Raw genomic sequence first — 67,500 nt, 5'->3', positions numbered from 1 at the left:
GAGAGAGAGTGAGAGAGAGTGAGAGAGTGGGAGAGCGAGTGAGAGAGAGTGAGAGAGAGTGAGAGAGAGTGAGAGTGAGAGTGAGAGTGAGTGAGAGAGAGTGAGAGTGAGTGAGAGAGAGAGTGAGTGAGAGAGAGAGAGAGAGAGTGAGAGAGAGAGTGAGAGAGAGTGAGAGAGTGGGAGAGAGAGTGAGAGAGAGTGAGAGAGAGTGAGAGTGAGTGAGAGAGAGAGTGAGTGAGAGAGTGAGAGAGAGGGTGAGAGAGAGTAAGGGAGTGAGAGAGTGAGAGAGTGAGTGAGAGAGTGAGAGAGTGAGTGAGAGTGAGGGAGTGTGAGAGTGAGAGGGAGTGAGAGTGAGAGAGAGTGAGAAAGAGTGAGGGAGTGAGTGTGAGAGAGAGAGTGAGAGAGAGAGAGAGTGAGTGGGAGAGAGAGTGGGAGAGAGAGTGAGAGTGAGAGTGGGAGAGAGTGAGAGAGAGTGAGAGAGTGGGAGAGAGAGTGAGAGAGAGTGAGAGAGTGGGAGAGAGTGGGAGAGAGAGTGAGAGTGGGAGAGAGTGAGAGAGAGTGAGAGAGTGGGAGAGAGAGTGAGAGAGAGTGAGAGAGAGTGAGAGAGAGTGAGAGAGAGAGAGAGAGAGAGAGAGAGGCTTCAGCCGTTGCAAATGATCTAGTTTATATTAATATCATGATGAATATTTAGTTCAAACCTGGTGAAAGAGTTATGGTGTGTGTTACCCTGGAGCGCCCTCTTGTGGCTTTATTGAATTGTCAGGCTGTAAATGGAGGGGTTAAAGTGGCAGCACATATGTGACTCGCCACCCGTAAACCACAAGTCGGCGTCAGTGAAACCGAGATCAAGCCAAAATAAGATTTTTTTTTTCAAATGTGTGATTTTCGTTTTTTGCTGAATGTGCTAGTTGCAATATGGAGCAGCCATTCCATGTATCAGATAACAGTATTTGCAGCATTAAAAGCATAAATAAAGCCGTTAAAGTCTGGTATTTTCTGCTCCTCTCTGGATACGCGGAGGGGTGTGACCTAATTTCCCTATGAACAGCTGCGTTATTGTAGTCGGCCAATGGGTGGCCAGCCACATGGCTACTTAACAAGCAGCAACACGTGTAGCATTGTTTGTATCATGGATCAAGCTGCTATTGCGAACGAGCTTAACCGCGGTTGTTACAGCGCCACTCTTTTGGATTATTTCTGCGACAAGTCGCTTTTCCAGACGACTAACTTCTGAATCTGAAGATGAGCTCACAGATGACGAACACTATTTCGTCCAACTGGAAAACATCCCTAGTCTACAGCTGACCTTAGACGAGGACGAAGATGAGGAAGAAGCTATTGCCACGGTTACATTTGCATAAGAAAAATAAGAGATGGAAAAAATCCGTAACTTTGACTGCTAATGTTACTCAAGAAGAAAAGAAAATTCTCTGCTCTCAAAAGAATCGTGTAGCAGCAAACTAACTCCAGAACTGATGTACAAGCTACGGAGCGACTCATTAGCAGCAGAAAGAGAGTGGCAGGATATGAGGATAATTGGACATATTGAGGCAAACAGACGCACTGTCGTCACTTCTGAACCCCAGACGAAGCGAAAGTTTGCCCGGACCACCTATTTCATAGGAGGCAAAGAAGTCTGCAGGAATACTTTCCTGTTCCTCATGTGATGACTGTGTGTTTGTGTTTTACAGTTATTTGTGAACCGTGTTATCCAAGCTAGCTAGCGCCGCTAGCCTAGGGCCGTGTCCCATCATTCCTCCGCGTTTTAATATTAAATACGACGTAAACGTCACAATGTGAATAATGCAGAATAATTGGCATCACAAACACGCTTGAAAGTGCCTGTTTTGGTGTGATGTTCTGTGTGTTTGTTTGTGCGCCGCCAATATGAACTGTTATCTGTGAAGCGTGTTATTCCCATATTACTGTTAACCATAATCCTTATTTCTTTCCCCTTTTCAGAATTGGCAAAGACACCCTGACTGAAGGGATGCAGAAGCAGGTCAATTTCCTGATTGATGAAGGCATGTTGTCAAGTAAGGGAAGCAATGAAGTCATAAGCTACATTCATCATTTCTTCAACAACTTCGGTGTTGGGGAAAAATATGTGGATCTTCATTGTGACAACTGCAGTGGCCAAAACAAAAACACTTTCATGTTGTGGTATGCTGCCTGGCGTGTTGGACACAAGCTTCACTACACAGTGGACATCCACTTCCTCATTGATGGCCACACCAAATTCTCCCCTGATTGCGGCTTTGGACTTATCAAGCGAGCATACATGAAGACCAGAGGTGACACTTTGGAAGACATCGCTGAGGTTAGTTTATATTATTTGACTACTATAATGTGTAAACATTAGCCTGGCAAAACATCAGTGCTGCTCTCTGCTTAAGATATGTTTCTTCTGTTCTCATTTTTTGTACATTCACTAGCAAGGACCACGCCACAACAATTCAATACGAATGAATGTTTATTGATAGTAGTGATGATGGGTTGATGGATTAAAGATGGATTGATGAGAGTTGGCTGGGTGGAGACTCAGGATGGGGGCTCTGTCTCGGGTAATCAGCTGATTCAGAACCCCCTTAGATGGTTATGTGTTAAGGTGAAGATGATAGAGACATGGGGTGGGAGGGTGGGGTCGAGAGAGCAGAGACAACAAGAGATGCTGGGATTGGCCTGTGCATATATAGGCCTTCTGGGTAATTAGAGGCGTGGTTAAAGAGTGGAGGTGTGGTTGCTGGAGAAGTAAGAGGTTGAAGCGTGGTCCTGCTCCCAAACCCAAGTTAATGAATAACCTTGTAAAACTACACTTCACTAGCAAGGACCACGCCACAACAATGAAATACGAAACAATGTTTATTGATAATAGTGATGATGGGTCGATGATGGATCGATGAGAGATCGATGAGAGATCGATGAGAGTTGGCTGGGTAAAGACTCAGGATGGGGGCTCTGTCTCGGATAATCAGCCCAGCCGATTCAGAACTCCCAAAAAATGATTTAAAATGAAGGAAGTTGATCTGGATCTTGACGTAAGTCTGGCTGAAAATAATGTTACGCAGTGACACGAGGGAAGAGGAGCTGGTTAGTCAAGCACTCTTGAAGAGAAGCTTGATGGAATCTAAAGCAGTCTGTCCGTTACTGAGACGAGGATTAATACTGGTGCATTTGAATAGTGTTTTAGCGTTTGTGGGTCGTCAACGGAAATAGATGGTGTGACTAAGGTGCGAGAGTGATGGGATTGAACGAGCAGTCGATAGAATTGGATTTTAAGGTGGAGTCTCCTTGCTCTGGAGTGGAGAGCGAAATGCTTGCATGGATGTAGGAGTTGACGAGCTGCGGATGGAAATGAAGTCAATATGAGCGATGAATGAGGGAACTTTAATTGAGAGCTGAATGAGATTGAGAATGAGAGGAATGAAAGATATGAGGGTAGTCTGATTTATGTGGTTCCTGAAGATCGAAGAGGAGGAATTGAAGCGTTTGGTGTAGAGCGTCGGATTTAGGACGGCAAATCGAGAGTAGGAGTTGGTCGATTACGGTGATTTGAGTATAAGCAATGCAGGTCATGGATTTATAGAGGGGAATAGAGTATTATGAGGTGCGGCATAGTAGGATATCCCTTATTGATCTACTTGAGAGGTGTTGAATAAGTGCCTTCTGACTGATCGAACCCCCAAAATGTCCGGAACGATAGTGGGGTATAATTCTGTGGGATTATGTGAATGCCTGGTAGAGGAGACTAAGCGCTTGAGGACTGTCTAGTGCGTATGGCAGCTGGAATGGGTTGGAAGGGGCTGGAGTGCTCTGAGCGGTCTTCGATGCATCAATTAAAACGATGGATGAGGTGTACACTGAGAGATGTTTCTTCTGAGATGAATGAGCATCCCGGTGCCTGATGACTGTTCTGGGAAGAGACGGCATCCTGGTCCCAGCTGAGACCTTGGTGAGGACGCAGAAAAGCTCGAGTGGGATGTGGGATGAATGGGGAAGGGGGAGGGGGGGATAGAGCGGGATGGATGAGTAAGGGAGGGATGAATTAAGAGTTGAAAGATCGAGTGGAGAACGGGCTCGGTGCAAGAAGAGGGTCGAAGGAGAGACTGTAGAGAACCAGAGGGGCGGTGGCTCTGTGGTAGACATCCCTGTGCCCGGTGGCTCACAGAGGGGCTCTGGGAAATGAATGCGTGGATTGGGCTGAGCGTGAGGCGGCTGCCGTGAATCGGGGCAAGCGAGAGGCCGCTGAGCGAGGGTGGCTGCCGGCGGGGCTCTAAGCGAGCGTGGCTGCCGGGGGGGCTCTAAGCGAGCGTGGCTGCCGGGGGGGCTCCAAGCGAGCGTGGCTGCGGGCGGGGCAAGAGCTGGGAAAATTAGACTTAAGGTAATATAAGTCTAATATAAGCGAATGAGAAGATGAGAACCTGCCGGAATGCAAGAAATAGAATCTTCGAAGATGCCGGTGGCTAGCATGTGGCGGCGAATGTGACGTGATAGTAATTAGTGGAAGCATAAATTGTGAGCCTACGAGGTGTGAAGGTTGCATGAGAAAAGAAAAGGAAGCTGAGAGTTCACGTGAGAAGAGTAGGAACGACTGGTTGGCAACTGTCGAAATAGTGTAGTGTAAGAAAGCATGAACAGAGGGCAAAAAGAAAAAATAGCTTAAGCCAGAATGATAATGAATGGTAAAGAGCCAGCACGTAGAAAATGGTACGTTGATAGGTACATGCAATAGAATGTAGCAGCAGGTACAGAGGAGGGAAAGAGGAATGTATTTCGAGGGAGCCGCGTGTGCAGCGGAGGGGATGAGAATTGATGAGAAAGATTGAGAAAAGAGGGGTCAGTTCTTCATTGGTTTTCCTCATAATATTTATCCGGTCGGAGCTTTAGTGTTGCTGCAAACCAAATAATGTCCGACTCAGCTGATTTGTTGTGTAGAGTTCCTCAGGGCTCCGTTTTGGGTCCCGTCCTATTTCTGCTTTATATAATCCCCCTTGGAATGATCATTAAAGAGTTTAGTGATGTGTCCTATCACCTGTTCGCTGACGATATTCAGCTCTATTGCTCTTTTAAACCTTCTGAGATCCAGAAGCTGAACTCCTTGGTCAGTTGTTTAGTGCAAATAAAACAATGGCTGAGCAAAAACTCCTTGCAGCTAAATGCTGACAAAACAGAAACTCTGATTATTGCCCCTGATGATGCCATTCCAGGGATAAACCAGTACTTGGGTGATTTAGGCCAGACTGCTAAACCAAGTCTTAGAAACTTGGGTGTTGTCTTTGACAAAGACATGTCTTTAGAGCACCACTCCAGCTGTTGACGAGGAACTGTTTCTTTCAGTTGAGGAAAATCTCTAAACTCAGGAAAATAGTGTCTCAAAATGACCTGGAAGTTATAATTCATGCATTTGTGTCTTCACGTTTAGACTATTGTAATAGTTTGTTTTCCTGTCTTAACTAGAAGGAACTCTCTCATCTGCAGCTGGTCCAGAACTCTGCAGCGAGGATCTTGACTCGCACAAATAGAAGGGCCCACATTTCACCCATTCTAAAAGCACTTCACTGGAGCCGGTCTCGTACCGGATACAGTTTAAAATTCTAGTTCTGACATTTAGAGCTTTAAATGGTCAGGTCCCATCGTACCAGCAGCGGCTGGTCCATTAAGGGCGCTGGGGCTAATATTCTTATTAGTGTAATTGTGTAAAATAATAATATATATCCATATATAGCAGCAGACTACGCGGCGTGCAAACAAAGTATACATCTATATCTATTTATAGATGTATACTTTGTTTGCACGCCGCGTGGTCTGCTGCGCAGCCTGCGTCACTTTTCTACGTAGCCGTGGGTTTGAAAAGCGCCCAGAGCCTCATAGAAAATCAATGGGGATTTTTAGCCAATCAAATCACAATCAAAAGTGACTACGTCACTATGGTTTTCTCCAGAGGAAAATAGCGACTTTGGGGCGCTCCAGAAAGCTCCTTTTGAACGTAGTGTTTACGCCTGGAGCTACACTTTTTACACTAGAGACACAGACATGTGCGCGCGCATACGCGGAAGTGCCACACGCCGTGTTTTCCATGTTTACGTCTTAAAACTGCATCTACAGAGTCTGTGACAAAAGGTACGTCCAAAACGACTCAGAATGAGCTGCTCAACTGTTTGCTGCTTTATTTGTGTTGAAAGCGGCTGATTTCGTATAAATCCGAGCCGAGACATGTGTCTGTCAAACTCCGTGCTACGTTACCATGACAACAAACACGCAGTTTTTTTTAGTTTATTACTTGCATAAGGCTAACGCTAAGCATTAAGTATCGCTTGACTTCTAACTTATCATTAACAAAAGTGGAAATAAAGTGTGTTTACTTAATTAATTCAGTTGTGAATGTGTATTTAGAATATGTATCCAAACAGTCAATGTTAAAAATTTCTTTTTCGGACATTTAAAAAAAAAAAAAAAACACGGTCATGTCCAATAGCCGCCCCTATAATTTGTACCACCAGCCGCCACTGCATCGTACATTATCGATCTGATTAAACCATACAGTCCCTCTCGCTCACTAAGGTCCTTGGATCAGAAACTGTTGTTGGTTCCTCGCACCCGTTTTGGGACCAGAGGAGACAGATCCTTCCAGACTGTTCCAGACTCTGGAACGATCTTCCGCTCTCCCTACGGTCACTGGACTCAGTTACTGCTTTTAAGGGTCAGCTTAAAACCTTTTTATTTAGTCAATCCTTTTAAATGCATTTGTTTTAGCGGCTGATTTTACTGTATATTGTTGTATATGTATTGCTCATTGTAAATTTGTTGTGTTTTTATCGTTTTATTCTGTGTTTTGTGAAGCACTTTGTGACTTCTGTCTGTGAAAGGTGCTGTACAAATAAAATTGACTTACTTACTTACTTACTTGTTAAGGACAAGCAGGGACATTGCCGAGTCCCTATGAACATTGTTTAACCCTTCGGGGTCGACGCCCGCGCCGGCGTGTGTGCAAACAAGGTCGGCTTTAGGACCGCGCAGCATAAAAACCAGGTCACATAGATGGCTGCCGTTGACGTCATGCGGAAGTGGAGACCCGAAGCTACGTCTGAGTGATTGTTTCATGTAAATCCACCAAATAAAACTGAAGTTATGATAATTTCAATTCCATTAAAAATGTGTGGAAAAATATGCGCTTTTTTGTGCGTGCGTTGCATTTGTTATAATAACTTTGTCGTCTTTTGTGATCAAAAGGAACTGAAAAAAACGACATGCGGTTGGGGAGAGACCGTCATGCCGATTCTGGAGGGATTCACAGTCTTCAAAACGTGTTGGCCCAGCGGTCAGAGACGCGGACTTGCATGTGTGAAGACCTGAGTTCGACTCCTACTGAATTTTTTTTCGGGTTTAAACATTACAGGTTGAATGGACGATTTTTTTGGCACAAATCTAAGTCTTATTTCCTCGTGGCGTGGACGGCCGATTAGTCCTGCCACGTATCAATCATAAAACGCACCTATCGCTCACCTGCAGCCGCGTGTGGCTCGTCCCCAAGGTTAAGGTTAGGGTTAGGGTTAAGATTAGGGTTACGGTTAGGATAAGGGTTACGGTTAGGATTAGGGTCAGGGTTAAGGTTAGGGTTAAGGTTAGGGTTAAGGTTAGGATAAGGGTTACGGTTAGGATTAGGGTTAAGGTTAAGGTTAGGGTTAAGGTTAGGATTAGGGTTAGGATTAGGGTTAGGGTTAAGGTCTTCCACACCGCTGCGGCCGAAGCGTCCAGTTTACATTCAAAGTCTATGGTAAACGCGCGTCGAGCACGTAGTGCGTTATCCGCGGCGCGATTTCTTCGTTTTTGCGGCACGATTGGTGCGTTTTCTTACACTCTCGACGCTTAGAGCGCGCGTATGAGCCGGCCGAGGCGGCTAACGCGGCTTGCGCAACGTGCATATATTCAGGTCTCTGCAGCAGATGCGCCGCAGCAGCCAATCAGAGCTGACGCTCCAGTGACGTACGTACGTACGTACGTATCTCCCCTCGCATTTCCGGTATTCCCCGTGGAATTCCCCAAGAAGCGCCACTTTTTCCTTGCTCGTCAACAATGGCAGACGAAAGACTGATTGTGGCTGTTTGTGCACGTGTTCACGGTGGAACAGAGACAGAAACAAACCAAAAACGCGAAAACAACACTCTCGATATCTGCAATTTTACACAATGAAAGGCCACACAGGCAGCGGCGGTCTGTACAGAGCTTAAGGGTAGGGTTAGTTCTGGACTCCAGAATCGGGATGAGGGTCTCTCCCCAACCGCATGTAAAAAACGTGTGCTTGTGCTAACCCGGATGTTCAGGATGCACACGAGTAATGTAAACATTAGTCACATGACAAATAATCAAAGCGAAAGAATGAACGAGAGGAATCAGTGCTGTTTTTGAGTAGTTTTGAAGAGTTTTAGTATTTCCAGTATTTCATTGTCAGTAGTATAGTTGTTGTGAAGCAAAATGAGGCACACACTTCATGTTGATCAAGTTTAGACCTGGTTTAGACCTGGTTTAGACCTGGTTTAGACCTGCTTTAGTCCTGGGTTGGACCTGGTTTAGACCTGCTTTAGTCCTGGTTTAGACCTGGTTTAGACTTGGTTTGGACCTGCTTTAGTCCTGGTTTAGACCTGGTTTGGACCTGGTTTAGTCCTGGTTTAGACCTGGTTTGGACCTGTTTAGATCTGGTTTGGACCTTGTTTAGTCCTGCTTTAGTCCTGGTTTAGACCTGGTTAAGACCTGGGTTAGACCTGGTTTAGACCTGGTTTGGACCTGGTTTAGTCCTGGGTTGGACCTGGTTTAGACCTGGTTTAGACCTGGTGTTTAGTCCTGGTTTAGACCTGGTTTAGACCTGGTTTAGACCTGGTTTAGTCCTGGTTTAGACCTGGGTTGGACCTGGTTTAGACCTGGTTTAATCCTGGTTTAGACCTGGGTTAGACCTGGGTTAGACCTGGTTTAGACCTGGGTTAGACCTGGTTTAGACCTGGTTTAGACCTGGTTTAGACCTGGTTTGGACCTGGTTTAGACCTGGTTTAGACCTGGTTTAGACCTGGGTTAGACCTGGTTTAGACCTGGTTTGGACCTGGTTTAGACCTGGTTTAGACCTGGTTTAGACCTGGTTTAGACCTGGTTTGGACCTGGTTTAGACCTGGTTTAGACCTGGTTTGGACCTGGTTTAGACCTGGTTTAGACCTGGTTTAGACCTGGTTTGGACCTGGTTTAGACCTGGTTTAGACCTGGTTTGGACCTGGTTTAGACCTGGTTTAGACCTGGTTTGGACTTGGTTTAGACCTGGTTTAGACCTGGTTTAGACCTGGTTTAGTCCTGGTTTAGACCTGGTTTAGACCTGGTTTAGACCTGGTTTAGTCCTGGTTTAGACCTGGTTTAGACCTGGGTTGGACCTGGTTTAGACCTGGTTTAATCCTGGGTTAGACCTGGGTTAGACCTGGGTTAGACCTGGTTTAGACCTGGTTTAGACCTGGTTTAGACCTGGTTTGGACCTGGTTTAGACCTGGTTTAGACCTGGTTTAGACCTGGTTTAGACCTGGTGCTAAACAACTAAATGATGGACAAATCAAACACTATATTTACATGCAAACACTAGACCCTTGTTAACAGTCCTGTCTAATAAAGTTTACGGGCAAAACAATCATGACAAAGAAGAGTTTGATTTTTTATACATTTTCTTCTGTCTAAACCTGCCCAGGGACTACAGCTTATATATATGTGCTGAGCATTGTTTCTCTTTTAAAATTAATGTTATCTGTGCACTGGTCTTGTTTTAAATAAATACAATTATAATAACAACTATACTAATAATAACAACAACAAAAATCTTCAAATAGTTAGTCAATAAGATTTTATTTTTTATTTTATTTTTTTAATTACAGAAGAACGTTTATTTGATCAAAAATAAAATTATAGAACATTTTTTGACAAGATTTGTAGAACCCCATTTGCAAAACAACATTTTACATAATTAAGTATCTTTTTTCTCCGCTTCATGTTGTAGAACTTTCCAGATTGTCAGAGAAAGTGGAAGTTTAAACACCCTGAATACAGGACTCAGCTCAGTGAGTCATCATCATGATCTTTGAGTGTTTCCAGAAGAGCAGGTTTAAATAAGGATAACGAGACTGTGGAGATCAGGAAGAATCTGGTTGGACAGGATTATGACAGATTTAAACAAGAGTGAACGTGCTCATGTGAGCCAACGTCAAACGAGAAATGCAAATTATCAAATGTTCTCAACGTACAATTATGTGTAATATATTTATGTGTTTGGTGAGATGTCGTTATATTGTCATATATTTTTGTGGATTATAACATTTAAAATTGAACTTTTCCCAAGTGGAGACTTTATTGGAGCTTTTTATATTTTTGGTTCTCCTGTTGCCACTTCACTGTCTCTTCAGCTTGAATCCTTATTGTTTCTGGCTCCAGTGGAAGAACGTTTTCCTCTTCTTCTTTGGGTTCCTCTGGTTCTGCTTCATCCTGTTCCAGAAGAGGTTGCTCTGCCACGTCTTGTTTTGCATCTGCACGTTTACGTATCTTTTTTACAGCTTTCTGTATTCCTGCCCCTGCTGCAGCTCCCACAATTACACTGCCTGCACCAATCACTGCACCAGAGACTGCAAATGGAAGAGCAAGCACAACCAGTGGTATCATCGCTCCTACACCAAGGAAAGCTCCAAGAATGATTCCTGCTGGATTTTCTTTCATATGGGACAAAAGTCTTTTGAAGATATTCTCTTTAGCTTCTTTGTGAATAACCTCATCAGACATGTCTCCTGATGAAGTCGCTTTAATGTGTTCCATCTCTTCCTCTATTTCTTCACCAATTTTCTCCAGTAACTCGTTTGTGTAGTACTTTCCTCCATTATCTGCCACAGTCTTGTTGATGGTCGTGAGCAGCTCTCTGATCTGGTACTGGTTGTTTCTGTATTCATCTTCCTTCTTCTCCCAGTATTTATTATCAAAGACATGGCAGCGACCTCCACATTTCTGCACCAAGTCATTCAGAGACGGGTTCAGGCTCACCCACTCTTCAATCCTCATCTCCTCTGGCAGGTCATCTCCTCGAGTGAACACCACAGTGGTGTATTTCAGGACCTCTTCACTGAAATACTTCTGTATCATTTTTACAACTGCCTTTTCCTGCTCTGTGTACTTCTCTATCTTCAGCACAATAAGAACGGCGTGTGGTCCAGGAGCACATTCTGTGACACATTTCAACACCTCAGGGCTCATGTTGGTTTTGGATGGGTCAGTGTCAAAAAGACCTGGAGTGTCGACCAACTGGATCTTCTGTCCATTAACATCCCTGACTTTAGACATACATTTATCTGTCCCAGAGTTTGGAGAATTGTCTTCTTTGAAAATATTTTCCCCAAACATTGTGTTGGCCAGGCTGCTTTTCCCTGATCCAGTTTTTCCCATCACTGCAATCCTCAGCATGTCTGCTTCTAGAAACACAGTTGTAGATGTTTTACAAACTTAATCAATTTAAACACTTGAGTCTTTAGTTTAGTTTTTAAAAGTAAAGCATAAGTGCATAAATAAATCATTCGTACCTGTCAGGGTGTCACTTCGTTTGAGCGTCTTCAGTTCTTTCTCTTTCACCTGTGGAGCAGGCCTGTTTTATAGAGTCGACTTAGGGGCGGAGTCTACAACATGCAGTGCAACAAAAGTGAAACAGCAATTCAAAGATTCAAAGGACAATATAGAAAAACATAAAATCTAGTTTTAAAGCTGTCGCTCTCTCCTTCATGGCTGAGAAGATTCTAGGTAAAGGTAAATTACACAATACATAATAATTAATATGTAATAAAATGTATTTTATTTATGAATCTCAAACTTCACAAAAACAATCCGTATAATGTCTCAACTGACACGAAACATGATTTTGAACTTGCAAAATGTATCAAATTACAGTTAAAAATGTCATAACACGAAATAACCTGTAGTATAAATACTCTGTCTGCTTCCCAAATAAGCCCTGTCGCCGTGGTGATGGTCAGAGTTAGTTTCCTGGGTTTGTTGTTTTGTGGAGGGGCCGCTGTCAGGGTCTCCTCGTTCTCCTGTACGTTGATATTCTTCACAATCTATTGATTTGATAACTTTAGACTACAGCATCTCACTTGAGCTTTGGCTGTTTTTATTTCATGTTGTCCATGGACGTTTAGCTCTTGAGATTTACCATTTAGTTGGTGAAACACTGGTCTATCCAGTGTTAACTTTGACCCAAACTCATTAATGCAGCTTCAACATATATATTTATTTTGTTACTGTCTGTCACTAACCCAGTCCTTTATTTTGGTAGCGAAGGCGAGCGAACATGCGGGGGACACGGGCGCCGCCATGTTTGTTGTGATGACGCTACTGGGCGTGTGTCAATCCCAGAATGCATTGCGTAAAACACCCTGACAGAGCCTGGCATGTCCTATGGACAAGTTAGCGGCGCCGACGGAGGCGCAGCAACTTCTAAATATGTCGTTACTAACTCGCGGTCTGTTTCGTCACAGACGCATGCGGGGGACTGACTATGACCTGTGGTTTTTTTCTCTGCTAAGCTGGACCCCGTTGCAGCCGGCATGCCACGATGTCTACGCGCGGTGGCGGCTGCTGAAAAAGCAGTCTTGGCCTCGCGTGATCTGGTGGGCTATGCTGAACTAACACTGCTTGTGCCACATGCTGTCTCTCTGATCCTGCTGGAACAGAAAACTTCGCATCTTTCTGCTTCCCGATGGCTCAGGTACAACACAGTTTTGCTTGAATTACCTAACGTCACAGTAAAACGATGCACACAGCTTAACCCTGCCACCCTCTTGCCCACCCCTGAAGAGGGCGAAGCTCACTGTTGCATTTCTACAATCGAACAGGTGTGCACCCCGAGACCGGATCTGAAAGAGGAGCCACTTGTTAACTCTGACTTGTTTTTTTATGTAGATGGATCAGCATCTCGAGACACCAACACGGGACAGAACCGTGTTGGCTTTGCAGTATGCTCTGAGTGGGATGTGGCGGCCTCAGGCCCACTGCCCTCTCATTTCTCTGCACAGACTGCAGAATTGATGGCTCTGACAGTCGCATGCACATTGGCGAAGGGTCAGTCCGTCACAATTTTCACAGACTCTCGCTATGCGTTTGGTGTATGCCACGACTGGGCGGGGTTGTGGCGACACAGGAACTTTTTGAAATCGGATGGTAAGCCTATTCTGAACTGTACGCAAGTTGGGGAACTCCTGACGGCGATCTTGCTCCCATCTGATATTGCTATATGCAAATGTCAAGCTCATCAAATCAAATCAAATCAATTTATTTTTGTAAGGCCCAAAATCACAACAACAGTTGCCTCTGAGGGCCACAGGGAGAAATGAATCAACAATGTCTGTGGTGGCGATGAAGTCAGACAATGTCTGTGGTGGCGATGGAGTCAGACAATGTCTGTGGTGGCGATGAAGTCAGACAATGTCTGTGGTGGCGAGGGACGATGTCCCAGGGTCCTCTGTCCTTAGACTCTCCTTCTCGGCCAGGAAAAACTACAAAAAAAAACCTCTTTGGGAAAAAAGCGTAGAAACCTGGAGGAGTTCCAGTGAAGGAGAGATCCGACTCTCACAGACGGACAGACGGACACGAGGAGACTGGAGCTGGACCCACTCTTCAGGCAGATGAGGGACCGACTGAGGCGAACTGGACCCACTCTTCAGGCAGATGAGGGACCGTCGGAGTCGAGCAGGACCCACTCTTCAGGCAGATGAGGGACCGTCGGAGGCGAACTGGACCCACTCTTCAGGTGGATGAGGCACCGTCGGAGGCGAGCTGGACCCACTCTTCAGGCAGATGAGGGACCGTCCACATGGGGCAGGGACCACTTCACCAGGAGAGGGACATCTGGGTCCACAGGTCCTCAGGAGTGAGAGAAAGAAAAAGAAGGCGGTGAACAGTTTGCAAGTGGAATTAAAAAATAAATATTGTTTGATAGCATAAGTAGTCAGAAGAAGAGGATAGTGCTCAAGCTGTCATACTTCCCCCAGCACAGTTACTCCTAGGGCAGCGTAGCTGAAGCTGTGGGTTTATCTTTCTGTTCCTAACTACTCTGACCATAAGCGATTTCGAAGAGGAACGTTTTAAGCCTGGACTTAAATGAAGAGACCGTGTCAGCATATTTAACATGGGTCGGGAGCTGATTCCATAACACAGGAGCTTGGTAGCTAAACGCTCTACCTCCTACAGTACTTTTAGAGACTCTTGGCACCACCAGAAGGCCGGCATTCTGAGAGCGAAGAGCTCTGTTTGGATGATATGGTTCTATAGCATCTTTGAGGTAGGATGGGGCCATGTCATTTATGGCTTTGTAGGTCAAGAGTAGAATTTTGAATTTGATTCTGGACTCGACGGGGAGCCAGTGAAGAGACTTCAGCACTGGCGTAATGTGCTCTCTTCTTTTTGTTCCTGTTAGTAATCTTGCTGCTGCATTTTGAACCAGTTGAAAGCTTTTTATGGAGCTTTTAGGACACGCTGCAAGCAGGGAGTTACAGTAGTCTAATCTAGTCGTTACAAATGCATGGATAAGTTTTTCGGCATCACTTTTAGGCAGGATTCTTCTGATTTTGGCTCTTGTTGCGCAAATGGAAATAGGCTGTTTTACAAGCTTGATTTATATGAGCTTTAAATGAGAGCTCCTGGTCAAATAAGACTCCAAGGTTTCTTACAGTAGAACTGGAGGCTACACTGACATTGTCCAGTGTGACTATCTGCTCAGATAGAGCGTCTCGTAGATGCTTAGGGCCAAGCACAATGACCTCGGTTTTTTCAGGGTTAAGAAGCAGGTAGTTTAGTGTCATCCAGGTTTTTATCTCCTTCACACAAGTACTAAGTCTGTCTACTTGATCGCTCTGATCAGGTTTCATTGATAAATACAGCTGAGTGTCGTCTGCATAGCAGTGGAAGTTAATGTCATGCTTTCTGATAATGTTGCCTAATGGTAGCATATAAAGAGTAAACAGAATTGGACCGAGTACCGAACCCTGTGGCACACCGTAAATTACTTTAGAGCTTGGTGAGGAGCTCTGGTTTACATTAACAAATTGGAACCTATCAGATAGATAGGATTTAAACCAGCTGAGGGCTGTTCCTCCAACACCTACATCACATTCTAACCTCTGCAGTAGAATGTTGTGGTCACTGGTGTCAAACGCTGCGCTGAGGTCCAACAGAACCAGGATTGAGACCAGTCCATCGTCAGCGGCTAATAACAAATCATTTGTGACTTTAACTAGTGCAGTTTCAGTGCTGTGGTGGGCTCTGAACCCTGACTGGAAAACTTCAAATAAGTTATTGTCCTGCAGGTGGCGACAAAGCTGTTTTACTACAACTTTTTCAAGGATTTTAGAGACGAAGGGAAGATTTGAAATAGGTCTGTAGTTTACCAATAGGTCGGGATCTAGATTAGGCTTTTTCAGAAGAGGTTTAATGACTGCATGTTTGAAGGACTGTGGAACATAGCCACTTTCGAGTGAAGTATTTATTATATTAAGAATAGGGTCTATAATTAGGGGAAGAATGTCTTTGAGGAGTCTGCTTGGAATGGGGTCTAGGACACAAGTTGAGCTTTTAGAGGACATAATGGCTGAAGTTATCTCTGCTTGATCAACAGCTGTGAACCTTTCTAGGTTTACAGGTGGATTTATATGGGACGTTAGATTTACAGCTTGGGCTAGTTCAGGGCTAATAGCGGGGGTAATTTCATCTAATTTATCTCTGATTGTTTTTATTTTATTATTAAAAAATAGGAGGAAATCATCAGAGCTAAGTGTAGCTGGGATTGAGGGCTCTACTGCACTGTGACAGTTTGTTAGCCTAGCTACAGTGCTGAAAAGGAATTTAGTGTTACTTTTGTTGACTTCTATTAGATTTGAATAATATCTGGTTTGGGCCTTACGCAGAGCCTGCTTATAGGACAGCAGGCAACTTTTCCATGCTTTTAGGAATTCTTCGGTGTGAGAGCGACGAAATAATCCCTCTAACTTTCTAACTCTTTGTTTATGTGAACGCAGTTCTTGGTTGTACCATGGGGAGGCGCGCTTTGGCCTAATGACCTTCTGTTTTAACGGCGCGACAACGTCAAGAGCAGACTTCAGAGAATTCATGGTCAAGTCGACACATTGATCACTTAAACTGGGACTAAAACTGTTCTCAGCAGGATCACGTGACATGTCACTGAATATTGGCTCTATTATTTCTTTGAATTTTGAGATAGATTTTTCAGATATTGTCCTTTTCATTATAACTTTATTTTGTGGGACTGGATGATCTTTAAGAATAAACTGAAAGGTAATTAGGAAATGATCTGACAATATAGGGTTTTGAGGGAGGACACTGAGGTCACTAATCTCTGTTCCATACGTTAGGACAAGATCCAGAGTGTTCTTGTGAGTGTGAGTCGGTTTATTTACATTCTGAGTGAAACCAATGCTGTCTAACAAGGCGCTGAAGGCTCATACTAACAGAACTGACCCAATTTCACAGGGAAACAGCAGAGCGGACAAGGCAGCCAAGGCCGCATCTTATCTCTGCAGACAAGAGCAAAATGAATGTTTTGTGTTTAATAACACTTCTCTTCCAGAGTCCTTATCAGCCATGCATGAATTTTCCACGTCAGAGGAAATCTCTGTGTGGAAGAAGGCGGGGGCTGAGAAGTGTGATGGCATTTGGGTTGGGCCTAACAAAAAAACCTGTTTACCTAAACATTTTTTCAGGCAGATGGCGCTGATCTCACATGGACGGGACCATGCGTCAAAAGGGGGGATGGTGACGGCTGTGGGACAGAATTGGTTCACGAAAGGTTTTACCTTTTATGCCCAAAAATTTTGTCAATCTTGTGCTATCTGTTTAAACAATAATCCAGGTAGAGCAAGACAAATTCCACAGGCGGCACACCCACCGCCAGAAAGACCTTTTGGGCATATGCAAATGGATTTCATTGAGCTTAATAGCAATAGCAATAGCAAGAAATTCTGTTTAGTGTTTGTTGACATCTGGTCACGTTATGTCGAGGCGTTTCCTTGTAAACATGCCTCCAGCAACGCAGTGGTTAAAGCTCTGATTACAGAGATTGTGCCACGCTGGGGCGTTCCTGAAAAAATTTCAAGTGACAATGGCAGCCACTTTGTTGCAAAAAAGTGATAGAGGAGGTGGGTCAATTTCTGGGCATCGATCTCCGAAAACATACTTCTTATCACCCAGAATCTTGTGGTCTCGCCGAGAGATGTAACGGGACACTCAAAACAAAACTGACCAAAATATGTGAGCAAACTGGACTCTCCTGGGTTAAGGCACTGCCACTGGCGTTGATGTACATGAGAATGCGGGTACAGGCAAGATGTAACATGAGTCCATTTGAAATCCTGTTTGCTCGCCCGCCTAACATAGGCCTCGACCCACCTCCGCCACGAGATCTGCCCGATTCCTCCCTGTGTGACGACTCAGTGCTAGCTTACTGTAAAGAATTGGATGACCTGTTGTCCTCAATTTCTGCACAGGTGAAAGCCGCTCTCCCAAAGGCAGCAGAAGCTGTCCTCCACAACTTCAAACCAGGTGACTGGATCTTGATCCGAGAGCCGAGGAGGAAAAGGTGGTGTTCCAAAAGGTGGATTGGCCCGGTCCAGGTCCTCCTCATCACTCACACCGCAGTGAAAGTCGCAGAACGGGGCACCTGGGTTCACGCATCTCACTGCCGAGCCATCTTCAGCACACCTGCGGAGATCAACGACAACGCGGGTGTCGGTCCACTCGTGGGTCAGACACAAGGGGCAACCACTGAGGACGTCGTGGGACCTTTTTGTAACGATCTCAAGTTCGAGAAAGTCGGGTTCCGAGCAGGTCGTAAACCTCGAAAGGCACCAGAGCCCACTGATCGAGTGCTCCGAGCATGGGGCACGTTGCCAAAACCCGGCGCGGTTTAAAGCTCCACGTTCTTTTGCATCGTCTGGTAATATCTACACAAATACTGTCTTCATCATCTTCATGATTCCTGAGGCTCACCCGGCTCCTCCTGGGGGGAGGAGTCCCCCGGAGCGTCAGAGCTCTAAATGGTATCTGACCGACAGAAAGGTCGAGCTCAACATCAGGTTGCTGAACTATAGAATAATGATTTATGCACTGGGTCTGTCAATAGTTCTGGCGTTGGGAATAATATGGTTTATCACTCTGCCGAGCTGGATGTGGCCCCACAGAGAAAACAGAGTAGACCGTAACACTCGTACACTGCACTATGACGACACATCCAAGATCGAGTCTCTCACAGACACTTATAACCATTTCACCGTCTATACACTAAACTATTGGTATCGATATGCTAAATATGTAGCCGACTGTCACAAGCGGAGAGATTGTTATGTATGTACACACATGCCCATGGCAACCAACTCTCCACACGTGCTCCCTCTCCCTGGGCCTAATTTATCCAACATGTTACCTGGCACTCTAATTTCTAGAGATAATGTTAAACTTCTGAGTAGGATAGTTTGGTCTGCGTGGAGAGCGGTGATTCCTCTTCTCCCACGCAAGATTAAGTTCCGACCTCAGATTCACATCAGAGCTCCTAAAAATGTAAAACTAGGGCCGCTTTTTGGACCAGTCCAAATTCGACCTGGCTCTAAATTTACATGCTTTGCACAGACGATTGCATCCACCTTATCTATCGGTCCAGGATCTGAACTCAAACCACTCCATGTAGGGCAAATCCCTGATTTATATTGTTCCACAGTGTATGTCCCGTGCACTTATCTGGTGAACAACACCCACTTGAGCACCCGCTTGAATAATTCTTAGGCGGGCCCCAAAACCACATGTGCACCTTACTACACTGTTCCAGACATTTTAGGGACCGTTCCAAAAGAGGAGTACATGTTTCTTTGTGGATATTACATGTATGAATGTCTCCCGGCGGGACGGGTGGGCCGATGCGCAGCTGTGATTCCTTCAGATCATTCATACATAATATCCAGCATACCACATCACACACCCAGGACACAAAGAGATCTGGCATCTCATGACGCTGTTTGGGGGTCTGACGTGCCAGATGACCATAAAATTTGGACAACGGGGGAAAAAGGTCCTATTTGTATTGTTCCCAAGTGTGGGAGTGGATAACATTAGCTACTTTCGAGGCAGAGAGAGAGGAGATGCAGGCACTTCGCGCAGTAGCACTTCAAAATCGTATTGTGCTGGATCAGATAACGGCCTCCAGTGGGGGGTGTGCGCTTTACTAAAAGGGAGCTGCTGTACCTACATTCCTGCTAATGATGAGGATGGGGGTGCGATCCAACAGGGACTCGCAAACTTGACCAAACTCCGTAATCTCATGGAATCTGAAACTGTCACTGCCACTCACCCTTTTCTGTGTTAGGATGGGCTCTTACTTCCTGGCGTGACGTGCTCATAAATTTTGGCATTATTGTAGGGGTAATCTTGATTCTGTTTTCTTGTGTTCTCCCATGTTTGTTCAAAGTGATTGGTAAAATGGTTTCTGCTCACGATGTGTCTGTTCAGGTTCCAGGGCCAGATAGAGACGCGTCTAAGCAAGACACAGGCTACATTAGTGATTCAGATGATGATTTAATCATCAAGGGAATGAGACCTTAAGCCAGTAACGGTATAAACAAGAGCGGAGGCAAATAAAACTTTAACAGTTTTATTAATTTCTTTTAAACTGTTTTTGAAATCACTGATTCAAAGGGAAATTGTAATGACTTAAATTAAGACAAGAGATAGACTGAAATCTTTATTTTGATGAAATTAATCGAGCATTTTTTTTTCTCCAGAAGTCAGCATCAGCCTGTCCGTCCTGAGCCTCATTCACAGTGGAATTCCTCCAGGTTTCTACTTTTATCCCAAAGTGGTTTTGTAGTTTTCTCCTACTCAGGTTTTCTACTTTTATCCCAAAGAGGTTTGGTAGTTTTTTCCTGGCCGGTGGAGGGGGTCTCGGGACGGGGGAGCTGGGGTTAACTTTATTAATATTTTTTATTAATAATTTTATCTATTTAGTATTATTATTATTATTATTATTATTTTTATTATTATTTTATTAATAATTTCAAGGGTTCAATTTTATTAATTAGTGTTTTTAATCATTAAATTGGTCATTTTTATTATTATTTTTTTTGTGATAATTTATCTAATTATTGTTATTATTCATTTTTTGTTGTGTTATTAATTATTAATTAATATTTTCTCTGATTGGTAATTGATTGATGATATGATATTAAACAGGGGTTTAAGATAATCAAAAGAGTGGTATTGTAATGGCAGAAAATGGGTCATGTCATGTCATTCTAATGTTGTTTTAGGCCATGACTTGTCACGGAATTAATATCTTTGTTGTTCTCCTGTGCAGATGGGATAAGAATATGAGGTCCTGATTATACTGAATATCTACTGTCCGGCGCCTCTTAATCATCAATTAATGCGTCAGGACCGGATTCGGTGGAAATGGTCTTTGATTAAACCTCTGAAGAGATGGAACCGTCACAGACGTGATAGTCTGGTCTATCTCTTTTTGAGCTGATTTGGGTTGTGATTATGTTATGTTTGTTACCACCTATAAAAGGTGTACTTTGTAAATTGTAAAGTTAGGTAGGGACAGAACGAACTTGTCTTAGGGAGAGAGAGGGTGTTTATCCACTGTGCACGTGAATAAACTTCCACCTTTTGAGAGAGACCGAGAGACTCTGTTTCTGCTTCAAGTTATTGCCTGGTTACTCTTTACTTGATCATTGTTTACAGGAAACTGCCGTAACAACGCACATGCTTTGCACAGTGCGTTATCTTTGCTATAAGGATAACAAGCGTGATAAAAATATTCGACATGGCTGTTTAGGGAAGTCCGGTCGGTGAGTCGGCGAAATAATTGAAAAATAAAAGAATTCGACGTTTTTTCAACAAAATGCTGATAAAAATGTTTTAGTCGGCTAGTCGGTTGGGTTACGGCAAACAGACATATTATTTTGCTCAGCCTAATCAGAGTATTATATTCTGAACACTGAAGACATGACGACAAGATCCAAACTGACTGTTTTTGTTGAACCTTTTGTTATGTAAGATATTGATCCTTGATCATAAATCAGCACTCACTGTAAGAGCTGTGTTTGCTTTTTCCTCACTAATTCAATTCAAAGCCTGAATTTAATGATCTGATACCACAGTGCACTCATCTCATTTTAGAAATGTAACTGTATTCTGTGCAGTACACAGTCAGATGTATTTACGTAAAAGGGACATATTAATGAACATACAATGTAAATATGCCAGAATTATCCTATTGGCTACTTTCCATCTGTCGTCCCCGAGCAGGTCAGGACAGAAACCACATATAACACACACACACACACACACACACACACACACACACACACACACACACACGGACTGTGCTCAATATATCGATATCGTGATATATCGTGACGAACTTCTCGGCAATACGTGTACCTTTTCTAAACTTTTTATGCCCTATTTATTGTATTGTTGTAAAAAAATTATATACATCCACTTGCCGGATGTGCACAGACCGACACGCGCTGGACACGCGTTGATTCGAACTTTATTCGGCTGGATTATTGCTTTTTTTTCCCGTCGCCGCGATGTGTGCCGGACTCGTGCCCTTCCCCCGGCGGGTATACACAAAGGAACGGCTGATCTACCTATGCGGCGGCGCCGGAGCCGCTGCAGCCTTTTCCCGAGAAAAACACACCATCCCGGTGGAGATCCTAAGAAAGACACGGAGGGGCCGGCGAGCTGGTGCCAAGCTCTGGGAAAAGAAGCGCCGTTTCAGACCGCCGCTCCCAAAGATCGTCATGGGAAACGTGAGGTCGCTCCAGAATAATACAGCGGAGATGGCTAGTCTTATAAGGTACGAACGGGAATATAGAGACTCCAGCATCATTTTGCTCACAGAGACTTGGCTAACCCCAGAAGTGCCGGACCATATTATCGCTTTGGACTATTTTCACCTCCTTCGCGCAGACAGGACGAGGGAGAGCGGAAAGAAAAGAGGTGGAGGCTTGGCTTTGTTTGTTCATGAGAAGTGGTGCAGACCTAGTCACTGTAGAGTAAAGGAACAGCTGTGTAACAAAGACATTGAACTGTTAGCGGTTAGCATGAGGCCATATTATCTGCGCCGGGAGTTCTCACACGTTATTGTGGTAGCAGTGTACGAAGCCCCGTCTGCTAATGCTGAATATGCTTGTGAAACACTGCTCTGCTGCACCTGCAGGTCACAGACACAGCACCCACAGGCTCTCTTCCTCGTCTCTGGTGACTTTAACCACGCTTCTCCCTCTTCTGTTCTGCCACATACACCCAGTATGTCACCTGCCCCACCAGAAACAATAAAACACTGGACTTGTTTTTGCCAACACCAAGGAGGCTTATTCTTCTTCCCCTCTCCCTCCCCTGGGCAGCTCGGACCACAATCTTGTACATCTGAGGCCTGTGTATAAAACCATCGTGCACAGGCAGCCTGTGGTGCCCCGTGTGGTGAGGATGTGGTCTGCTGAGAGCGAGGAGGCTCTGAGGGACTGCTTCAGCACCACTGTCTGGACTGAGCTTTACGGCCATGGGGAGGACATCAACACCATCACAGAGTGCATCACGGACTACATCAATTTCTGTTTTGAGAACACTGTTCCAAACGGAGGGGGACCTACAGTGGGTGAATGAGCTAAATTCTCACTTCCTGAGATTTGATCAATCGCCCACCCCTCCCCCTGCACAGCTGCATGCTCCCTCTTCCACAGCTGGACAATGGCCTGCACCCGTTCCTCTTCACACCTCCGCCTCAGCCCATCTGCTCCCCACTTCACCTGGACTCACCCATCCCCCCAGCAGATAGTCCCCCTGCCATCCACTGACTGTCACAGCAGAACAGGTGAGGAGAGAGCTGAAGAGGATTAAAGTGAGGAAGGCAGCAGGACCTGACGGTATCAGCCCCAGGCTCCTTAAGTCCTGCGCAGATGAACTGTGTGGAGTTATGGAGCATGTCTTCAACATGAGCCTGAAGTTGAGGTGGTACCACAGGTCTGAAGACCTCCTGTCTGGTACCTGTGCCCAAGACACCGCTCACCAAAGACCTCAACAGCTTCAGGCCGGTGGCTCTCAGTCACATCTGATGAAGACACTGGAGCTGGTCCTGGACCACCTCCGCTCCACCGTGAGCTCAGCCATGGACCCGCTGCAGTTTGCATATCGGCCTGGCATTGGAGTGGAGGACGCCGTCATCTCCCTGCTGCACCGCTCTCTCTCTCACCTGGAGAAGCCTAGCAGCTCTGTGAGGATCCTGTTCTTTCATCTCTCCAGCGCCTTCAACACCATCAGCTCCTGAGGGACAAGCTGGAGACGGCTGGAGTGGAGTACAACCTGCAGAGTGGATCCTGGACTACCTCACAGACCGACCCCAGTTTGTGAGAGCCCGGGACTGTGTGTCTGACACTCGGACCTGCAGTGTGGGGACCTGCAGTGTGGGGGACCTGCAGTGTGGGGGCGCCCCAGGGCACCCTTTCTCTTCACCCTTTACACTGCAGACTTCAGACATGACACGGACAGCTGTGTCCTGCAGAAGTTCTCTGACGACTCTGCCATCATCGGACTCATCACGGACGACGATGATGTGGAGGACAGAGGACTGGCGCAGGACTTTGTGGACTGGTGTCAGCCGAACCACCTCCTCATCAACGCGGGAAAGACAAAGGAGATGGTGGTGGATTTCCACAGATGCCACCCCACGCCCCCCTCACCAGTGAACATCCAGGGACGGGACATTGAGAGAGTGACTCATACAAGTACCTGGTGTTCATCTGAACCACAAACTGGACTGGACTCATAACACAGACGCACTGTACAGGAAGAGCCAGAGTCGGCTCCTGAGGAGACTCAGGTCTTTTGGAGTGACAGGACCACTCCTGACAGGGCCACTCCTGACAGGGCCACTCCTGAAGACCTTCTCTGACTCTGTGGTGGCATCAGCTCCTGTAGGTGTGGCCTGCTGGAGCAGCAGCATCAGAGAGAGAGAGGAAGAGGCTGGACAAAGCTCCGTCCTGGGCTGTGCTCTGGACTCGGTGCAGGAGGTGGGGGACAGAAGGGTCCTGGCTAAACTCACATCTATGCTGGACCATGAGTGTCGCCCCCTGCAGGACACTCTGTCCCCTGCAGGACACTCTGTCCACTCTGGAGAGCAGCTTCAGTGAGAGACTGATCCACCCTCGCTGTGTGAAGGAGACGTTTCACAGGTCTTTCTTTCTGCTGCTGTCAGACTCTACAACAAACACTTTTAGCCCTGAACACGTGTCACTATACTGTCATACCCATGTGCAATACTGTCATATTCATACGCAATAATGTCATATTCATGTGCAATACTCATACGCAATAATGTCACATTCATGTGCATGTAACTGCTGTAAATAAGAGTGATTACTTGTTCTTTTACTTCTGTATCTATTTGCGTTGCAACCCCGAAATTTCTCCATTGTGTGGACAAATAAAGGCTATCTTATCTTATCTTCAATAGCTTAAGGTGGGAGGGGCTCTGCGGACATTGTGAGCATTTGGTTTTTACCCGTTGGTCACAGCGGCTGCAGGATGGAAAACCCTGTGTTTACTGTGTGTTTAAGCGAACAATAAACCAACTTAAGCTTTTCTTTGTCACATTTGATTATTTAACTGCGTAGACCAGAGCTTAACCCTGGACACTGCCTCGTGGCCTTTTGATTTGTTTGGTTTAAGTCAGTTTAATATGGTTTTCTGGACAAATCGCCACTACAATGGGTTTGTCGCCGAGTTCCTCATCAGAGATTAGGACCATTTTATTTGTCTGAGTTTAGCATTTGGTCACAGCTTTCGTTATCACTCATTTAAGACGAATCTCTTGATTTCATTTTGCATTATGTATTAATGATATTTATAATGTATAGCGTATAGTTGGTAAAAGAAAAGCACTGAAAACATGTTTTTAGCTCGCCTGCTGATGCTGTCAAAGGGAAATGGCAAAACTCTGATTAAATTGAACCAATGTTAAAAAAAATCAAAAACACAGCTGTGATGAACTCCAATACCACAAACGAGAACATTTTAGCCTTATTTTAACTCAGTTTTTACAATCTTGACATTATCTGGTTATTTATCAATAGATTTTAATGTTTTATAAATCTGTGAGAAATAATACAATAATACATATAATATTCATTTTGCACTGTGTTTTAGGTTTCAGTGTACTTTGTTAAAATACAGTTATTGTTTTCTAATTCAATGCAAAAGAAATCTGTACAAATGTTCCAGACTGAAGGAGTGGAGCTCCTGGTCCTCATGAGCAGAGTCCTTCATAACCTTCTGCTTTTATATTTTTGTTTATATTAATATCATTATGAATATTTAGTTCAAACCTGGTGAAAGAGTTATGGCGTGTGTTACCCTGGAGCGCCCTCTTGTGGCTTTATTGAATTGTCAGGCTGTAAATGGAGGGGTTAAAGTGGCAGCACATATGCCAGGCTCCATGTGCAGCCGCAGGGTTGTGAGTTTGAATCCCGGCTCAGACAGTTTACTGCATGTCCTCCCTTCTCTCTCTCTTCATTTCAAGCTAAACTGTTCTGTCTAATAACGTTTACGGGCAAAAGCAATCATGACAAAGAAGAGTTTGATTTTTTATACATTTTCTTCTGTCTAAACCTGCCCAGGGACTACAGCTTATATATATGTGCTGAGCATTGTTTCTCTTTTAAAATTAATATCTGTGCACTGCTCTTGTTTTAAATAAATACAATTATAATAAATACAATCATACTCGTAATAACAACAAAAAATCTTCAAATAATTAGTCAGTTTTATTTATTTATTTTTTCAAAAATTTAAAGAAGAGAGTTTAGATGAACAAAATAAAATTACAGTACATTTTCAACAAGATATGTATGTATGTATGTAGAAGCCCATTTGCAAAACACAATAAACTACATTATACGTAATTAGGTATAATTCTCAGTTTCATGTTGTAGAACTTTCCAGATTGTCAGAGAAAGAGTTTAAACACCCTGAATACAGGACTCAGCATTATCGAGTCAACATCATGATCTTTGAGTGTTCAAGTCTCATGACTATATTTCCAGAAGAGGAAGTTTAAATAAGGTCAATGAGACTGTGGAGGTCAGGAAGAATCTGGTTGGACAGGATTATGACAGATTTAAACAATAGAATAAGAGTGAACACGCTCATGTGAGCCAACGTCAAACGAGAAATGCAAATGATCAAATGTTCTCAACGTGCAATTATGTGTAATATATTTATATTGTCATATCTGTGGATTAAAACATTTAATTTTTAGAATTTTGGTACATATGTTTCCACTTCTTTAATTTCTCCAGCTTGAATCTTTGCTGTTTCTAGGTCTGGTGGAAGAACCTTCCTCTGCCACGTCTTGTGTTGCATCTGCACGTTTTTTTACAGCATTCTTTATTCCTCCTGCTGCAGCTCCCACAGCCACAATGCCTGCACTCAACCCTGCACCAGAGACTGCAAATGGAAGACCAAGCACTACCAGTGGTACCATCACTCCTACACCAAGGAAAGCTCCAAGAATGATTCCTGCTGGATTTTCTTTCATATGGGACCAAAGTCTTTTGTAGATATTCTCTTTAGCTTCTTTGTGAATAACCTCATCAGACATGTCTCCTGATGAAGTCGCTTTAAGGCGTTTTATCTCTTCCTCTATTTCTTCACCAGTTTTCTCCAGTAACTCGTTTGTGTAGTACTTTCCTCCATTATCTGCCACAGTCTTGTTGATGGTCTTGAGCAGCTCTCTGATCTGGTACTGGTTGTTTCTGTATTCATCTTCACTGTTCTTCCAGTATTTATTATCAAAGACATGGCAGCGACCTCCACATTTCTGCACCAAGTCATTCAGAGACGGGTTCAGGCTCACCCACTCTTCAATCCTCATCTCCTCTGGCAGGTCATCTCCTCGAGTGAACACCACAGTGGTGTATTTCAGGACCTCTTCACTGAAATACTTCTGTATCATTTTTACAACTGCCTTTTCCTGCTCTGTGTACTTCTCTATCTTCAGCACAATAAGGACGGCGTGTGGTCCAGGAGCACATTCTGTGACACATTTCAACATCTCAGGGCTCATGTTGGTGCTGGATAGGTCTGTGTCAAAAAGACCTGGAGTGTCGACCAACTGGATATACTGTCCATCAATCGTCTTTCTTTTAGACATACATCTATCTGTCCCAGAGTTTGGAGTATTGTCTTCTTTGAAAATATTTTCCCCAAATATTGTGTTGGCCAGGCTGCTTTTTCCTAATCCAGTTTTTCCCATCAATACAATCCTCAGCATGTCTGCTTCTAGAAACACAGTTGTAAAAAGATACTTTCAAAAGGGTTGCACTTTTGTAAAACAAACAAAACAACTTAATCCCATCTTAAACACTTGAGTCTTTAGTTTAGTCTTTAAAAGTAAAGCATAAGTGCATAAATAAATCATTCGTACCTGTCAGGGTGTCACTTCGTTTGAGCGTCTTCAGTTCTCTCTCTTTCACCTGTGGAGCAGGCCTGTTTTATAGAGTCGACTTAGGGGCGGAGTCTACAACATGTAGTGCAACAAAAGTGAAACAGCAATTCAAAGATTGAAAGGACAATATAGAAAAACATAATCTAATCTTGACATGTGAAAAGATTCTATCACTAAAGAAGATGAGAAGCAAAGACACAGATTGAAAAACATATTGTTATTGGATTCTCAAACGATCTAGTTTTAAAGCTGTCGCTCTCTACCGCATGGCTGAGAAGATGCTTTAAGGTAAAGGCAAGGCAAGTTTATTTGTAGAGCACATTTCATACACAAGGCAATTCAAAGTGCTTCACACAGCCGGAAAAATGCATTCAAATCACAAAGAAATTACAGATTTTACATTAAATTTTACAGATACATTATAATGACACAATACATAATCATTCATATGTAATAAAATGTCTTTTATTCATGAATCTCAAACTTAGAGATTGTTTTTGTGGAGCGTCTGCAGTCTATGATCCGGGGGCCCGCAGGGCCGGTGTTTGGGTCTCCTCGTTCTCCTGGTTGTCCGTTCTAAACGGCATCTTTTTCAAACACATTAAATATCATTTTGGTATCAAGAAGGAGCCGTGTGTTTGTCTCCTGCTGATACTGGATTTACATCTGTCATTAAACTGCTTGTACATGGGCTTTCTTTTGTTGCCTTCTGTGGTTTTATAGACATACTTCACAATCTATTGATTTGGCAACTTTAGACTACAGCATCTCATTTGAGCTTTGGCTTATTTTATTTCAAGTCGGCTCCATGGACGTTTAGCTCTTGAGATTTACCATTTAGTTGGTTAAAGATGGGCAGCAATGTTTGTTGATAAGTGGAATATAGCTTTCATTTTTTCACAATGAAGTCTGGACGGTTAGTTTGAACAAATGACAAAAGAAAATCTCGAGTTCATTAGGCCAAACCAGAAAAAAGGCCATAGCAACCGATTGCTTTAAGAGCGGTTGCAAAATCAGTGTCGTCACACCGGTGACATGCTGTAGCCGATCCTCATTGTTCTCGTCTGAAATGTGCTAAACAGAGCGGAATTTTACGTTTTACACGACAAATCTTGCAATAACACGGAGATGTGAAGCACTGCACTGCTCTCAAGAGGGAAACGGGCTCTTTGAGGGGCCCAAACGGAAGAGTAGAAGACGTTTTTGGACACGATTTGTCCCGAACTAAGAGAATGTAAGCGCGATGTGTGGCAAGTCTGGTCCAGCGCTATGCTACGACATTTCACGACAGTTTCCAAAACCTTGCGAAGTATCGACTTGGATATGCGACAAAAGTAAGTTGCAACATATTTTCAGTTGTCTGTGCTTTTTGTAGTGACATATGCACTGTCTGATTGATGCCGTGTGCATTATGTTGCTGTTCACAGGGAGAGTGGCTCACTTTATGCATATCACTGGTTGTAATAAATATACCAGGAAGTTGAATGGACCGGTGTGCATGTGTGGCGGCCATATTAGATTTGGACAAACAGTCTGACAGCAGCGCTGCATGTCATGACTGTGTACGAGTGAAATAGTGAGTCAATTCTATAGTAAAGGACGCCTAAACAGACATCTGCTTCTTTGGTGTCTGCCAAAATGACTCGAGATAGTGTAGTTGGAGATGTTAATCGCTAACTGGGGTTCGGAAGCAGGACAACGCCTCCACTCTTTAACCACGCCTCTAATTACCCAGAAGGCCTATATATATACAGACCAATCCCTGCATCTCTTGTTGTCTCTGCTCTCTCGACAGAGAGACAGTCAGCCAGAGCATACGCTAGAACAAATCATCAGCTGTTTTCGATCAGATTCTGACCTGTTCCCAGTCTGAACTTTCAGTCGGTTGTATCTTCAGTGGCACGTTCTCCAGAGGACCCGTCGCTTACACTCACGGTAGGCGTGATCCTATGCCTCCGAACACCATCTCCTCCGCACGCGCCTCTCCCATGGACCCCTACCTCCATGCGCTCCGCCTCTCATCAGAGACCGGATCGCGCCCGGCCTGTATCGGGCCGAAGTCAAAGGGGAACTTCTTTCAGACCTTCAATGATAAATATTCATTTTTCGCCAGCCTCAGCACTTCCTGGTTCCACGTCTGGAAGCGCGCAGCTGATGACGTCACCATCGCTCCACGGGCAGGAACCAGGTTTTACAACTCAATTTTAAAAAGATTAAACAATGTTCATAGGGACTTGGCAACGTCCCAGCTTTGTCCTTAACAATATTGAGTTAAAAAAAAAAAAAAGTCACATTTATATAGCGCTTTTCTACCGTCAAGGTACTCAAAGCGCTTTACATCAAGGAACCAGTCACCCATTCACTCACAAATCGGTATTCGCAGATACCAGGGGCAAGTCAGGTTAAGTGCACGGGCACAACGGCAGTATTCACATGAGGCCGCTGCAATCACATCACCAACCTGCGGGCCAGTGGATCTGACCACTCTTCCTGAGCGGGTGTCGAACCGCCGACCTTCGGATCAAAAGATGAGCACCCTACCACTGAGCTACTGCCATATCAGAGTCTCATTTCTTCGTGGCGTGGACAGCCAACTAGTTCATTCACATGTCAATCATAGAACGTACTTACTGCTCACCTGCAGCCTCGTTGACTCGTCCCCAGCATAGCAGCACGTTTCCCTGGCATGCATGGTTGACATGCCGGTGTGTGTCTAAGCGCATGGATCTATTATAATTATAGTTCCCTCAGTTTACAAACCAAAATGAAGACAGAGAAAGATGAGAGATGCGATGCGATCCGTCGCGCTAATAAACAAACGCAAGTGTAGTAACGAGGCTGTTGTGTGCGTCCACACAGGGGTGAGTGCGCATGTGCACTTCTGCTGGAGTTCTCATATTGGCAAAAAATCCTCTCAAGTCAATTTTTTTCCCCCCAGCTCTTGCTTTTCACACTACCTCATCTTACCATGTCCGCCTTGCCTTCTCACACATGCTCACATCGCCTTCGGGCTCCTGCTACATTCCACGCTACCACCGCTCATGATCTCTCTCACCCCTCATCCCATTCATCATTACCATTACGCCGACTCATGCTAGCATACTACTCCGACCCATGCCTCACCTCGCTGCTCCAGCCACGCTCGCTCAGAGCCCCGCCCGCAGCCACGCTCACCCAGAGCCCCGCCCGCAGCCACGCTCGCTCAGAGCCCCGCCCGCAGCCACGCTCACCCAGAGCCCCGCCCGCAGCCACGCTCGCTCAGAGCCCCGCCCGCAGCCACGCTCACCCAGAGCCCCGCCCACAGCCACGCTCGCTCAGAGCCCCGCCCGCAGCCACGCTCACCCAGAGCCCCGCCCGCAGCCACGCTCGCTCAGAGCCCCGCCCGCAGCCACGCTCACCCAGAGCCCCGCCCGCAGCCACGCTCGCTCAGAGCCCCGCCCGCAGCCACGCTCACCCAGAGCCCCGCCCACAGCCACGCTCGCTCAGAGCCCCGCCCGCAGCCACGCTCACCCAGAGCCCCGCCCGCAGCCACGCTCGCTCAGAGCCCCGCCCGCAGCCACGCTCACCCAGAGCCCCGCCCGCAGCCACGCTCGCTCAGAGCCCCGCCCGCAGCCACGCTCACCCAGAGCCCCGCCCGCAGCCACGCTCGCTCAGAGCCCCGCCCGCAGCCACACTCGCTCAGAGCCCCGCCCGCAGCCACGCTCACTCAGAGCCCCGCCCGCAGCCACGCTCGCCCAGAGCCCCGCCCGCAGCCACGCTCGCCCAGAGCCCCGCCCGCAGCCACGCTCGCCCAGAGCCCCGCCCGCAGCCACGCTCGCTCAGAGCCCCGCCCGCAGCCACGCTCGCTCAGAGCCCCGCCCGCAGCCACGCTCGCTCAGAGCCCCGCCCGCAGCCACCCTCGCTCAGAGCCCCGCCCGCAGCCACGCTCACTCACAGCCCCGCCAGCAGCCACGCTCGCTCAGAGCCCCGCCCGCAGCCACGCTCGTCCCGACCCACGCCAGCGTCCTCACTCTCTCAATTAAGTTTCCTCATTCATCGCTCATATTGACTTCTATCTGCAGCTCGTCAACTCCAACATCCATACAATTATTTCGCTCTCCCCAACCTTTCTCTCCACTCCGGAGCAAGGCGACTCAACCACGAAAATCCAGTTTTAACGGCTCGTTCAAATCCTATCACTCTTGCACCTTATTAACTTGTTAACTTTTACCTTAAGATAAAGGTGAACACGCTCATGTGAGCCAACGTCAAAGGAGAAATGCAAATGATCAAACTTTTCAACGTGCAATCAAATGTAATATATTTGTGTTTGGTGAGATGTCGTTATATAGTCATATATTTGTCAATTATATCATTTAAAATTGTACCTATTCCAAGTGAAGACTTTATTAGAGCTTTTTAAATCCTTGGTACATATGTTGCCACTTCACATCTTTATTCTTTCTAGCTCCAGTGGAAGAACCTCTTCCTCTTCTTCATTGGGTTTCTCTGCTTCATCCTGTTTCTCTGCCACGTCTTGTGTTGGATCTGTACGTTGACTTATCTTTTTTACAGCATTCTGTATTTCTACCCCTGCTGCAGCTCCCACAATGATACTGCCTACGCCAATCACTGCACCAGAGACTGCACATGGTAGACCAAGCACTACCAGTGGTACCATCACTCCTACACCAAGGAAAGCTCCGAGAATGATTCCTGCTGGATTTTCTGCCATATGAGACCACAGTTTTTTGAAGATATTCTCTTTGGCTTTTTTGTGAATATCCTCATCAGACATGTTTCCTGATGAAGTCGCTTTAAGGCGTTTTATCTCTTGCTCTATTTCTTCACCAGTTTCCTTCAGAAACTCGTATCTGCCACAGTCTTGTTGATGGTCTTGAGCAGCTCTCTGATCTGGTACTGGTTGTTTCTGTATTCATCTTCACTGTTCTTCCAGTATTTATTATCAAAGACATGGCAGCGACCTCCACATTTCTGCACCAAGACATTCAGAGACGGGTTCAGGCTCACCCACTCTTCAATCCTCATCTCCTCTGGCAGGTCATCTCCTCGAGTGAACACCACAGTGGTGTATTTCAGGACCTCTTCACTGAAATACTTCTGTATCATTTTTACAACTGCCTTTTCCTGCTCTGTGTACTTCTCTATCTTCAGCACAATAAGGACGGCGTGTGGTCCAGGAGCACATTCTGTGACACATTTCAAAATCTCAGGGCTCATGTTGGTGCTGGATAGGTCTGTGTCAAAAAGACCTGGAGTGTCGACCAACTGGATATACTGTCCATTAATCATCTTTATTGCATATACCCGTCCCAGAGTTTGGAGAATTGTCTTCTTTGAAAATCTTTTCCCCAAAAATTGTGTCGGCCAGGCTGCTTTTTCCTGAACCAGTTTTTCCCATCAATGCTGGTTCTAGAAACACAGTTGTAGGCATTTTACAAAAGATACTTTTAAAACAACTTAATCCCAGTTTAAACACTTGAGTCTTTAGTTTAGTTTTGAAAGCAAAGCATAAGTGCATAAATAAAGAATTTGTACCTGACAAGGAGATAATTTCGTTTAAACGTCTTCAATTCTCTGTTTTTATTGACAACTTAGGGGTGGAGTTGTGCAACCTGCAGTGCAAAAAAAGTGAAACAGTTATTCAAAGGACAATTTAGAAAAACAAAGATTTTATTACGAAGTATTGTGTTTTTACAATCTAGTTTTAAAGCTGTCGCTCTCTACCGCATGGCTGAGAAGATTCTAGGTAAAGGTAAATTACACAATACATGTAAATTCAGAAGCCCTTTATGATGACAACAAGAACAAGGCCGTTTACGTCGCCCGGATCGGCGTCACCGGGGCCCCATCCTGGAGCCAGGCCTGGGATGGGTGCTCTATGGCGAGCGCCTGGTGGCCGGGTCTTTCCCCACGGGGCCCGGCCGGGCACAGCCCGAAAGAGCGACGTGGGACCGCCCTCCCGTGGCCCCACCACCCGCAGGAGGATCCATAAGGGGCCGGTGCAGAGAGATCTGGAATGCAGTCGACGACAAGGGCCTCGGCGACCAGATCTCCAGACACAGAGACTAACTCTGGGGACATGGAATGTCACCTCGCTGGGGGGAAAGAGCCTGAGGTTGTGCAAGAGGTTGAGCGATATTGACTAGATATAGTCGGCCTCACCTCCACGCACTCGAGAGGGGCTGGACGCTCCACTTCTCTGGTGTTGCCCGCGGGGAGAGGCGGGGCTGGTGTGGGCTTATAGCCCCTCAGCTCAGCCGCCACATGTTGGAGTTCACCCCGGTGGATGAGAGGGTATCTCACTGTTGTGGCGGCCTACGGGCCAAACAGCAGTCCAGAGTACCCGGCCTTCTTGGAGTCCTTGGGAGGGGTACTGGACAGTGCACCGACCGGGGACTCCGTTGGTCTACTGGGGGACTTCAACGCCTATGTGGGCAATGACAGTGACACCTGGAGAGGGGTGATCGGATTCGCCGATCTGAACCCGAGCGGTGTTCAGTTATTGGACTTCTGTGCCTGACACCATGTTCAAGCACAAGGGTGTCCATCAGTGCACATGGCACCAGGACACGCTAGGCCGGAGGTCAATGATCGACTTTGTTGTCGTGTCATCTGACCTCCGGCCGCGTGTCTTGGACACTCGGGTGAAGAGAGGAGCAGAGCTGTCAACCGATCACCACCTGGTGGTGAGTTGGATCCGCTGGCGGAGGAGGAAGCCAGACAGACTTGGCAGACCCAAGCGCATTGTGAGGGTCTGTTGGGAACGTCTTGTGGAGCCCTCTGTCAGTAGGGTATTCAACTCGCACCTCCGGGAGAGCTTCTCCCATGTCCCGGGGGAGGTTGGGGACATTGAGTCCGAGTAGACCATGTTCTCCGCTTCGATTGTTGATGCGGCTGCTCGGAGCTGTGGTCGCAAGGTCTCCGGTGCCTGTCGTGGCGGCAACCCCCGAACCCGGTGGTGGACACCGGAAGTAAGGGATGCCGTCAGAATGAAGAAGGAGGCCTATCAGGCCACTCTGGCTTGTCTCCGGAGGTCATTGACAGGTATCGGCAGGCCAAGCTCTGAACTGGCAGCCCGGGGTGGTGGTCCCTCTGTTCACAACACTGGATATATGTACACAAAATAAAATATGTGGTGCAAAAAAAGTGGACAGTGCAGTGAGTGCAAAGTGCTTAGGAAGTGTTCATGAGTACAACGGCAGAGGGAAAGAAATTGTTCTTATGACGGGAGGTTCTTGTCTGGATGGATCGTAGCCTCCTGCCTGAGAGGAGTGGCCTCCTGCCTGAGGGGAATGGCCTCCTGCCTGAGGGGAGTGGCTCAAATAGCCTGTGTGCCGGGTGAGAAGGGTCGGCTGTGATTCGACCTGCAGGTCCCAGAGTCCTGCAGACGTACAGGTCCTGCAGAGATGGAAGGTTGCGGCCGATCACCTTCTCAGCGGAGCGCACAATGCGCTGTAGTCTCTGGCTGTGGCTTCAGCGTACCACATGGTGATGGAGGAGGTGATGGAGGAGGTGATGGAGGAGGTGAGGATGGACTCAATGATGGCCGTGTAGAACTGCACCATCATCTCCACTGGCAGCTTTGCTTTCTTCAGCTGCAGCAGGAAGTACTTCCTCTGCTGGGCCTTCCCGGTGAGGGAGCTGATGGTGGGCCCCCACTTGAGGTCCCGGGTGATGGTGATACCGAGAAAGCGGAGGCAGTCCACAGTGGAGATGGGGGAGCCCGAGATGGTGAGAGGGAGCTTGGGGGCTTTACCTTTCCTGAAGTCCACGATCATCTCCACTGTTTTCTGGGCGTTGAGCTCCAGGTTGTTACCGCTGCACCAGGACACCAGCCGCTTCACCTCCTGTAGACAGACTGATCCCTGTCCGAGATGAGCCCGATGAGGGTGGTGTCGTCCGCAAGCATGTTACCGTGGCAACATGACAAACACTTTCATAGACTTACATGCGTTTTGGATTACAGGCATTTTGAATGGGTTATGTCCCCACTAGCTTTTATGTTCAGTGTGATATGAAGAGTAAATGCCTAATTTTAACTGTTAATGACAAAGTACATGTTTTAATCCCATTCAAAATGCCTGTTAAAATGGCAAGAAATTACCAGACCAAATGACCAAGAAATAACCCCTTCCCCACATACCCTAACAGCACCCATATGAATGTATGGTCAGCAGCTAATATTGAGCTAATGCTAAGCTATTAAATGAATGGAGCTTAGCTAGCGCCGGATTTGCATTTAGTAAATAAACACTCAAAGCTATAAAAACTCAAGCTAGAGTCACGTAATTTTGTCAAATTGTGACTGCTCTCAGATTACATCCTTATACATATTTTCAGTTGCCTACGACAAATAAATTGTCTTTAATTACTTCAAAATAAATACTTTCAAAATAAAATTTGAAGAGGGCGCTAGAGAGCCATTTAGTTAGCCTAACATTTGCATATCATTGCGTTCAGCTTGGAAGTCTTCATGAAAAAAAAAGACCCCTCCCTCCACAACACGTTGAACAGAACAGCAGAGGTGGGAGCATTTAGTTACACTTACTTTTTCAAGAAATTGTATATCTTGGTGTTTTGATTTAAAACAATCAGTGACAAAACAAATATGAAAAAACATACCCTCCGACAGGGCTCAAACTCATAACCCTAATGTCCACAGACTCATGCTCTATAGACTGAGCTAGTCAGACCTAGAGTTTATTTTTTGTAGAAAGTAAAACTCAGTCTTACCTTTAGCAGACACCTGCCTCAGTGAGCTGTTTGTCCTGTAGTTTCTCTGCTTTAGCTTTGTAGATGAATAAAACCTCTGAGCCACTGCTACAACCCACTTTCTACATGCAGCCAATCATACACCAGTTCAACCAAAATAACCAATGAAACGGGTAAAGAGAACAAGCATCCAGGAGGAGAGTGACCCTCCGCTCTGCACAAATGACACGTTTCACGTTTAAAACATTTATATATGAAAAGAACGACATGATTAAAGTGAAGCCACTGCTGAATTCGGACCCTGGTCCCCTGCGTCCTAACCCAATGCTCTACCTCAGAGGTGTCAAACATACGGCCCGCCAAACGTTTTAATCCGGCCCGCCGAACATTTTGAATTAATTAAAATTAAAAAAAATATATATATGTATATATATATATTTTTTTTACCATTCATAGAACCGTAGTTACATCCGTAACCGTTGTTAGCGCTAAAACTACACGTCCCACAATGCAGCTGGTGGCCACCCCTCCCCCTAGTGGCTCTTTTCTGCCGTGTGTGCTGCCGAGGGAGAAGTTCTGAGGGAAGTAAGACACGCGTTTGCGCACTTTACAGCACTTACGCACCTCAGAGCAGAGGTCTGAGGAGGACAGAGACGTGTGGCTTTAGGAAACACGTGGAAGAAAGAAAGAAGACTGTTTTGTGGATGTTAGAGTTGTACTAAAAGTGGAGCTAACAACAAGAAAACTAACTTCAGTGATGATGCTCTGAGGAAAACATCCTCTACAAACCTGGACAGATCAGGAGCCACAGGTAAAAACACAGGACAGATTGTAATAAAGTCTGAATATGACTGTGTCCACACTAATGTGACTGAACACAAACACAATGACCTCATTTGAGTCACTACATGAATCATTTCCCACTAAGATCAGCTTAAACTATGAAAATAGCGAGCTCATAATGAGTTTGAGCAGAAACATGTTTGTGATATGAACATTTCACATCATAAATCACATCAAAAGTCCATGTTCCTGTTCCTGCTGCTGCTGAATATGGACTCAGTCTTTCACCTGCTGCACATTTGTGCAACAGTCTCACAACTATTACTAGGCTGTGAAAAAGCTATTTATTTCTTATAATTTTTATTGTTTTATTTTGTACATAATATTTGGCCCACGATTTGACAAAAGAGTTTGGTTTGATGGAAACTGTGGCTCATAACTTGACCTCCTTAAACGCTCCACGTGTGTTTGTATTTAGTGATGAGTCAGTTCAGGTGTAAAGAGAACTACAGAGAACTACAGAGAACTACAGATGACTACAGAGAACTACAGAGAACTACACAGATGTGGACATGTTACTTAGTACATTTAAAAGGTTTTTTAGATCTTGAAGTTTATTTTGTTATAAAGTCAAATACAATATTTTTCAGTTCCAAATACCTATTTAACAATATTTAACAATAGATAAAATGTTTATCTCTGTAGATCAACTTTGAAGTTGTGATGCTCATAAACTGAAGCTCAGTGTTGGTGAAATTCCACTTGTTTTTCTTAATACATTTCAGTTTATGAGAACAAACGTGTTTGTAATTTCTTTTAATTGATCCAGTAATTGCTTCAAAAACAGCGTAGGCTATATAAAGCTATTTATTTCTTATATTTTGTTTTATTGTTTTACGTTGTGTTCGGCCCGCAACCCAGCCTGAGCATCGAAATTCGGCCCGTGGCCCAAAATGAGTATGACACCCCTGCTCTACCTGTTGCTCTATCCACTTAGTGATGACAAAATGTGTTTTAAAAAGACAAAAAGATCTGGGGCTTTTGGACACAGCTTTGAAATCTCCCAAAACGCTACAGCAAAACTTTCCCCCCCAAAAGAGTTTAAGAAATGTAGAATTTTTTTAATATTTCCAGAAACCGCGATTTTGTTTGAAATTCATGATGACCTTGCCATAAAACGTATCAGCTTCAGCATTCAAACACTCCTTTGCTCATGGGTTTTGTGTCTTGTGGCCAAGTTTGAAGTGATTTTGATGAAAACTGTAAGAGAAAATGCCAAATGTACGACGAGGTGCACATTTGTCAGCGCCGAGTTTATCCAATATGGCCGACTTCCTCTGACTTAGGGCGGGGTCATATATTATTTTTTACATGTCCTCCCATGAACTATTTTTTGGAGCGAGCGTCATATTTTTACGGCCACTTTTTTGGCGTCGGGCTCCCATTGGCCCCATGTTATTTGATTTTTGAGGTGGCGCTACTGAGCCATCCATCCATCCATTTTCTTCCGCTTATCCGGGGCCGGGTCGCGGGGGCAGCAGTCTAACCAGGGACTCCCAGACTTCCCTCTCCCCAGACACTTCTCAGGCCCAGGCCAGCCGAGAGACATAGTCTCTCCAGCGTGTCCTGGGTCTTCCCCGGGGCCTCTTCAGACGCTTTACACTCGGCTCAAAACGTCCCAGTGCTGCAGGTCCAGGTTTGATGGAGCCATCAGGACAACATCGTCTGCAAACAGCAGAGATGATATCCTGTGGTCCCCAAACCGAACACCCTCAGACCCCTGACCACACCCTCTGACCCCTGACTGCGCCTAGACATTATGTCCGTAAAAACTATGAACAGAACTGGTGACAAAGCGCAGCCCTGAGGAGTCCCTCATGCACTGGGAACAGGTCTGACTTACTGCAGTGAACACAGCTCCTGCTCCGGTCATACAGGGACCGGACAGCCCTGAGCAAAGGGCCCCAGACCCCGTACTCCCGGAGCACCCTCCAAAGGACACCCCGAGGGACACAGTCGAAAGCCTTCTCCAGATCCACAAAGCACATGTGACTGTGCAAACTCCCATGAACCCTGGAGCACCCGATGGAGAGTATAGAGCTGGTCCAGTGGGACCGGGACCAAAACCACTCTGCTCCTCCTGAATCCGAGGTTCGACTATCGGTCGGATTCTCCTCTCCAGTACTAAGAGAGTGCTTTGTCTTTCAATATTTTTTCATGAAACTCACAGAGTTCTAATTTTCGATACCACTCACAAGCATATCCATCTTTGTTTAGTACTTGATTTTTGCGTTTTTCAGGCCCCCGGTATCAATTATAATAAGTACGTCACCGGGACGATTCTCGTCCTTCTGCTCAGGCCTAAAAATAATAAGAAACCAGGGAAACACAATAGCTCTTGCCATTTCATGGCTCGCGCTAATAATATTCCGATGCGAAAACAATGTTTCCCATTTTTCAAATATCATAAACTATACATGTTTGGTGTGGGTCCCTGGTCACTGGCGGGTACTTTTGTTAATTTTGAGTGGGCCCCGCCCACTTTGTTTTTTTGGCCCTCTACACAGTAATAATGTTCAATTTTTGCATTACATGTTTATATGCACGGAACATGCAAGAGATGGGGAACGTATTCGTGAGCTACTTAGTGCGCACTTTGGCACGGGCTTCGCCCGTTTACAACGGTAATGTTCCATTTTTCTACTACTAATGTAGATGTAGATAAATAGATAGTTTGGGATCTTTGCCAAAAACAAGTCAAATGATCTTATGTTTCGTATACATTGATGCACACATGTAGTACTTTCACGCAAGAATGCAGACACTCGCAATGGCTTCAGCCATTGCACGATTATCTAGTTTTGCTTTGTTATTTGTCTTTATTTTTCATATTGTTTACATTATTTCTGCTTATTTGTAAAGTAATTCAGTCATTTGTTTTTAACAGGGTTGAAAAAAGGGGTGCTCCCGAACATAAGATCTTCATCTTATCTTCATTAAGGTGGGAGGGGCTTAACAGGCATTGTGAGCATTTGGTTTTTACCCGTTGGTCACAGCGGCTGCAGGATGGAAAAACCTGTGTTTACAGTGTCTAAGCGAACAATAAACCAACTTATGCATTTCTTTGTCACTTTTATTATTTAACTGCGTAGACCAGAGCGTAATCCTGGACACTGCCTCGTGGCCTTTTGATTTGTTTGGTTTAAGTCAGTTTAATATTGTTTTCTGGACAAATCATCACTACAATGGGTTTGTCGCCGAGTTCCTCATCAGAGATTAGGACAGTGGCGGGCCGTGGGTCTGGGGCTTGGGCCTTCAATGAGGTCATACACAGTCCCACCCGAATAAATTCACCTCTCATTACCATCATTATGCCATGGCTCTAGACGTTTAAACAGGCGTTGCTTTATCTTGTCCGCGCCCGTTCTTCGCGCGTTCTATGTGCCGTTCTTCAACGGCACATAGACAGGCTTTGCTGTAACAGGCTTTGCAGCGTCGGCGTAGGACGACCTCTTCTTACAATTTTCTTGAAAAGTTCGTCTTGAGAAAGGCATTATAATTATATCCTCGACCAAATCGATATATTGTCCTCCTTCCACATTGTGGGTTGAAATAACAGTTTAGTAATACACAAATTCATGTGTCTGTCACATCCAGTTTCCTCGTTCAGAGTTTCTGAGGTCTTGCATAGCCCCGCCCATAAGACCTGCTTCTTAATATTTGTGATCCAATCAAAAGACGTGCACGTGATGCACCTGCTGCTCCTGAGCAACAGCAGCAGACGTACAAGAGCCAACTCTGAAGCTGATTGGTTGACACATCATTTTCATTTCCATTCACTTGAAGCTACAAACACCAGCTCTGTTGAGTCTGAAGGCCTCGGCAGATTTTAGATCCCTGGCAACACATGATGGCTGAATATGATTGGATAAAAGATCTAACATAAAGACCAGCCTCCAAATCTCAACCTGGAGTAGAAGCAGTGCAACAAGAGGAAAGCCACGAAATGAAGAGTAAAACTCTTACTCTGGGGAATAATTTAATAAATATTTGAGGGAAAAGAGAAGGCCTTGCTGGTCCTGACGGCCCACCACTGGATTAGGACCATTTTATTTGTCTTGAGTTTAGCATTTGGTCACAGCTTTCATTATCACTCATTTTAGACAAATCTCTTGTTTTCATTTTGCATTTTACATTGTGTATTTATGATTATATTTTTGAATGTAAATCACTATGTTGGTAAAAAAAAGCACTGAAAACATGTTTTTAGCTCGCCTGCTGATGCTGTCAAAGGGAAATAGAAAAACTGTGATTAAATTAAAGCAATTGTTAAAAAGACAAAAGACAGCTGTGATAAAATCCAATTCCACAAATGAATAAAAGATTAGTCATATATTCAGTTTTGACTCTCTTGACATTATCTGGTTATCAATAGATTTCAATGGTTGACCACACATTCTGTGCCCAGAGAGTGCCTGTGGGAGGGACTCATGGTTCTCCTCTGGTCTGATATGATCATGTGCAGGACTGAATCTGGAGCTTTGGTGAACTTACTCTCCCCCAGACTCACTGGCACAGTGTACAATCTGTGGAAAAACATACAATGTTTTAAAAAATCTAATGGAAATAATACAATGCTTTAATATTCAGTTTGTTGTGTTTTAAAACGTCACTGTATGAAAATACAATGTTTTTAAATTAACTTTGTTAAAATACACTACAATTACAATGCTGTTTTTTTTTTTAAAGTTAGGCCTTAGTTATTTTATTACTTGGTTTACGGATCCGCCGCACTTAGATGATTGATTTCTGCAATATATCCATCCATCCATCCATCCATCCATTTTCTGCCGCTTTATCCGGGGCCGGGTCGCGGGGGCAGCAGTCTGAGCAGGAACTCCCAGACTTCCTTCTCCCCAGACACTTCCTCCAACTCCTCCGGGGGGATCCCGAGGCGTTCCCAGGCCAGCCGAGAGACATAGTCTCTCCAGCGTGTCCTGGGTCTTCCCCGGGGCCTCTTCCTGGTGGGACATGCCTGAAACACCTCCCGAGGGAGGCGCCCAGGAGGCATCCGAAACAGATGCCCGAGCCACCTCAGCTGGCTCCTCTCGACGTGGAGGAGCAGCGGCTCTACTCCGAGCTCCCCCCGTGTGGCCGAGCTCCTCACCTTTTCTCTAAGGGAGCGCCCAGCCACCCGGCGGAGGAAACTCATTTCGACCGCTCGTATCCGCGATCTTGTCCTTTCGGTCACTACCCAAAGCTCATGACCATAGGTGAGGTCAGGAACATAGACCGACCGGTAAATCGAGAGCTTTGTCTTTCGACTCAGCTCCTTCTTCACCACAACAGTCGATGCAGCGACTGCATCACTGCAGCCGCTGCACCAATCCAACTGTCGATCCGCTCCATCCTTACTCCATACTTGAACTCCTCCACTTGGGGCAAGGACTCCCCACCCACCTGAAGAGGGCAAGACACCTTTTTCCGGTCGAGAACCTTGGCCTCGGATTTGGAGCTGATTCTCATCCCAGCCGCTTCACACTCGGCTGCAAACCGTCCCAGTGCAGCTGCAGGTCCGTGTTTGATGGAGCCATCAGGACAACATCTGCAAACAGCAGAGATGGAATCCTGTGGTCCCCAAACCGGACACCCTCCGACCCCTGACCACACCCTCCGACCCCTGACTGCGCCTAGAAATTCTGTCCATAAAAATTATGAATAGGACCGGTGACAAAGGGCAGCCCTGGCGGAGTCCAACATGCACTGGGAACAGGTCTGACTCGCTGCCGGCAATGCGAACACAGCTCCTGCTCCGGTCATACAGGGACCGGACAGCCCTGAGCAAAGGGCCCAGGACCCCGTACTGCCGGAGCACCCCCCAAAGGACACCCCGAGGGACACGGTCGAAATTCTTCTCTAGATCCACAAAGCACATGTGGACTGTTTGGGCAAACTCCCATGAACCCTCGAGCACCCGATGGAGAGTCTAGAGCTGGTCCAGTGTTCCACGACCAGGACCAAAACCACTCTGCTCCTCCTGAATCCGAGGTTCGACTATCGGTCAGATTCTCCTCTCCAGTACCTTGGAATAGACCTTCCCGGGGAGGCTGAGGAGTGTGATCCCTCTGTAGTTGGAACACACCCTCCGGTCCCCCTTCTTGAACAGAGGGACCACCACCCCGGTCTGCCAGTCCAGAGGCACGGTCCCCGAACGCCACACGATGTTGCAGAGACGTGTCAGCCAAGACAGTCCTACAACATCCAGATACTTTAGGTACTCAGGGCGGAGCTCATCCACCCCCGGAGCCCTGCCACTGAAGAGTTTGCGAACAACCTCAGTGACTTCAGCTTGGGTGATGGATGAGCCAGCCTCCAAGTCCCCGGTCTCTACTTCCTCTTCGGAAGACGTGACTGAGGGATTAAGGACGTCCTCAAAGTATTCCTTCCACCGTCCGACAACATCCCCAGTCGAGGTCAGCAGGTCTCCACCCGCACCGTAAACGGTGTTGGTGAGGCACTGCTTCCCCCTCCTGAGGCGCCGGACGGTTTGCCAGAATTTCTTTGGGGCCGACCGATAGTCCTCCTCCATGGCCTCCCCAAACTCCTCCCAGGCCCGGGTTTTTGCCTCTGCGACAGCACGAGCTGCGGCTCGCTTGGCCTGCCGATACCTGTCAATGACCACAGGAGACCCACAAGCCAGAGTGGCCTGATAGGCCTCCTTCTTCAGTCTGACGGCATCCCTTACTTCCGGTGTCCACCACCGGGTTCGGGGGTTGCCGCCACGACAGGCACTGGAGACCTTGCGACCACAGCTCCGAGCAGCCGCGTCAACAATCGAGGCGGAGAACATGGTCCACTCGGACTCAATGTCCCCAGCCTCCCCCGGGACATGGGAGAAGCTTTCCCGGAGGTGCGAGTTGAATACCCTACTGACAGAGGGCTCCACAAGACGTTCCCAACAGACCCTCACAATGCGCTTTGGTCTGCCAAGTCTGTCCGGCTTCCTCCTCCGCCAGCGGATCCAACTCACCACCAGGTGGTGATCGGTTGACAGCTCTGCTCCTCTCTTCACCCGAGTGTCCAAGACACGCGGCCAGAGGTCTGATGACACGACAACAAAGTCGATCATTGACCTCCGGCCTAGGGTGTCCTGGTGCCATGTGCACTGATGGACACCCTTGTGCTTGAACATGGTGTTCGTTATGGACAATCCGTGGCTAGCACAGAAGTCCAATAACTGAACACCGCTCGGGTTCAGATCGGGGAAGCCGTTCTTCCCGATCACCCCTCTCCAGGTGTCACTGTCATTGTCCACGTGGGCGTTGAAGTCCCCCAGTAGAACAACGGATGCAGATCTCTCTGCACCGGCCCCCTATGGATCCTCCTGCGGGTGGTGGGCCCACGGGAGGGTGGCCCACGTCGCTCTTTCGGGCTGTGCCCGGCCGGGCCCCGTGGGGTAAGACCCGGCCACCAGGCGCTCGCCATCGAGCACCCATCCCAGGCCTTGCTCCAGGATGGGGCCCCGGTGACGCCGATCAGGGCGACGTAAATGGCCTTGTTCTTGAACTCATCATAATGGGCTTCTGCAATATAAATAAAATTAATTATTATCTTTTTTTGTTTTATAAAGTAACGCAAAATAGCGTTAAATTAAATATAAAAAACGCTATTAAGTCAAAAGATAAGAGCGCGTGAAGCCTGCGCGCGGCCCCGGGAGAGCATGAGAAGACGCGCGCCCGTTTCCTTGTCTGCTAGGCGCAGCGCTAACTAATTTATATCGCAAATACACATTTTAAACCCGTTTACCACATTTTCTTCAGCGCGTTTTGCCGTGACTAAGGCTGCACACTTAGAAGCGTCTGTTCTACTGATGCAAAACACGCTACTTTTACACGCTCCAGACTGAAGCAGAGGAGCTCCTGGTCCTCATGAGCAGAGTCCTTCATAACCTTCTGCTTTTATATTTTTGTTTATATTAATATCATTATGAATATTTAGTTCAAACCTGGTGAAAGAGTTATGGCGTGTGTTACCCTGGAGCGCCCTCTTGTGGCTTTATTGAATTGTCAGGCTGTAAATGGAGGGGTTAAAGTGGCAGCACATATGCCAGGCTCCATGTGCAGTCGCAGGGTTGTGAGTTTGAATCCCGGCTCAGACAGTTTACTGCATGTCCTCCCTTCTCTCTCTCTTCATTTCAAGCTAAACTGTTCTGTCTAATAACGTTTACGGGCAAAAACAATCATGACAAAGAAGAGTTTGATTTTTTATACATTTTCTTCTGTCTAAACCTGCCCAGGGACTACAGCTTATATATATGTGCTGAGCATTGTTTCTCTTTTAAAATTAATATCTGTGCACTGCTCTTGTTTTAAATAAATACAATTATAATAAATACAATCATACTCGTAATAACAACAACAAAAATATTTGAATAATTACTCAGAAGATTTCATTTATTTTAAAATTTAAAGAAGACAGTTTAGTTGTGCAAAATAAAAGTACATTTTTCAACATTTGTAGAAGCCCATATGCAAAACACAATAAACTACATTATACGTAATTAGGTATAATTCTCAGTTTCATGTTGTAGAACTTTCCAGATTGTCAGAAAAGAGTTTAAACACCCTGAATACAGGACTCGGCATTAGTGAACATCATGATCTTTGAGTGTTCAAGTCTCATGACTATGTTTCCAAAAGAGGAAGTTTAAATAAGGTCAATGAGACTGTGGAGGTCAGGAAGAATCTGGTTAGACTTAAGATTATGCCAGATTTAAACAATAGAATAAGATAAAGGTGAACACGCTCATGTGAGCCAACGTCAAAGGAGAAATGCAAATGATCAAACTTTTCAACGTGCAACCAAATGTAATATATTTGTTTTTGGTGAGATGTCGTTTAATTATCATATATTTGTTGATTATAACATTTAAAATTGTATCTATTCCAAGTGGAGACATTATTAGAGCTTTTTATATCCTTGTTGCAATTGACCCATTTTCTCTTCAGCTTGAATCTTTATTCTTTCTAACTCCGGTGGAAGAACCTCTTCCTCTTCTTCTTTGGGTTTCTCTGGCTCTGCTTCATCCAGTTTCAGCTGAGGTTTCTCTGGTTCTGCTTCATCCAGTTTCAGCTGAGGTTTCTCTGGTTCTGCTTCATCCTGTTTCTCACGTTCACGCATTTTTTTAAAAACCCTCTTTATTCGTTCTACTGCAGCTCCCACAACCACACTGCTGCAACAATCGCTCCACCAGCGACTACAATTGGAACCTCTAGCACCATCGCTCCTACACCAAGGAAAGCTCCTAGAATGATTCCTGCTGGAAGGCCTTTCATAGGGGACCAAAGGATTTTGAAGATATTCTCTTTGGCTTTTTTGTGAATAACCTCATCAGACACGTCTCCTGATGAAGTCGCTTTAAGGCGTTTTATCTCTTCCTCTATTTCTTCACCAGTTTTCTCCAGTAACTCGTTTGTGTAGTACTTTCCTCTATTATCTGCCACAGTCTTGTTGATGGTCTTGAGCAGCTCTCTGATCTGGTACTGGTTGTTTCTGTATTCATCTTCACTGTTCTTCCAGTATTTATTATCAAAGACATGGCAGCGACCTCCACATTTCTGCACCAAGTCATTCAGAGACGGGTTCAGGCTCACCCACTCTTCAATCCTCATCTCCTCTGGCAGGTCATCTCCTCGAGTGAACACCACAGTGGTGTATTTCAGGACCTCTTCACTGAAATACTTCTGTATCATTTTTACAACTGCCTTTTCCTGCTCTGTGTACTTCTCTATCTTCAGCACAATAAGGACGGCGTGTGGTCCAGGAGCACATTCTGTGACACATTTCAACATCTCAGGGCTCATGTTGGTGCTGGATAGGTCTGTGTCAAAAAGACCTGGAGTGTCGACCAACTGGATATACTGTCCATCAATCGTCTTTCTTTTAGACATACATCTATCTGTCCCAGAGTTTGGAGTATTGTCTTCTTTGAAAATATTTTCCCCAAATATTGTGTTGGCCAGGCTGCTTTTTCCTAATCCAGTTTTTCCCATCAATACAATCCTCAGCATGTCTGCTTCTAGAAACACAGTTGTAAAAAGATACTTTCAAAAGGGTTGCACTTTTGTAAAACAAACAAAACAACTTAATCCCATCTTAAACACTTGAGTCTTTAGTTTAGTCTTTAAAAGTAAAGCATAAGTGCATAAATAAATCATTCGTACCTGTCAGGGTGTCACTTCGTTTGAGCGTCTTCAGTTCTCTCTCTTTCACCTGTGGAGCAGGCCTGTTTTATAGAGTCGACTTAGGGGCGGAGTCTACAACATGTAGTGCAACAAAAGTGAAACAGCAATTCAAAGATTGAAAGGACAATATAGAAAAACATAATCTAATCTTGACATGTGAAAAGATTCTATCACTAAAGAAGATGAGAAGCAAAGACACAGATTGAGAATCCAATAACAATATGTTTTTCAAACACGATCTAGTTTTAAAGCTGTCGCTCTCTACCACATGGCTGAGAAGATGCTTTAAGGTAAAATTACACAATACATACTAATTAATATGTAACATGCCGGTGTTAGGGTCTCCTCGTTCTCCTGTATGTCCATTCTAATCATCTTTTTCAAACTTATTTAATATTATTTATTTAAGTTTCTCCTGCTGATACTGGATGATCTGTCATTAAACTGCTTGTACATGGGCTTTCTTTAGTTGCCTTCTGTGGTTTTAATAAGACATACTTCACAATCTATTGGTTTGATAACTTTAGACTACAGCATCTCATTTGAGCTTTGGCTTATTTTATTTCATGTTGTCCATGGACGTTTAGCTCTTGAGATTTACCATTTAGTTGGTTAAACACTGGTCTATCCAGTTTTAACTTTGACCCAAAGACATGAAGTCAGCTTCAACTTATGCATTTATTTTGTTACTGTAACTAACCCAGTCACAAAACATGTTTAAATGTAACTTTACTCAGAACAGTTATGGTACGTACAGACCGCAGACGCCTAAACGCGCCCGACGCAGAATTTGAGCGCGTGTACGTTTGAAAGGTTTATGCACCGGACGCGCGCTCTCGACGCCCCGGCCACTGTACACAGGCGCGTGTACGGAGCGCTCGAGTTGTCTGCGCACATGCGCAGTAGAGGTGTTGTCACATGAGCAGTGGAGTTGTTGTCGTGGCCTTTCATTGTGTAAAATGGCGGATATCGAGAGTGTTGTTTTCACGTTTTTGGTTTGTTTCTGTCTCTGTTCCACCGTGAACACATGGTACAGCTCCTTTCTCCCACACACGGCCACAATCAATCGTTCGTCTGCCATTGTTGACGAGCAAGGAAAAAGTGGCGCTTCTTGGGGAATTCCACGGGGAATACCGGAAATGCGAGGGGAAATACGTACGTCACTGGAGCGTCAGCTCTGATTGGCTGCTGCAGCGGCTGCTACGCTTCAGCTGCAGAGACCTCAACATATCTGAACGCGTCGCGTCAGCCGCTTTCGTCGCCTCGGCCGGCTCATACGCGCGCTCAAAGCGTCGAGAGCGTAAAAAAACGCACCAATCGCGTCGCAAAAACGAAGAAATCGCGCTGCGGATAACGCACTACGTGCTCGACACGCGTTTACCATAGACTTTGAATGTAAACTGGAGGCTTCGGCCGCAGCGGTGTGGAACGGCCTTGAATCAGGACATGCAAAGGTGTAAGAACTTTCACGAAGACTGACCTCTAGTGGTCACAACAAAGAGTAAAAGCTGGTCTAATTGGCCCCATAATGTGAAATTAGACTTCGACCCATGTCCAGGCCCTTCTGCTTAATGTAGGGCCTGGACTATAAGAAGTGCAAGTAATGATCAAACAGGTTTGTATCGCACCTGCTTTGACAGTATCGATTTATGAAGTTTGTGTCAGTGTTTGTGTCTGTGTTTGTGTTTGTGTCAGTGTTTGTGTCAGTGTTTGTGTCAGTGTTTGTGTTTGTGTCTGTGTCAGTGTTTGTGTCAGTGTTTGTGTCAGTGTTTGTGTCAGTGTTTGTGTCAGTGTCAGTGTTTGTGTCAGTGTTTGTGTCAGTGTCAGTGTTTGTGTCAGTGTTTGTGTCTGTGTCAGTGTCTGTGTCAGTGTTTGTGTCAGTGTTTGTGTCAGTGTTTGTGTCAGTGTTTGTGTCAGTGTTTGTGTCAGTGTTTGTGTCTGTGTTTGTGTCAGTGTTTGTGTCAGTGTCTGTGTCAGTGTTTGTGTCTGTGTCAGTGTTTGTGTTTGTGTCAGTGTCTGTGTTTGTGTCAGTGTCTGTGTTTGTGTCAGTGTTTGTGTCTGTGTTTGTGTCAGTGTTTGTGTTTGTGTCTGTGTCAGTGTTTGTGTCTGTGTTTGTGTCAGTGTTTGTGTCAGTGTTTGTGTCAGTGTTTGTGTCAGTGTTTGTGTTTGTCAGTGTTTGTGTCAGTGTTTGTGTCAGTGTTTGTGTTTGTGTCAGTGTTTGTGTCAGTGTTTGTGTCAGTGTTTGTGTTTGTGTCAGTGTTTGTGTCAGTGTTTGTGTCTGTGTCTGTGTTTGTGTCAGTGTTTGTGTTTGTGTCAGTGTTTGTGTCTGTGTCAGTGTTTGTGTCTGTGTCAGTGTTTGTGTCAGTGTCTGTGTTAGTGTCAGTGTTTGTGTCTGTGTTTGTGTCAGTGTTTGTGTCAGTGTCTGTGTTTGTGTCAGTGTCTGTGTTTGTGTCAGTGTTTGTGTCTGTGTTTGTGTCAGTGTTTGTGTTTGTGTCAGTGTTTGTGTCAGTGTTTGTGTCAGTGTTTGTGTCAGTGTTTGTGTCAGTGTCAGTGTTTGTCTGTGTCAGTGTTTGTGTCTGTGTCAGTGTTTGTGTCAGTGTCTGTGTCAGTGTTTGTGTCAGTGTTTGTGTCAGTGTTTGTGTCAGTGTTTGTGTCAGTGTCTGATAAGCTCCAGTCCCCCGTGACCCCGAAAGGGAACAAGTGGTAGAAAATGAATGGATGGACAATGACTCTTGGACGAGTCGAAACGTCTATTTTTTCTAACTGAGTCCAGATGAAACAACTAAAGCTTTTTCTACAATGGAACCCTCCTGGACGAATGAGGGATCACACTGACATATTGAGCATAAGGTTTGGTTCAGCCACAGACTGTGGACGTTGTAGTTATTTATCCTCTTGAAGCGGCCCCGCCCCTTTTACCGTAAGTCACTGTAAGTGCGCACTGAGAATTGTATTATTAAATGTAATCTCTTGAAACAGCATCACGTGAGCTTCTACAGACTATTATTCAGTGTGGTGTGCAGGGGGGCGTGGTCACACGGGATGGGGGCAGTGTAACCTGGGTAAGGACCTGGGTCAGGACCTGGGTCAGGACCTAGGACCTGGGTCAGGACCTGGGTCAGGACCTGGGTCAGGACCTAGGACCTGGGTCAGGACCCTGGGTCAGGACCTGGGTCAGGACCTGGGACCTGGGTCAGGACCTGGGTCAGGACCCTGGGTCAGGACCCTGGGTCAGGACCTGGGTCAGGACCTGGTCAGACACTCTTGGCTTCTGATGCTGTAGAACAGGGGTGTCCAAACTTTTTTCACCAAGGGCCGCATTTTGAAACTTAAACGGGGCAGAGGGCCACAAACGACTTCATTTCACTTTTTGCATTTGACGTAATTGCGATGAGCCTCCACACCTTTAATTAGACCTAGAACATTCATATTAGGTTGGTATAACATCAATATGCCTGAATTTTCCCAATTTCACAGTAAAAAGTACTAGTTTTTGTTGTTTGGGCCAACAAAAATTGGTCTGAGGGCCACATTTGGCCCCCGGGCCCTAGTTTGGACATGCCTGCTGTAGAAACATTGTCTCTTGAGTTTTTATACTTTCACAGAAGGAACAGGATGTGAAGGACAAACAAAAGAATCAGGAAAACACAGCTTAAAGTCCTCCAACATGAGCTCTCGGACTGAAGCATTTATCAGAGAGAGTTTCCTTGTCTCGGACCTGTGGAGATGCTGGTGTGACCAAGTTCATTCTCTAAAACAGTTAAAACAGCTCTGGACCCAGTGATGATAAGACACATTTGGAATCAGTTACTGTTTTCAGAGCGAGTCCGTAAAGTGTAACTGTAAATGTGATTGTGAACTTCCTGTTTGCACTGTGTGTTTAAAAGACTCAAGGAAGAGGGGCCCCTGTGTGTGCTTTGAAGCATAGACTCCATGATGTTTTAGTACAGTCAGTCTGAAGGAGTTACAGCGCCCTCTTGTGGTTAGAGGCTGGAACAGCACTTCAGTCCTTTTCCCTTCTCATGCTAAAGAAACACTTTTCTCAGTTTTCACACTTACAAACATTCTAACATGAACTCGTATTGTCCCTTTATGTAGACGTTAGAACAGAATCTGCACTTTATACTGGAGCTTATACGATGGTTCAGGCTTATCGGATTGTAGCCACGGTGACCAGAATATGACATCGACACCTACATCACCGGCCTCCTGCGTTCTGTAATCCCATAATCCTTTGCAGTCTGTCTCACCTGTGGCCCACATGGAGCCTTCATCCTGCTCATACTCATCACAACCATCAGAACCAGCAACACACGTTTTACAGCTGAAATACACCGTTTGCAACTGTGAATGTAAAGCATTAAACGAAGGTGAACGGTGAAAATAACGGTGGTCAGCGTTGTGGTCACTCCAGTTAATCTGCCCCTCTCATGTCCAAAGCCTTCACTGTAAACCACCGCAGGATGGCCATATGGAGCAGGCTAATCCACAGCTATCTGACCCGTCACCTGCGCCGGGCGGATCAGCCCTGACCACTCCGACAGGGCCACGGCCGCTGTCCAAGGAAACGCCTGTCAATCAACAACAATCACGAGTTTAAAGGGAGAAATGCTTTGGTAAAATGCGGCGACTCAGACAAATGTTGGTGGAAGAAGAAGTATCTCCCACTGGACAAAAGCCGGCGTTTGGGGCCCGTGTTTTTGGCCCTTCAGCCTAATAAAGCGGGCGAACTGTGAGGAACGCTGCTAAACTGGGGGGGCTCAGTGTAGAGTCGCTGCTCCTTGAGAGACTGTGTATCGAAGTTAAATATGACGAAGTGATAATTCTAACAAGCTTAAATGCAACTGTAGTTTTAGAGCTGTAATTCTCTGCTGCTGCTGCTGCTGCTGCTGCTGCTGCTCCACCATGTGCTCACGTGGATTATGTTTTCACTGCAGATTAATGAGATTAATGAGATTAATGAGATTAGCCTCAACAATACACACTTTCAATCATGGAGAGAACCACAGTCCCACTGGACCAACAACACCAACAACACCAACAACACCAACAGAATCAACAACACCAACAACATCAACAACACCAACAGAATCAACAACACCAACAACACCAACAACACTAACAACACCAACAGCATCAACAGCATCAACAACACCAACAACACCAACAGAATCAACAACACCAACAACACCAACAACATCAACAACACCAACAACACCAACAACACCACCAACAACACCAACAACACCACCAACAACACCAACAGCATCAACAACACCAACAACACCAACAGCATCAACAACACCAACAGCATCAACAACATCAACAACAACACCAAAAACACCAACAACACCAACAGCATCAACAACACCAACAACACCAACAACACCAACAGCATCAACAACATCAACAACACCAACAACACCAACAGCATCAACAACACCAACAGCATCAACAACATCAACACCAACAACATCAACAACACCAACAACACCAACAACACCAACAGCATCAACAACACCAACAACACCAACAACACCAACAGCATCAACAACACCAACAGCATCAACAACACCAACAACACCAACAGCAACAACAACATCAACAACACCAACAACACCAACAACACCAACAACAGCATCAACAACACCAACAACACCAACAACACCAACAACACCAACAGCATCAACAACATCAACAACACCAACAACACCAACAACACCAATAGCATCAACAACACCAACAACACCAACAACACCAACAGCACCAACAACACCAACAACACCAACAACACCAACAACACCAACAGCATCAACAACATCAACAACACCAACAGCATCAACAACACCAACAGCATCAACAACATCAACAACACCAACAACATCAACAACATCAACAACACCAACAACACCAACAACACCAACAGCATCAACAACACCAACAACACCAACAGCATCAACAACACCAACAGCATCAACAACATCAACAACATCAACAACACCAACAACACCAACAACACCAACAACACCAACAGCATCAACAACACCAACAACACCAACAGCATCAACAACACCAACAGCATCAACACCAACAACAACACCAACAGCATCAACAACATCAACAACACCAACAGCATCAACAGCATCAACAACATCAACAGCATCAACAGCATCAACAACACCAACAACACCAACAACATCAACAGCATCAACAGCACCAACAACACCAACAACATCAACAGCATCAACAGCACCAACAACACCAACAACATCAACAGCATCAACAGCATCAACAACAGCATCAACAACAGCATCAACAACAGCATCAACAACAACAGCAACAACAGCATCAACAGCATCAACAGCATCAACAACAGCATCAACAACAGCATCAACAACAACAGCAACAACAGCATCAACAGCATCAACAGCATCAACAGCATCAACAGCACCAACAGCACCAACAGCATCAACAGCATCAACAGCATCAACAGCATCAACAACACCAACAGCACCAACAGCACCAACAGCACCAACAGCACCAACAGCACCAACAACACCAACAGCACCAACAGCACCAACAGCACCAACAGCATCAACAACACCATCAACACCATCAACAGCATCAACAGCATCAACAGCATCAACAGCATCAACAGCATCAACAGCATCAACAACACCAACAGCACCAACAGCACCAACAGCATCAACAGCATCAACAGCATCAACAGCATCAACAGCATCAACAACACCAACAACACCAACAACACCAACAGCACCAACAGCATCAACAGCATCAACAGCATCAACAACATCAACAACACCACCAACAATACCAACAATACCAACAATATCAACAGCACCAACAGCACCAACAGCACCAACAGCACCAACAGCACCAACAGCACCAACAGCACCAACAGCATCAACAACACCAACAACACCAACAACACCAACAGCACCAACAGCATCAACAGCATCAACAGCATCAACAACATCAACAACATCAACAACATCAACAACATCAACAACATCAACAACATCAACAACATCAACAACATCAACAGCACCAACAGCATCAACAGCATCAACAGCATCAACAGCATCAACAGCATCAACAGCATCAACAGCATCAGGCCCTTTGCAGTGGGTTGAGCTCCAGAAAAGTCGTAAATACTCACACATGACATACTTTCAGAGGCTTGTTCCACAGTTGATGATAGTACTACTTATACTGCAAATACACACAAGCACGTATACTTCTACTTCCTACTTCTACTGCCACATTGAGAGTTGCATCATTTGAGAAGCACAGTTCTGATGGTAGTACTACTTCAACTATGATAAAAGGACCAGTACTACTTGTAAAGGTGCTACTATTACTCTGTAAGTACTATAAGTACTTTTACATATGGAGAACTTCTACTGTGATGTACTTGATGTTTTTGTTTGCGGACTTTGTACAAAAAGTGCTGGGATATCTGCTGTGCAGTCACAATACTAATACTTCAAACTTAATACTTCAAACTCAATACTCTTTACACATGAGAAAAATCGCTAAAAATCATTTCTTAAAAATGTCAATACTATTTACAGATTATTTAGTTTGGATATCTTTAATAATTAGAATCTGGGTTTAGAGTAGTTACAGCAAACATAACTAATGACGAATAAATTAAGAGTAATTGAAAATAAATCAACTATAAAAAGCTGTTATTGGTATTATTGTTTGACAAAGATGACGTTCTTTCCAAAAACGACCTTCTCCACATCAGTGAGAAGAAGCTTCTGAGGAACATTATCAGCCTCATTTGTTCATGTCCTTGGGCTAATCCTCCTCCTCCCTCTCCTCCTCCTTCTCCTCCCTCTCCTCCTCCTTCTCCTCCCTCCCTCTCCTCCTTCCTCCCTCTCCTCCTCCCTCCCTCCCTCTCCTCCCTCCCTCTCCTCCTCCCTCTCCTCCTCCCTCTCTCTCCTCCTTCTCCTCCCTCTCCTCCTCCCTCCCTCCCTCTCCTCCCTCTCCTCCTCCCTCTCCTCTCCTCCCTCTCTCTCCTCCCTCCCTCTCCTCTCCTCCCTCCTTCTCCTCCCTCCCTCTCCTCCCTCCCTCTCCTCTCCTCCCTCCCACTCCTCCTCCCTCTCCTCCTCTCTCTCCTCCCTCCCTCTCTCTCCTCCCTCCCTCTCCTCCTCCGTCCCTCTCCTCCTCCCTCTCTCTCCTCCCTCTCTCCTCCTTCTCCTTCTCCTCCCTCTCCTCTCCTCCCTCTCTCTCCTCCTCCCTCCCTCCCTCCCTCCCTCCTTCTCCTCCCTCTCCTCCTCCCTCCCTCTCCTCTCCTCCCTCCCACTCCTCCTCCCTCTCCTCCTACCTCTCTCTCCTCCTCCCTCTCCCCCTCCCTCTCCTCTCCTCCCTCCCACTCCTCCTCCCTCTCCTCCTACCTCTCTCTCCTTCCTCTCCTCCCTCCCGCTCCTCCTTCCTCTCCTCCTCCCTCCCTCTCCTCTTCTCCCTCCCACTCCTCCTCCCTCTTTCTCCTCCCTCTCCTCCCTCTCTCTCCTCCCTCCCTCCTCCTCCTCCCTCCCTCCCTCTCCTCCTCCCTCACCTCCCCCCTCTCCTCCTCCTCCCTGTCTGCTGCTCTGGATAACAGTCTTATATCCACAGCAGAAGCCTGGGACCCACAGGGGCCGGATTAATAAGAGCGGAAACGGCCGGCACACTTCACACGTACCAGGGGCCAACGCAAGATTAAGAACACATGGTTTTCTACAACACGGTGTGAAAAGTACAACATTAGAGGTATAAGACATGTAACATGTAACATGTTCAAATGTCATGTCACTAAAGCCTCACTGTGTAGCATTTATCTACGTCCCACAGCACATCTTTAACCCCTGTGCCATGTTGAGAGACATTTGTGTATCTGAAGGTGCATTTATCAGTGGGTCATTGTTCCTCACGCAGATCTTAAGTGTGTCATTATTCCTCACTCAGATCTTAAGTGGGTCATTGTTCCTCACACAGATCTTCAGTGTGTCATTATTCCTCACTCAGATCTTCAGTGTGTCATTGTTCCTCACACAGATCTTCAGCGTGTCATTGTTCCTCACACAGATCTTCAGTGTGTCATTGTTCCTCACACAGATCTTCAGCGTGTCATTGTTCCTCACACAGATCTTCACCGTGTCATTGTTCCTCACACAGATCTTCAGAGTGTCATTGTTCCTCACACAGATATTCAGTGTCATTGTTCCTCACACAGATCTTCAGCGTGTCATTGTTCCTCACACAGATCTTCAGTGTGTCATTGTTCCTCACACAGATCTTAAGTGGGTCATTGTTCCTCACACAGATCTTCAGTGTGTCATTGTTCCTCACACAGATCTTCAGCGTGTCATTGTTCCCCACACAGATCTTAAGCGGGTCATTGTTCCTCACACAGATCTTCAGTGTGTCATTGTTCCTCACACAGATCTTCAGTGTGTCATTGTTCCTCACACAGATCTTCAGCGTGTCATTGTTCCTCACATAGATCTTAAGTGGGTCAGTGTGTCATTGTTCCTCACACAGATCTTCAGTGTGTCATTGTTCCTCACACAGATCTTCAGTGTGTCATTGTTCCTCACACAGATCTTCAGCGTGTCATTGTTCCCCACACAGATCTTCAGTGGGTCATTGTTCCTCACACAGACCTTCAGTGTGTCATTGTTCCTCACACAGATCTTAAGTGGGTCATTGTTCCTCACACAGATCTTCAGTGTGTCATTGTTCCTCACACAGATCTTTAGTGTGTCATTGTTCCTCACACAGATCTTCAGCGTGTCATTGTTCCCCACACAGATCTTAAGCGTGTCATTGTTCCTCACACAGATCTTCAGCGTGTCATTGTTCCTCACACAGATCTTCAGCGTGTCATTGTTCCTCACACAGATCTTAAGTGGGTCATTGTTCCTCACACAGATCTTCAGCGTGTCATTGTTCCTCACACAGATCTTCAGTGTGTCATTGTTCCTCACACAGATCTTCAGCGTGTCATTGTTCCCCACACAGATCTTCAGTGTGTCATTGTTCCTCACACAGATCTTCAGTGTGTCATTGTTCCTCACACAGATCTTAAGTGGGTCATTGTTCCTCACACAGACCTTCAGTGTGTCATTGTTCCTCACACAGATCTTAAGTGGGTCATTGTTCCTCACACAGACCTTCAGTGTGTCATTGTTCCTTACACAGACCTTCAGTGTGTCATTGTTCCTCACACAGATCTTCAGTGTGTCATTGTTCCTCACACAGATCTTCAGTGTGTCATTGTTCCTCACACAGATCTTCAGTGTGTCATTGTTCCTCACACAGATCTTCAGTGTGTCATTGTTCCTCACACAGATCTTCAGCGTGTCATTGTTCCTCACATAGATCTTAAGTGGGTCAGTGTGTCATTGTTCCTCACACAGATCTTCAGTGTGTCATTGTTCCTCACACAGATCTTCAGTGTGTCATTGTTCCTCACACAGATCTTCAGCGTGTCATTGTTCCCCACACAGATCTTCAGTGGGTCATTGTTCCTCACACAGACCTTCAGTGTGTCATTGTTCCTCACACAGATCTTAAGTGGGTCATTGTTCCTCACACAGATCTTCAGTGTGTCATTGTTCCTCACACAGATCTTTAGTGTGTCATTGTTCCTCACACAGATCTTCAGCGTGTCATTGTTCCCCACACAGATCTTAAGCGTGTCATTGTTCCTCACACAGATCTTCAGCGTGTCATTGTTCCTCACACAGATCTTCAGCGTGTCATTGTTCCTCACACAGATCTTAAGTGGGTCATTGTTCCTCACACAGATCTTCAGCGTGTCATTGTTCCTCACACAGATCTTCAGTGTGTCATTGTTCCTCACACAGATCTTCAGCGTGTCATTGTTCCCCACACAGATCTTCAGTGTGTCATTGTTCCTCACACAGATCTTCAGTGTGTCATTGTTCCTCACACAGATCTTAAGTGGGTCATTGTTCCTCACACAGACCTTCAGTGTGTCATTGTTCCTCACACAGATCTTAAGTGGGTCATTGTTCCTCACACAGACCTTCAGTGTGTCATTGTTCCTTACACAGACCTTCAGTGTGTCATTGTTCCTCACACAGATCTTCAGTGTGTCATTGTTCCTCACACAGATCTTCAGTGTGTCATTGTTCCTCACACAGATCTTCAGTGTGTCATTGTTCCTCACACAGATCTTCAGTGTGTCATTGTTCCTCACACAGATCTTCAGTGTGTCATTGTTCCTCACACAGATCTTCAGTGTGTCATTGTTCCTCACACAGATCTTCAGCGTGTCATTGTTCCTCACACAGATCTTCAGCGTGTCATTGTTCCTCACACAGATCTTCAGTGTGTCATTGTTCCTCACACAGATCTTCAGTGTGTCATTGTTCCTCACACAGATCTTCAGTGTGTCATTGTTCCTCACACAGATCTTAAGTGGGTCATTGTTCCTCACACAGATCTTCAGTGTGTCATTGTTCCTCACACAGATCTTAAGTGGGTCATTGTTCCTCACACAGATCTTCAGTGTGTCATTGTTCCTCACACAGATCTTAAGCGTGTCATTGTTCCTCACACAGACCTTCAGCGTGTCATTGTTCCTCACACAGATCTTCAGCGTGTCATTGTTCCTCACACAGATCTTCAGTGTGTCATTGTTCCTCACACAGATCTTCAGCGTGTCATTGTTCCTCACACAGATCTTCAGTGTGTCATTATTCCTCACACAGATCTTCAGTGTGTCATTGTTCCTCACACAGATCTTCAGTGTGTCATTGTTCCTCACACAGATCTTCTCCAGCTCGTCCCAAACACTCTCTTAGGTTCAGATCTGCAGTACAGTAGTTTCTGCCAGATATATATGTATAAGTAGATGTATATAAGTATATGATGCTCTGTATTCATGATGAACGGGGCCACACCCTCCTTGAAGAGGGGGCGTGGCACCTACGATGATGTCAGAGCTCCATCATCTCTAAGTGGAGTGTTCAAATACTGTACGACTGAAAGGATTTTACCCGCACTCTTCTCTTTTAAAGTACATTTTATACTGATTATTCATGTTATTATCTGTTTGTGCTGTGATTTTAATGTGAATTTATTTATTTATTTTAACTCTACAAATAAAACACTTGCTTCTTTGAGCTGAAAAGTGAAAGCAGTGGGTTTTTTTGGTCTTATTTTCCCTCATTTATTTGGGACTCTTGTCATATTAAGTCCATATTTGGCCCGGCCACATGTTTCTCTCCTGATGTCACACATTTGCATGACAAGAGCCTGAGATGTGCCACATTCCAGAGCTCATTTTTCCCAGAGTTCTCAGCGGCGGCGGCGCTGGAGCCGGGGCAGGTTGACTCAGTTATTCTGATGCAAAGTGTCTCCTGAAGACTCAATACAAGGTGCTCTTTCATACTGCACTGTTCCATTGAGAGCGGGGCCCCCACAAGAGCACCGGGCCCTCACAAGAGCGCCGGGCCCTCACAAGAGCGCCGGGCCCTCACAAGAGCGCCGGGCCCTTTCAGAGTGCGAGCAGGAGCCCCCCGCACACGCCCCCTCTGTCCCACATGTACCACAGGAAGGATCTGGGGACGTTTCAAGCACAAATAATAAACATAAATGAGGTACAATATGAAATGATGTTGAAGGATCTTTAGGAGAGCTCGATTCACCTGTGAGTCTGACTCGGAGAATAAATGACAATCTCTCCTCCCTCCCTCCCTCTCCTCCCTCCCTCCCTCCCTCTCCTCCCTCTCTCTCCTCCCTCCCTCCCTCTCCTCCCTCCCTCCCTCTCTCTCCTCCCTCCCTCCCTCCCTCTCCTCCCTCTCTCTCCTCCCTCTCCTCCTTCTCCTCCCTCCCTCCCTCCCTCCCTCTCTTCCCTCCCTCCCTCTCCTCCCTCTCCTCCCTCCCTCTTTCTCCTCCCTCCCTCCCTCTCCTCCCTCTCTCTCCTCCCTCCCTCCCTCTCTCTCCTCCCTCCCTCTCTCCCCTCCCTCACCTCCCTCTCTCCTCCCTCTCCTCCCTCCCTCCCTCTCTCTCCTCCCTCCCCTCCCTCTCTCCTCCCTCTCCTCCCTACCTCTCTCTCCTCCCTCTTCTCCCTCCCTCTCTCTCCTCCCTCCCTCTCCTCCCTCTCCTCCCTCCCTCCCTCCCTCCCCTCCCTCCCTCTCTTCCCTCCCTCTCCTCCCTCCCTCTCTCTCCTCCCTCTCCTACCTCCCTCTCTCTCCTCCCTCTCTCCTCCCTCTCTCCTCCCTCCCCTCCCTCTCCTCCCTCCCTCTCCTCCCTCTCTCTCCTCCCTCCCTCTCCTCCCTCTCTCTCCTCCCTCTCCTCCCTCCCTCCCTCTCCTCCCTCTTTCCTCCCTCTCCTCCCTCCCTCCCTCCCTCGCCTCCCTCTCTCTCCTCCCTCTCCTCCCTCCCTCTCTCTCCTCCCTCTCTCCTCCCTCTCCTCCCTCCCTCCCTCTCTCTCCTCCCTCCCCTCCCTCTCTCCTCCCTCTCCTCCCTCCCTCCCTCTCCTCCCTCCTCCCTCCCTCCCTCTCCTCCCTCCCTCCCTCCCTCTCCTCCCTCCCTCCCTCTCTTCCCTCCCTCTCCTCCCTCCCTCTCTCTCCTCCCTCTCCTACCTCCCTCTCTCTCCTCCCTCCCCTCCCTCTCCTCCCTCCCTCTCCTCCCTCTCTCTCCTCCCTCCCTCTCCTCCCTCTCTCTCCTCCCTCTCCTCCCTCCCTCCCTCCCTCCCTCCCTCCCTCTCCTCCCTCCCTCTCTCTCCTCCCTCTCCTACCTCCCTCTCTCCTCCCTCTCCTCCCTCTCCTCCCTCTCCTCCCTCCCTCCCTCTCCTCCCTCTCTCTCCTCCCTCTCCTCCCTCTTTCCTCCCTCTCCTCCCTCCCCCCCTCCCTCTCCTCCCTCCCTCCCTCCCTCTCCTCCCTCCATCTCCTCCCTCTTTCCTCCCTCTCCTCCCTCTCTCTCCTCCCTCTCCTCCCTCTTTCCTCCCTCTCCTCCCTCTCTCTCCCTCTTTCCTCCCTCTTTCCTCCCTCTCCTCCCTCCCTCCCTCCCTCTCCTCCCTCCCTCTCTCTCCTCCCTCCCTCCCTCCCTCTCTCTCCTCCCTCTCCTACCTCCCTCTCTCCTCCCTCTCTCCTCCCTCTCCTACCTCCCTCTCTCCTCCCCCTCTCCTCCCTCTCCTCCCTCTCTCCTCCCTCTCCTCCCTCTTTCCTCCCTCTCCTCCCTCCCTCTCTCTCCTCCCTCTCCTCCCTCTTTCCTCTCTCTCCTCCCTCCCTCCCTCCCTCTCTCTCCTCCCTCTCCTACCTCCCTCTCTCCTCCCTCTCTCCTCCCTCTCCTACCTCCCTCTCTCCTCCCCCTCTCCTCCCTCTCCTCCCTCTCTCCTCCCTCTCCTCCCTCTTTCCTCCCTCTCCTCCCTCCCTCTCTCTCCTCCCTCTCCTCCCTCTTTCCTCCCTCTCCTCCCTCCCTCCCTCCCTCCCTCTCCTCCCTCTTTCCTCCCTCTCCTCCCTCCCTCTCCTCCCTCTTTCCTCCCTCCCTCTCCTCCCTCTCTCTCCTCCCTCTCCTCCCTCTTTCCTCCCTCTCCTCCCTCCCTCTCCTCCCTCTCTCTCCCTCTTTCCTCCCTCTCCTCCCTCCCTCCCTCCCTCTCCTCCCTCTCCTCCCTCCCTCCCTCTCTCTCCTCCCTCCCTCCCTCTCCTCCCTCCCTCCCTCTCTCTCCTCCCTCCCTCCTTCTCCTCCCTCCCTCCCTCTCCTCCCTCCCTCCCTCTCCTCCCTCTCCTCCCTCCCTCCCTCCCTCTCCTCCCTCCCCTCCCTCTCCTCCCTCCTCCCTCCCTCCCTCTCCTCCCTCCCTCTCCTCCCTCCCTCCCTCCCTCCCTCTCCTCCCTCCCTCCCTCCCTCTCTTCCCTCCCTCTCTTCCCTCCCTCTCCTCCCTCCCTCTCTCTCCTCCCTCTCTCCTCCCTCTCTCCTCCCTCTCTCCTCCCTCTCCTCCCTCCCTCTCCTCCCTCTCTCTCCTCCCTCCCTCCCTCCCTCTCCTCCCTCCCTCCCTCCCTCGCCTCCCTCTCTCTCCTCCCTCTCCTCCCTCCCTCTCTCTCCTCCCTCTCCTACCTCCCTCTCCCCTCCCTCTCTCCTCCCTCTCCTCCCTCCCTCCCTCCCTCCCTCTCTCTCCTCCCTCCCCTCCCTCTCTCCTCCCTCTCCTCCCTCCCTCTCTCTCCTCCCTCTCCTCCCTCTCCTCCCTCCCCTCCCTCTCCTCCCTCCTCCCTCCCTCCCTCTCCTCCCTCCCTCTCCTCCCTCCCTCCCTCCCTCCCTCCCTCCCTCTCTTCCCTCCCTCTCCTCCCTCCCTCTCTCTCCTCCCTCTCTCTCCTCCCTCTCCTCCCTCCCTCCCTCTCTCTCCTCCCTCTCCTCCCTCCCTCTCTCTCCTCCCTCTCCTCCCTCCCTCTCTCTCCTCCCTCTCCTCCCTCTCCTCCCTCTTTCCTCCCTCTCCTCCCTCCCTCTCTCTCCTCCCTCTTTCCTCCCTCCCTCCCTCCCTCCCTCCCTCTCCTCCCTCCCTCTACTCCCTCTTTCCTCCCTCCCTCCCTCCCTCTCCTCCCTCCCTCCCTCTCCTCCCTCTCCTCCCTCCCTCCCTCCCTCCCTCTCCTCCCTCCCTCCCTCTCCTCCCTCTCCTATCACACCCTGGTTTTGGACTGTGAGTTTTCATCTAGGACCGCCTCCCGTGTCGCCTCCATCTGTTGCCTTCATTATCACGGTGCTTCACATATGGAGCTGTGTATCCAACGGCAACAGACGACACAAACCCGGATGAGACAGAGTTTCTTTGATTCACCGTTTTATTTCTGTTTAACAAAGACCAGAAAACATCATCATCTCCTCGAACCTCATGTTAGATTAAGTGTATTTATAAAGCCATGTCGTGCTGCAGAGTCAATCTTCAGCAGATCTTTATCTTGAAGTGTCTCTGAGGCTCCTGAGAACCTCCATGTGGTTAAATATGTTGAGGACGCCATTACGGCAGGAAAGAAACTGCGCTAATGAACTCCAACAAGACTTACATTTAGCTTCAGCGTTTACTTGAGTCAGATGAAATGTTAGAGCCTCCTGCCTGGGCCGAGTGTGAGTTTAAAGAGTTTAAAGAGTTTAAAGAGTTTAGATTGAATGGATTGAGCCCTTAATGTGTAAAACAGCACATCTGATTTATTTCTATGTCATTAAAAAGTTTGTGAGAATAAACTTTATTGTAAAACACTGTCCAGAAAACATGACAGATATTGATTCTTATTCAAATGATATATTGATAAAAAAGTGAAAACATTTTGTACTAATATGAAGCTGTTTCACTCATTCAATGTAATAAACACCAGAAAATCAGTGGTTTATCTTTGGTTTGTGATTTGCAACGCATTTGTGATCATTTTTCTTCAAACCACTCAAATAAATACAGAAGTACAATTTGTAGTTGAGTTAATTTAGTTACGTAAATCCACTTCAGTCGATCTGGAGCTGTGTCAGTCCAATAAAAGTTTGTCTTTGTTCTGCGTATGATATTTTGTACGTCCTGGTGCTCAAAAACTGGTGACGTTTCAATGCAAATTCTGCTCCAGCATCAGTGTCATGGAGGAGCAGGTCATAATGAGAGTGAGAGTGTTGTGACCGTGCTGCAGTCCAGCGTGTTCATGTACAGTGTGGACAGTGATGAGAGTGTTGTGACCGTGCTGCAGTCCAGCGTGTTCATGTACAGTGTGGACAGTGATGAGAGTGAGTGACCGTGCTGCAGTCCAGCGTGTTCATGTACAGTGTGGACAGTGATGAGAGTGAGTGACCGTGCTGCAGTCCAGCGTGTTCATGTACAGTGTGGACAGTGATGAGAGTGAGTGACCGTGCTGCAGTCCAGCGTGTTCATGTACAGTGTGGACAGTGATGAGAGTGTTGTGACCGTGCTGCAGTCCAGCGTGTTCATGTACAGTGTGGACAGTGATGAGAGTGAGTGACCGTGCTGCAGTCCAGCGTGTTCATGTACAGTGTGGACAGTGATGAGAGTGTTGTGACCGTGCTGCAGTCCAGCGTGTTCATGTACAGTGTGGACAGTGATGAGAGTGTTGTGACCGTGCTGCAGTCCAGCGTGTTCATGTACAGTGTGGACAGTGATGAGAGTGTTGTGACCGTGCTGCAGTCCAGCGTGTTCATGTACAGTGTGGACAGTGATGAGAGTGAGTGACCGTGCTGCAGTCCAGCGTGTTCATGTACAGTGTGGACAGTGATGAGAGTGAGTGACCGTGCTGCAGTCCAGCGTGTTCATGTACAGTGTGGACAGTGATGAGAGTGAGTGACCGTGCTGCAGTCCAGCGTGTTCATGTACAGTGTGGACAGTGATGAGAGTGTTGTGACCGTGCTGCAGTCCAGCGTGTTCATGTACAGTGTGGACAGTGATGAGAGTGAGTGACCGTGCTGCAGTCCAGCGTGTTCATGTACAGTGTGGACAGTGATGAGAGTGTTGTGACCGTGCTGCAGTCCAGCGTGTTCATGTACAGTGTGGACAGTGATGAGAGTGTTGTGACCGTGCTGCAGTCCAGCGTGTTCATGTACAGTGTGGACAGTGATGAGAGTGTTGTGACCGTGCTGCAGTCCAGCGTGTTCATGTACAGTGTGGACAGTGATGAGAGTGAGTGACCGTGCTGCAGTCCAGCGTGTTCATGTACAGTGTGGACAGTGATGAGAGTGAGTGACCGTGCTGCAGTCCAGCGTGTTCATGTACAGTGTGGACAGTGATGAGAGTGAGTGACCGTGCTGCAGTCCAGCGTGTTCATGTACAGTGTGGACAGTGATGAGAGTGTTGTGACCGTGCTGCAGTCCAGCGTGTTCATGTACAGTGTGGACAGTGATGAGAGTGAGTGACCGTGCTGCAGTCCAGCGTGTTCATGTACAGTGTGGACAGTGATGAGAGTGTTGTGACCGTGCTGCAGTCCAGCGTGTTCATGTACAGTGTGGACAGTGATGAGAGTGTTGTGACCGTGCTGCAGTCCAGCGTGTTCATGTACAGTGTGGACAGTGATGAGAGTGTTGTGACCGTGCTACAGTCCAGCGTGCTCATGTACAGTGTGGACAGTGATGAGAGTGAGTGACCGTGCTGCAGTCCAGCGTGTTCATGTACAGTGTGGACAGTGATGAGAGTGTTGTGACCGTGCTGCAGTCCAGCGTGTTCATGTACAGTGTGGACAGTGATGAGAGTGTTGTGACCGTGCTGCAGTCCAGCGTGTTCATGTACAGTGTGGACAGTGATGAGAGTGTTGTGACCGTGCTGCAGTCCAGCGTGTTCATGTACAGTGTGGACAGTGATGAGAGTGTTGTGACCGTGCTGCAGTCCAGCGTGTTCATGTACAGTGTGGACAGTGATGAGAGTGTTGTGACCGTGCTGCAGTCCAGCGTGTTCATGTACAGTGTGGACAGTGATGAGAGTGTTGTGACCGTGCTGCAGTCCAGCGTGTTCATGTACAGTGTGGACAGTGATGAGAGTGTTGTGACCGTGCTGCAGTCCAGCGTGTTCATGTACAGTGTGGACAGTGATGAGAGTGTTGTGACCGTGCTGCAGTCCAGCGTGTTCATGTACAGTGTGGACAGTGATGAGAGTGTTGTGACCGTGCTGCAGTCCAGCGTGTTCATGTACAGTGTGGACAGTGATGAGAGTGTTGTGACCGTGCTGCAGTCCAGCGTGTTCATGTACAGTGTGGACAGTGATGAGAGTGTTGTGACCGTGCTGCAGTCCAGCGTGTTCATGTACAGTGTGGACAGTGTGTTTACGACACAAACATATTCAGGATACAATTATATCATCAATATGAGCTTAAAGTGAATACTCCCAGCTGTAATCTGAGAGTATTCACAGCAAGTTTAGGAATTACACTTCTTTAATATGTAGCTGCCTCTTTTTAAAGGGACCAAAAGTAATTGGCTATTGACCCAGACGGCTGTAAAAAACACACAAACGAGGCTCTTCCCTCGATGACCTGACACACTGCAGCACTTTGAAGGTCTGGAGTTGATTCCAGGTGAAGCGTTTGCATTTGGACAACATGTGGTCAAAGGAGCTCTGGAAAAGAAGAATGTTTGGTACATTCTGAGAAAGAAAGAGTGACTGTGAACTCCCCAAAGCCTCATTAACACACACAGTCCCGACAAACACACACATAATAATATCATTATGTTTGCTCTCAGCTCAGTCTGAGCGGGTGAACCATGAGAAATATTTTTACAAACTGATCAAACGTTGGGTATTTTGGTCTAATGGGGGTCTCTCTGGCCCTTTGGAGTCAGTGATGGGGTTTGTCAGGAGGTTCTTCCTCCACTGCTGTTTCATATCTGGATGACGTGTGCAACCTAACCCATGTGTCACTGGTGACTGTATATCATCATCTGCACACAGATGATTCGGTTGTTTTCGGTCCTTCAACAGCTTCTAAATGTCTGCTCACAATATGGCATAAACAATTATAAAATATAATGCTTCAAAATGTACAAACAAAAGAGTTTCCCTGTGTGCTCTACGTGTCACTGATGAGGTCAAATGCCTCAGCTACATCACCACAGTAACAGATGATTAGGACATGCAGCAGCTTTGTAAATTATATGGTAAATCAAATATGCTGGTACGTAAGTATAACTTGCTCAAAGATAACCTTGTATTTAAATCTTACTGTTCTCCTGTGTGCAGAAGTGCCAGTCAGGTGTGTGTAACCTCTGGGGTCTGCTCCTGTGGTGCCAGTTAAGGGCCCTGGGGCATCTCCTCAGCAGCAGTGGTCACTGCAGTGCAGCGCCCGAGGACCAGACCCGATCTTAAGTTCCGCTTGGTCAGGACCACATTTGGGGGATTTGACCTACATGTTTTGGGCAGATGAGGAAACCGGAATGCCCAGAGGAAACCCACCCACAGAGGCCGGAGTGCCAGCCACTCGACCACTGTGCCACCCTCGCCCCGGCCCTCGCCCCGGCCCTCGCCCCGGCCCTCGCCCCGGCCCTCGCCCCGGCCCTCGCCCCGGCCCTCGCCCCGGCCCTCGCCCCGGCCCTCGCCCCGGCCCTCGCCCCGGCCCTCGCCCCGGCCCTCGGGCCCTCGCCTTAACATTTCACAGGGACATTGAAAATTGTGTTACTTTCTTTTATTGTATTTATTGTATTATTAAACTGTGTATTTTTTATCTGAGGACCTTATTTTGTT

The 67,500-nt window shown here is 46.7% G+C and overlaps 1 protein-coding gene and 1 pseudogene across 1 annotated transcript; both read right to left on the bottom strand.

Annotated features, from left to right (window-relative positions):
* Positions 1 to 9,951: 9,951 nt before the first annotated feature.
* LOC140376652 (GTPase IMAP family member 9-like) lies at positions 9,952 to 11,668 on the bottom strand. Its single transcript, XM_072462129.1, has 2 exons — positions 11,583 to 11,668; positions 9,952 to 11,474 (listed from the first exon to the last, which is right to left on the bottom strand). The coding sequence occupies exon 2, from the start codon at positions 11,464 to 11,466 to the stop codon at positions 10,369 to 10,371; it is 1,098 nt and encodes a 365-aa protein (XP_072318230.1). The 5' UTR covers positions 11,467 to 11,474; positions 11,583 to 11,668; the 3' UTR covers positions 9,952 to 10,368.
* A 14,736-nt stretch (positions 11,669 to 26,404) lies between these two features.
* Positions 26,405 to 47,312, bottom strand: LOC140376651 (GTPase IMAP family member 8-like; annotated as a pseudogene).
* Positions 47,313 to 67,500: the final 20,188 nt, after the last annotated feature.

This window comes from Eucyclogobius newberryi, unplaced genomic scaffold (genome assembly GCF_026437365.1).
Source record: "Eucyclogobius newberryi isolate DKJ021-1_F unplaced genomic scaffold, fEucNew1.0.hap1 SCAF_374, whole genome shotgun sequence".
NCBI lineage: Eukaryota > Metazoa > Chordata > Actinopteri > Gobiiformes > Gobiidae > Eucyclogobius > Eucyclogobius newberryi.
Note: the sequence above shows the minus strand (reverse complement) of the source record. Positions and strands in the feature narration are given on the sequence as shown.

Excerpts from the sequence above, each read along its gene's own strand:
- LOC140376652 (XM_072462129.1), bottom strand. The coding sequence starts at position 11,466 with ATGCTGAGGATTGCAGTGATGGGAAAAACTGGATCAGGGAAAAGCAGC.